This window comes from Heteronotia binoei, chromosome 17 (assembly GCF_032191835.1).
Source record: "Heteronotia binoei isolate CCM8104 ecotype False Entrance Well chromosome 17, APGP_CSIRO_Hbin_v1, whole genome shotgun sequence".
Classification (NCBI taxonomy): Eukaryota; Metazoa; Chordata; class Lepidosauria; order Squamata; family Gekkonidae; genus Heteronotia; species Heteronotia binoei.
This window is the reverse complement of record NC_083239.1, coordinates 32,675,201-32,746,650: the sequence shown is the minus strand read 5'-3', so window position 1 is coordinate 32,746,650 and position 71,450 is coordinate 32,675,201. Positions and strand designations below refer to the sequence as shown.

Below are 71,450 nucleotides of genomic sequence, written 5' to 3'. Positions count from 1 at the left end.
CGCAGTCGGCCGAATCCCGCGAGGGCACGGGTAAGAGCAGCGCCAGTTGGGCGAAGAGTCTCTGGTGTAGCCGGAGGCCAAGCAGCGCCCCCTTCCCCCGTGGAATAACAGTCTGAAAGGGCTGGATCTAAGGGAGAGCAGAGGGGGCGCTAAGGCGCTTGCCGCCGGTGCCGCTGAAGGGGGGCGGGGAGACAAACTGGTTATGGAGTCCATTCTATTCCATGGGCCCATAAGATAGAATGGGTCCATAAGGGGGCATCATTTTTTAATTTTGCCCCCCTCGAAAAACATGTAGATTCAGGACGCCAGTGCAGGCGCTTAGCGGCCAGGGAAGGCAGAGAGGAAGGGCGGCTCCGAGACTCCGCCTGGTTGGAGCGCACAAAAACACCAGGCTCGCCAACTGGGGTGTGCTGCCCTCTGCTGGACAAGCAAGGACCTGAAGGGAAAACTATTCTTCCCGGCGGGCGAGTTGCGGCAAAAAGAAACAGGAGTCTGGCCTCGCCGGGCAGAGTTGATTGCGTGGGAGAGACGCTTTCGTGAACACCTACAGATTCGAGCGGCTGTTGGACACTTGCAGATGTTTCGGCATCGAAGGGGGAAAGGGAGATCCCGCCCTGTTCAAGAGACCCTGAAATACGAGTGCTACAGGGTAGCGTTCGAGTAGTGAGAGCGTTTGACTAGGATCTGGGAGACCAGGTTCAAATCCCCACTGGGCTACAGAAGACCGCTGGAAGTCCTTGGGCCAGTCATAGTTGTCCTAATCTACCTCACGGGGTTGTTGTTGTGGGAATAAAACAGAGAATGATGTCAGGCATTTTGAGTCACCATTGGGAAGAAAGGGAGGGGGGTACTAATGAAGAGCCCTGTGGCGCAGAGTGGTAAAGCTGCAGTACTGCAGTCCAAGTTCTGCTCACAATCTGAGTTTGATTCCGGCGGAAGCTGGGTTCAGGTGGCCGGCTCGAGGTTGACTCAGCCTTCCATCCTTCCGAAGTTGGTAAAATGAGCCTCCAGCTTGCTGGGGGGGAAGTGTAGATGACTGGGGAAGGCAATGGCAAACCACCCCATAAAAAGTCTGTCGTGAAAATGTTGTGAAAGCAACGTCACCCCAGAGTCAGAAATGACTGGTGCTTGCACAGGGGACTACCTTTTTTTTCTAATGAATACTATACACACAGAGACAAAAATGGTGGGAAGGGTACCGACTGGATATTAGGAAAACATTTTTTACGTTAAGAGTTGTTCAGCAGTGAAATTATAATAATAAATATATAATAAATTTTATTTATACCCCGCCCTCCCCACCGAGGCAGGCTCAGGGCGGCTTACAGGACATGGCAAAAGCCATATTAAAACAATAAAACAAGATAATACAGTTCAATAAAGTTAACAATTAAGTATTTAAATAATCTAAAAACAGTCTAAAATATAATCTAATAGTGCTACTATCTCAGTTATATTAATGATGGCGTGATGTTTATTCCAAGCTCCATCTTAGAAGGCTAGCCGGAAGAGGGCGATTTTGCACGCCCTATGGAATTGGCCAAGATCCCGTACTGGCTACTGAGGAAGGTGGTGAGCTCCCCCTCACGGACAGTCTTTCAGCAGCGGTGGGACAAACACTTGTCAGGGATGCTTTAGGCTGACCCTGCATTCAGCAGGGGGTTGGACTAAATGGCCTGTGATTTTATGATTCCTAAATCTGAGTTGGAATGGGGAAGTAAAATGTTGGAATTCAGTCCTAATTCAGCAGTTTCTCTCTGAACTTGCACCCAAGGGAGCAGAAGCAAGAGGATATCTCTCACTTGTCCAGGCCAGATTTGCAAACTGGAGTTCCACAAAATACAGCCAAGTGCCTCTTTCACCTTGACAGTGTTATGGTCCAGGAAAAAGGCTGTCCTTGTGGAAGTTTTGTATTCTTGCTGTGAGAGGAATAGCACACCCAAGGTCCTGTGCTTATTGACAAGTGAAAATTCATCAAGATGGCTTTCATGATCAACTTATATGGGTTAGATTACTGCAGTGTGCTCAGTGTGGGACAGCCCTTGAAGACTGTCCAGAAATTGCAGTGAGTGCAGAATGCTGCAGGTCGCATTTTGACTGGAAAGGGACATAGGGACCATCTTGTTCCATTTACATGGGCTTCCAGTTTACTTCTGGGCTCAATTCAAGGTGCTGATATTGACCATTAAAACCACATTAAAACCTGGAACCAACATGCCTGAAAAAAACCCTAACCCACATCTCCTCTGTTTTTCCTCATATAAACACTGGGTAGTGCCAACCCCTCCCTTATATTTCTTTTAATTTGCCTTTCCTAACTTTCCCTTTCTGACAGTGACTGTTCAGCTTTGCAGAAACTGTTCCCTCCCCAGCCTGCTATGGATCTTGAACGCTCTGGAAGCAAACTCCCTGCTCAGATTGGACCTCAGCAACCACAGCTCTTGGCTGATGCTGGAATGAGCCCTTCCACGACAAATCCACTGAAGACATTTTATAAGGGGGAGCCATTGGCCCTGGGGGTGAGTACGCTGCTCGGGGGAAACGGGGTCAACGTTGGCAATCTAACACTTACCTTGCACACTTCTGAATTTCTTTCCATGTGGTGCTGTGGTTTTCAGACTGAGTTCTGAGGAATCTTGAGGTGTCCTCAATGGGATCGATCATAGCGGGTGGTCTGCTCTGAGCGGCAGCTTTCACATTGCCACCGGTGTTCTCTTGACATGCGCAGCTGTCAAAGGCTTTGGAAATGGGCTGGAACAAGATAGGCAAATGCCAGTTTTGTGCAGCTGTCGTGAACCAGATGTTTAGGTATTTTGGAAGAGCCTGGGATGGAACCCGCAGTAGATCTAGTAAAATATAAGGCTGGAACCCAGCATGGATTTTAGGAAGAGGAGACTCAAAGCAGTCTTTGACCATGGAGAGCATTGCCCACTTCTTCTCTTCCTTGTTCTTCTCCTTCTACTTCTCTTCCTTCTTCTCTCCTCCTCCTCCTGCTTCTCCTTTTGCTTCTCCACCTTCTTATTTTCTTTCTCCTTTTCCTTCTGTTTCTCCTCTTCCTCTTTCTTCTCCTCCTCCTCTCCCCCTGTATTCTCCTCCTTTCCTTCTGCTTCTCCTCCTTTCCTTCTGCTGTGGAAATACAACATGTTCAACATGCCTACTTCATAAAACCATAGAGCAATGATAGTCTCTCAATGGCTCGGGAACCCCACGTGGTTCTTCAACATGCCACAGTTATGTCTCCTGAGCACCATTTCAGGAAAATGGGAGAGGCCCTTGTCGGGTGGGGCTTGTGGTTGGCAGTGGGTTCTCACTATGAAACTGCTGCCTCCCGAGAAACAGGTAAGCTGTGAGCATCCCTGAGGTTCAGGTCTCATGCCAGGATGGAAGTTCATGTGGCTCTTTCTGGAGATGGTCCTTGCAAATGTGGCTCTCCATGAGCTGGAGAGGGAAAAAGAGCGCAAGAGCTGCTGCCATAGAATTTCAACCAATAGCAGAGGAGAAGAAAAAGGGACACCAATTTAGTGTAGTGGTTAAGTGCGCACAGTCTTAATCCAGGTGAACCGGGTTTGATTCCCCACTCCTCCCCTTGCAGCTACTGGAATGGCCTTGGGTCAGCCATAGCTCTCATAGGAGTTGTCCTTGAAAGGGCAGCTGCTTTAATAGCTCTCTCAGCCCCACCTACTTCACAGGGTGTCTGCTGTGGGGCGGGGGAGGTAAAGGAGATTGTGAGCCACTCTGAGATTCAGAGTATAGGGTGGGGTATAAATCCAATATCATCATCACCATCTTCTTCAGAATGTCTGACTGTTTTTTCACAGGGTTGCCAACCTCCAGGTAGGCTCTGAAAAACTGGGATTTTAACTGATCTCCAGACTATAGAAATCAGTTTCCCTGGAGAAAATGGCTGCTTTGGAGGGTGGATTCTGTGGAGTTATACCCTGCTGAGGTCCTTCCCCTCCCAACTCCCTCCCTCCTCAGGCTCTGCCCCCAAATCTCCAGGAATTTCTCAGTCTGGAGTTGGCAACCCTATAATGGATCCCCTTTCATCCAGCTCTTACCTCGCCACAACACAGAGAGATGTGGGTAATTTGGACTAAACCATGGGTGACCAAACTTGCTTAACATCATTGCTACACAGAATAAATGTCAGGTATTTGAGAGCCACAAGACATGAAGAAATATTACACGCATGCCTTTAAAAAAAACTCTTAATACTGTCTTTGCTCAGAAAGATAAAATACATATGTATGTCCTTACAACATGACCTTACAACATGACCTTACAACATGTATGTCCTTACAACATGACCAGGCTCTTCCGGCTCCAGAGATTCCGGGCGTTGAATGTGTTGGCCTGATGTGGGATGTTGGGGAGGGGTTGGCGATCTGGCTGGTGTACCGACCGCCTAACGCACCGGTCGGCGCCTTACCATCCCTGGTGGAGGCCGCGGCGGGCTGGGCGCTGGAGCACCCAAGGCTTTTGGTCTTGGGTGACTTCAATGTCCATGCCGACGACGCGGCGTCCAGCCAGGCGATGGACCTGGTGTCATCCATGGCGACACTAGGACTCTCCCAGGTTGTTACAACACCCACTCATCAGGCGGGACACATGTTAGACCTGGTCTTTGTGGCCGGAATATCAGTGACTGATATTGCAACGGAAGCAGTGCCATGGTCAGATCACTTTGCCCTTAAGGCCCGTATGGAGGTGTCACCCAAAACCTGTTTAGGCGGAGAGCGTATTTTAGCTCACCCGCGGAGCCTGATGGACCCGGAACGGTTCCTAACGGCTCTACGGGATACCTGGCCCGCTGGCGATTCCCTGGATGATCTGGTAGAGTCCTGGAACGATGGGCTCTCCAGGGCCATTGAGGAGATCGCACCCAGGCGCCCTCTGCGCCCCCGCCCGAAACCGTCGCCCTGGTTTAACCGGGAGCTGCGGCAACAAAAGCGGGAGCTCAGACGACTAGAGAGGCAATGGCGGCGTACTCGAGACGAAGTGACCCAAACATCTTATAGAGAGAGTTTGAAGGCCTATGAGATGGCAATCAAATCCGCAAAGAGAGTATTCTTTGCGGCTAAGATTGCGTCCGCAACTTCGCGCCCGGCACAATTATTTGATATAATTAGAGGACTTACAACGCTGCCACAAGGCAGGTTAAATTCTATTGAATTGGAAATCGGCTGTGAGGCTTTTGCGAAATTTTTTGCGGATAAAATCGCGTCACTCCGCCCCGACCCCCCTGCCAGTTTGGAGACAGTTAGCGAACCTGAGGCCCCGAGCCTGTCTTCGGATTATACTCTGGATGGCTTTAGACCCCTCAGCCTGGAGGAAGTTGACAGGATTCTCTTATTGGCTCGCCCAACAACTTGTAAATTGGACCCATGCCCTTCCTGGCTTATTAAATCTTGCCAGGGGGATCTTAGATATCCTGTGCGGGATATCATAAATAGATCCCTAACGGAAGGGCACTTTCCAACGCCACTCAAAGAGGCTGTGGTCCGTCCCCTCCTAAAAAAACCATCTTTAGATCCGGCCCAATTGGCACATTATCGGCCGGTTTCTAATTTGCCCTTTTTGGGTAAACTTATTGAGAGGGCAGTGGCGATGCAATTACAGAATTTCCTGGAGGACGCTTCCATCCTTGACCCATTTCAGTCCGGCTTCCGCCCGGGACACGGGACGGAGACAGTGTTGGTCGCCCTAGTAGATGACCTTCAACGGCATCTGGATCGGGGTGGCTCGGCGGTGCTGATGCTGTTAGACCTGTCGGCGGCGTTCGACACGGTCGACCATCGGCTACTGACGTGCCGCCTCGCCGACGCGGGGATTCAGGGGTTGGCCTTACAGTGGCTTTCCTCTTTCCTGGAAGGTCAGGGACAAAAGGTCGCAGTAGGGGGGGAGCTATCCCAGAGGCGCACACTTGATTGTGGTGTGCCCCAGGGGGCGGTTCTCTCCCCGATGTTATTCAATATCTATATGCGGCCTCTTGCCCAGATAGCCCGAAGGTATGGGCTGGGGTGTCACCAGTATGCTGATGACACCCAGCTCTATCTACTGATGGACGGCCGGCCGGTCTGCGCCCCGGAAAATCTGGACCGGGCATTACAGGCCGTGGCTGAGTGGCTCAGACTGAGTGGGCTGAAGCTAAATCCTACGAAGACAGAGGTCCTTTGCTTGGGTCGCCGCGGCCCGGGGGGGGGGATCCCCCTGCCAGCTTTTGACGGTGCGCCGCTGATGGCGGCGGACAGAGTCAGGAGCTTGGGGGTGCTGTTGGAGCCTTCCTTAAAGATGGAGGCTCAGATAGCAGCCGCTGCCAAGTCCGCATTTTTTCATCTTAGGCGGGCAAGGCAGCTGGCCCCCTTCCTGGAGCGCGACGACCTAGCAACAGTGATCCATGCTACGGTCACCTCGAGGTTGGACTACTGCAATGCCCTCTACATGGGGCTGCCCCTGTCCCGGACTCGAAAGCTGCAGCTGGTGCAGAATGCCGCGGCCCGGCTGTTATTGGGTCTCCCAAAGTGGGGACACATTCGGCCGGGTCTTCGGACTCTGCACTGGCTTCCAGTGATGTATCGAGTCCGGTACAAGGTGCTGGTTATTACCTTTAAAGCCCTATATGGCCTGGGACCTGCCTACCTGAGGGACCGTCTCTCCCCATACGTTCCCCAGAGAGCACTGAGGTCAGGAACACAAAATCTCCTCTCTATCCCCGGGCCAAAAGAAGCCCGCCTGAAAGTCACTCGAGATAGGGCTTTCTCCGTTATGGCCCCCACTTGGTGGAATCAGCTGCCGGAAGAGGTGAGGGCCCTGCGGGACTTGGCTCAATTCCGCAGGGCCTGTAAGACGACCCTCTTCCGGCTAGCTTACACCTAGCCGGGATGGAACTTGACGTAACTGGCCTGCCATCTATTTATATAAAATGACATGTTATTGGTTTTAAGCTGCATTGTTTTTATGAATTGAAATGTATTGGTTTTAATGTTTAAATGTGAAGTATTTAATTGTTTATATTTAAATTGTTAAATTGTTATTGTTGGAAGCCGCCCTGAGCCACTCCTGGGAAGGGCGGGATACAAATCCCGAATAAATAAATAAATAAAAAATGCTAGAAGGAGACTTTAAAAAAAAAACACAAAAGCTGGGAATAACAGTCCCAGTAAGACCATAAGGGAAAGGTTAGGGAATTTGGCATCAGTGGGAGAAGGAAACACATGTACCATGTAATCACTGACTACTGTTTGCATAATTATGCATCTTTCTTTGTCTTGAGACCAAGGTTAGTAAATAAAGCTCCTACAAGAGCTATGAAACTAAGGGGGAACCCTGTGCAGCCTTCTTTAATTTTGTCCCTCCTTCCAGTGGCTTTCTTGGCTCCTGCACTCTCTTTGCCCACTTTAGGTCTCCAGGCAACCTCTGTGGTAGAGGAGAAGAGCTTGCAAGCCTGCCTATTTCCCCTCCTTTTCCGCTTCACACATCATAGAAATAGTCGCCTACCTGTGGGTCAGCACTCAGAGGGTGACTGAGGTCCTAAAGCTAAGCATGCTTAAAGCAATAAGCCTCAACCTCTAGGAGCTGCACAATGTGTGTGAAAGAACTGCATGTGGCTCCCGAGCCACAGTTTGGCCACCTGTAAACTAAACAAATGAGGCCTATCTCAGTCTTTTCCAAGGCTTACACCAGGGACATAGCCGACAGAGGTGTGTGTGTGTGTCATACACTGCTTTCCAGACTTGCTCACCTGCAGCTGATCAAAGATGTCAGCCAGACTTCATGCATAAAAGTCTCAAAAATGTCCCCACCTCACCCCAGAGATTATATAGTCCACTTGTTTGAGGCACCCATTGGTAACTCTGGGTAAGGACTGTTGATGAGACCATGCACTAAGTTTATTACCTTCTTGACAGATCACCCAGATCCTCATTGGCGTCCAGGTACTGGCTTTTGGAATCATGAACAATTTCCTTGAAGGCTCCTACAGACCACCGTACACACTACTGAAGATTCCGTGTTGGACTGGAGCTTTGGTAATTCTTCATTTCCAGCATCTCCAGACCCTGGAGAGCCACTGCCAGTCCGAGTGGATGAGACTGACCCTCAGTATAAGGCTCATGTGTCAGCATTTCCTATTCTGAATGGCAATGGCTCTCTGGGATTTCAGGTTGAGCTTTCCCATCATCCCCTTTCCCATCCTTTTATCTGGAGATGCCAAGGATTGAACCTGGGACCTTCTACATGCAGAGCAGATACTCTGTCACTCAACCATGCCCTTTTCCTCAGCCACAGTCCCTCCTCATTGCAGCCCTCACATGTCTGTCTTCCTAACAGGTTTCTTATCTTGCATTTCCTCTGATGATATCAGCACACCATACATGGCTCTCATCTCCTTATTTTTTTCCTCACTTTGATTAGGTAGATTAGTGAAAGAAATGTAACTGGCTCAAACTTATTCAGCATTGTGTGGTGGTTTGAGCGTGGGACTAGGATCTGGGAGACCCAGGTTCGAATTCCTACTCTGCCATGGAATCTTGCAGGGTGATTGTGGGTCAGTCACAATCTCTCAGCCTAGCCTACCTTACAGGGTTGTTGTGAGGATAAATGGAGATGAGGAGAATTATGCAAATCACCTTTGAGTACCCACTGGGATATAAATGAAATATACAAACACGTACACACTGAGGATTTTAACCCAAATATTCCAGATCCTGTTCTGGCAACTACACTGTATTGTCCTAAGTAGCTTTTGTCCATGTTGGTTCCATGATCCCCAGCACAGCCTTTCCAGTGGTCAATAGTGGCCCATCTTCACTCTTTTGGCCAGTAGAGAAATTTCTGGGATCCAATCCATTCCATTTATGACGATATCCAATATTACAGTTTTCGGGGGTCTAGTTGACAGACTTAGCATATAATCACAGATGTGACACCCTCTGGTTCAGACTTCTCCATCAGTCTTGACCTTCTTTTCCAGTTCATCATTTCAGGATCCCTGGCTGTGGCTGCTGCCAAGAAGCCCAGGATATCATTGGTAACTAATCTCTTCATGTTTTATTTTTACATCACCCTATATCTGCCTATGAAGTGGCCTGTTGATGGGGGGGGGGGCGTGGCGATGTGGCATGCATGGCAGATGCCTAAGCTCTGTACTCTTCCCCTGTACCCTCCTTTCCACGACTTAATGCGGTCATAAAAATCGCTATTTGGTTCATGCTATGGACAAAAGTGAGGGGTACAAAGGAAAATTGTCTCCTAAACAGCAAAAGTTGTTAAAACAATTTCTAGTGCCAGAAAAAAGCAGTGGGCGGCAATCGGTGGCGGGAACAAAAACGGCGGCTGAATGAAACCACAATGGAGATCCCCTCTGATTTGCAAGTATTACAATATTTAAAATTGGTGGGGAAAGGCATTTTAGACAATATAGCCTTATCTTCTCAGCTTGATGAAATAAAAGGCTCCTAAGACACTGTAAATAAAAAAAGCTGACATGGCTTGGGATTTAAGCAAGACACTTCAAGGAGAGACACATGCTTTGCATATAGAAAACGCTGAACTAAAGCTACCTGTCGAGTCAGGCCAATGGACAATGTCACTTAGGATAGTCTTCTCTGATTGGTTCTCAAAGGTGCTGGGCAGATAATGTTTTTCCTGTGGTTTGCTAGCTGGGAGTCTGGAGGTGCCAGAGATTGCACTGGGGATGTTCTGTATGAAACAGATATGTGGCCATTGAAACACACTCTTTCCCTATAATAAGCTGCCTTGTGCTGTTTTAGACTGTCGTGGTCCATATACTCATTGTTATCTATTCTTCCTGGTGGTGGCCTACCAAGATCTCATACAGAGAAAGGTCTTCTGCAACCTCTGGGACCTTAAAGTCAGAGATGCCACTGACAACACATGAACACACATGAACAACATATAAAGAACTCCCTTATATGCAATCAGATTTTTAGTCCAGACCCTAAGACCCTTAGGCTACTCAGACTGGTAGCAATTCTTCATCCTCTCAGGCAGAGGCCTTTTGCATCATTTACTTCCAGATCCTTCTAACTGGAGATGCTGGGGATTGAACCTGGGGCCTTCTGTATGCCAAGCAGATGCCCTACTGCTGAGCCACAACCTCTCTTCAATTGAAGCAACATAGGGTTGAACCAAGAGGGATCAAGAGGCAGTGGTACAGCGGCCTGGAACACATCTGCAGCACCATGTAAGCCAGGGGTGGCCAAACTGAGGCTTGGAAGCCACATGTGGCTCTTTCACACATATTATGTGGCTCCTGGAGGCCGGGAGGAACTTAATGCAGGCTTACTCTCAAGTAAGCATGCTTAGCATTGGCACCTCAGTCAGCCTCTGAGCACTGACCCATAAATAGGTGACTATTTCCACCATGTGTAAAGTGGGGAAGGGGGGGATAGGAAGGCTTGAAAGTTCTTCTTGTCCACCACAGAGGTTACCCGGAGACCTAGAGCAGAGAAAGAAAGAACAAGGGCTGAGGGAGCCACTGGAAGGAGAAATGGAATTAAAGAGGACTGCACAGGATCCCCCCTTAGTTTCATGGCTCTTGGAGGAGCTGTATTTACTAACCTTGGTGTCGAGACAAAGAGAGCTGCATAATGATGCAAACAGTGGTCAGTGATTTACATGGTACATGTGTTTCCTTCTCTCACTGGTGCAAAAAAATAATTCCCTAACCTTTCCCTATGTTGGTCTTATGGGGACTGTTATTCCCAGCCTTTGCTTTTTAAAAAGTTTTCCATCTAGCATGGACATACATATGTATTTTATCTTTCTATGGAAAGAAAGTATTAAGAGTTTTAATAAAGATGTGTGTGTAATATTTGTTCATGCAGCTCTCAAATATCTGATGTTTATTCTACGTTGCTCTTACTTTAAGCAAGTTTGGCCACCTGTGATGTAGATGCACCACTGCAGAGTGTCTAATGAAACTCACAGCCACACTCCAGAAGACACTTTGTAGTTGCGTGCATGCATGATGCTTCAGCTATGGCTTCAGCAGCTCCATCATTGCCTCCCAATGATCTGTAGTAAGGGTACTACCTTTCTGTCTCCCATCTGCAGCACTTATTGTTGGAAGGAAAGGTATTTTCTGTATCCTACCCCACAAGCTGATGTGGCTGGACACTTCAAAGACGAAACAATCAGGGCCAGCCCTGCCACTAGATAAACTAGGTGATTGCCTAGGGTGCCAGCCTTGTGGTGTCACCCAATTGGGTGCCCTCCCCCCCTTGTGACTCAGTGACGTTATCAGGGTGGGGGGAAGCCAGAAGTTAGCCTAACTTTAGGGTGGCAAACAGTCTAGGGCCAGCCCTGGGGACAGTCAAAAGGAAAAAGGTGCCAGTGGAGCCTAGAGATATGAGTTAAGTGCAAGAAGTTTCTTCTTCTCCAGGAAGACAAAACACAAAGGGTATCGGGTGTGATAGAGGAAGAACCTGTAGTGCCTTGAAACAGATAAAAATGTAATAACAGGAACTTGCTGGCCAGATTGTGATGGTTCAGTACCTGGGAGAGCTCCTAAGGACAATACTGTTGTTCCAGCAGAGTCTTACTAAAGCTCCATTCAGATGTGACAGGGAACACATATCCAACCTGCATGTATATGTGGTTAAGAAAGAGGCAATGTGCATTCACTTTACGAACAAAACTGGGGATTAGTACCTGGTTAAATGAACACATGAAGTGGCCTTAGACTGAATCAGATCTTTGGTTCATCAAGGTCAGTATTGTCCACTCAGACTGGCAGTGGCTCTCTGGTGCTTGGGCAGAGGTCCTTCTCATCACCTGCTACCTGAACCTTTTAACTGGAGATTCCAGGGACTGAACCTGGGACCTTCCGTGTGTCAAGCAGATGCTCTGCCATTGTGCCACAGCCACTCCTCAGATGAGGGGTCTGAGTCACACAGTGAGTTGTACGTGTGTTGAGCATAACATGATCATCACTCAACAAATGCATGAAGAAAAATCAAGTGTACACTGTACATGAATAGTACATGTGTCCTGCAACATGCAAAAGGATTAAACCACTGGTTTATATCCCTAAATATGGTCTAATGATTGCCAGAATCTCACCCTTTAAAGCAAACTAAGAGGATATACTTCAATATAGACCTTGTGTGGCATGGCTTGGCCCATTCCCAGCAGCTCAAAGTCTCCTCATTCAGCTTTTGGCCACCCCTGTGTCCCATAAGGCATTTTCCTAATTTCAAGCAGCACAAGAAATCCCAGAGAGTTTCCTCAAGGATATTGCCCAAGGAGGTCTTGATCAGAGAGGTTTGGGGCCTAGATATCTCTCATTACATGGTTGTCATCCTCTTAGGTGAAAGGCATGCTGGGAGTGAATGTGGTGACTGCCGTGGCAGCTGGCATTGGGCTGTTGTTCTTTGGTACTTCTCTTGATGAATACCTGCCCTGGGACAGTAGGTGGGACCACGGCTGCTCAGATCTGAACCCAGAAATGTATCAAAACTGCTATGAAACTAAAGTCATCTCTTGGGTGAGTGAATTTCATCTTCAAGCCAGATGGTGGGCTTAACAAGGGTTTTTGAGAGGGGAGAGACCATGGAAACAACATCTGCTCATCACATGAACTCATGAAGCTGCCTTTATCCTGAATCAGACCATTGGTCCATCAAAGTCAGCTTTTTAAACTCATATGTACCAGCTCTCCAAGGTCTCAGGTAGAGATCTTCACATCATCTAGTGCCAGATTCTTTAACTGAAGATGCTGGGGGTTGAACCGGGGATCTTCTGCATGCCAAGCAGATGCTCTTGTTGGGTTAAATGTTTTTTAAAAACACAGAAGCACAGGAACTTTATGCAGTATCCGTGACCTTCCACATTTCCTGGTTAAGGGGAAAATGCTGTTCAAACAAATTACAAAGACGATCTGACTCCAATGGTAACAAGAGAAAGAATTTCTCTTTACAAAAATAGAAACAGATCGGACCTGACCTAGATAGCCCAGGCAAGTTCAGTTTCATCAGATCTTGGAAGCTAAGCAGGTCCAACATCGGCAAGTATTTGGAAGGGTGACCTCCAAAGAGTACCAGGGTTGGGACACAGGCAAGCAAAATATCAAGTCATGTCTTCGAAATGTCCTAGCCTGAGTAAGGGTTGCCGGAAGTCACCAGACATGCAAATGCATGTGTGCATGGTCACCAGGGGTGGGATTCTAGCAGGAGTTCCTTTGCATATTAGGCCACATACCCCTGATGTGGCCAATCCTCCAGGAGCTTACAAGGCTCCTTTTTTGTAAACTCTTGGAGGATTGGCTACATCGGGGATGTGTGGCTTAATATGCAAAAGAGCTCCTGTTAGAGTTCTACCCCTGATGGTCAGGTGTGTGTGCACACACACACAAAACCAGAAGCACATCTTACATGATATATTCATGTAGGTACATTTAATTTACTGTGAACAGATTAACTTCAAAAAGGTTAACTTGCTATAGCTTCAAGCCCAGGTATGAGCAAGAAGAAGAGAGGTCCTATATAAAGCAGAAACAGAAGGCAAGCAAGGGCCAATGAGGCTCAGCATCTAACTGATGAGAGGGTGGGACCAACTGCCAACTGTACCTGAGTGAGAGAATTCTCTTAACCCTTTCCTTAACAGATCCTTTTGCATGCAACTATCCAACAGCTCTACCACTAGCTTGTAGAGCTTGTTTTAGAGTTTATGTCAGACTAGCGTTGGGTCTACTTGATAAGAGAGAAAGGGAGGGGGAATATTCATCTGAGGGTCTGTGGTGGGTCTCATCTGTTCTGGTTTTAACCTCCATAGAGCAGGACCAAACAGTAATTTTGTTCCTTAGAAAGTCTCCTGTATAGCATTGTTGGGGATGGCTCTCTATAGACAAATAATACTTGGATGTCTGAAGCTGTGTAGGTCCATTAGTCTATAAAGGCCAGTCATTATCTTCTCTGACTGGCAGCAGTTCTCCAGCCCAGGATAATGTAAGAAGAGCCCTGCTGGATCAGACCAATTGTCTGTCTAGTCCAGCATCTTGTCTCATATAGTGGCCAACCAGTTCCTCTGGAGGGTCAACAACAGGGCATAGAGACCAAGACCTTCTCCTGATGTTACTTTCTGGCTTTGGAATTCAGAGACTGACTGCCTATAAATGCAGAGGTTCCCTTCAGTCACCATGGCTAGTAGCCATTGATAGACATCCACCATGAATCTATCTAATCCCCCTTTAAAGCTGTCTATGTGTGTGGCCATCACTACATCCTCTGGCAGTGAATTCCACATTTTAATCACTCTCTGTGTAAAGCAATATTTCTTATTGTTTGTCTTGAACCTACTGTCCATCAGTTTCTTTGGATGCCCTTGAGTTCCAGTATTTTTGGGAGAGGAAGAAAAATCACTCATTGTCAACTCTTTCTTCCCCATGCATAACTTTATAGACCTCTATCACATCCCCTCTTAGCAATTTCTTTTTAAAACTAAAATGTCTTAGATTTCAGGATCTGTTTCTTTGTTTGTATAGTTTAATTGACTGATTTGGGAAATAGGTGTTTCAGTATGTTTTTGTAAGCTGCTTTGAGTCCCTTGGGGAAGTAAAGTGGCATACAAATGCTGCAAACCAGAGCTCTGTTAATGTTAAAATGTATGCACACACGATCCATGTACCAAGTACTCTTGATCTGTACTGAATAATGTATTCCTTACAAATAGATGGATGTAACATGGAAAAGACTAAACAAACAGACAAACATAGCCTGGAATGGGCTATGATAACAAACAGACATAGCCTGGAATGGGCTATGATATAGGATGTAGGAGGCAACAGAGACTGATTCCCTATTTTATTGACAGAATGTTGAGTCTGGAGTGATGATGATGCTCCTGGTGTTCACCATCGTAGAGCTGGGGCTTGCCATCACCAATGCCGCCTTTGGGTGTGCCACCTTGTGCCGAGACACCTACAACGAAAAGGTAATGTTTCAAGAGTGTGGGGACCAAGGCAAACAGAGGGCTCCAAGAGCAGGGACTTCAGAGAGTGTTTGTTCTCCAAATACTCGTAATATTTCACCTTCAGGTTGGAACCATGGGTAGTATTTAGCTGCTGTGATCTGGTGGTTAAAAGAATGAGCAGTGATCTAGGACAGCGGTTCCCAATCTTTTTTGGCACCAGGGACTAGTTTTGTGGAAGACAATTTTCCAGGGATTGGGAGGGGGGTGGTTTTGGGATGATACAATTGTGCACTTTATTTCTATTAGTCTGTAATGGTGGTTAAGTGTGCAGACTCTTATCTGGGTTTGATTCCCCACTCCTCCACTTGCAGCTGCTGCAATGGCCTTTGGTCAGCCATAGCTCTCGCAGAGTTGCCCTTGAAAGGAGGAAGGTTGTGGGAGAGAAAAGTAAAGGAGATTGTGAGCCGCTCTGAAACTCTGAAATTTGGAGTGGAGGACAGGATATAAATCCAGTGTTGTTGCTGTTGTCGTTGTCGTTGTCGTCGTCGTCATCGTCTTCTTCTTCTTCGTCATCGTCTTCTTCTTCTTCGTCATCGTCTTCTTCTTCTTCTTCTTCTTCTTCTTCTTCTTCTTCTTCTTCTTCTTCTTCTTCTTCTTCTTCTTCTTCCTACATTGTAATATATAATTAACAGGCCATGGACCGGTCCCGGTCCCCTGGGGACCGGTTGGGGACCCCTGATCTAGGAGGTTGCTGGTTCAAATCTCATATTGCCATGAACAAACAGGACCTCCTCAGGTGACTTTCTTGGCAATGCCTGTGTTCTACCTAAGGCTAGCTTCATCCCATATTGTGAAATAGGAATTAACCAGGTTGTGAACTTGGAGCCTTCCTTTGCTATCTTTCTGCCTAGTATTATTTGTCGTGGACCCATGAGACTAGGGTTGTCACCCTCAAGGTGGCACCTGGAGATCTCTCGCTATTACAATTGATCCCCAGATGACCATGATCAGTTCCCCTGGAGAAAATGACTGCTTTAGAGGGTAGCCTTTATGGCATTATGCCTTGTTGAGGTCCCTCTCCTCCTTCCCTTGGCTCCACCCCCAAAATCTCCAGGTCTCTCCCAACCCAGAGCTGGCAATCCTATATGATACCCAGGGAGGCATACCTCAATCTCCTGTCATGTGTTTATTCTTCACAACAACCCTATGAGGTATGTTCCATTGCTAATCTAGGAGGGGCCGAAAGTCACCAAGCAAACTCCACAGTGGAGCAAAGATTTGAAGCCAGGTCTCCTAGATCCTTGTTCAGTACTTGAACATGTACACCATAGTGGCTTACTCTTGAAAGGCAGGGGTCTCCAACCTTTTTGAGCCTGCAGACACCTTTGGGATTCTGATACAGCAAGGTAGGGTTGCCAATCCCCAGGTGGGGGCAGGGGATCCCTCAATTTGGAGGCCCTCCTCCCACTTCAGGGTCATCAGAAAGCAGTGGGGGGGAGGGACTTTGGGACTTTTGCTGGGTGGCAGCTGCTGCCGGAGCAATGTTTTTAAATCTGTACAAGCAATCAAATTTCCAGTGGCCAATCAGGAGCCTCGCTGGGCCAAAGCCCCACATGGCCCCACCTGCTTTCTAAAAACATTTGGTGGGCACCAGGAAAGGTGTTGGTGGGTTCCCTGGCATCCACAGGCACCACATTGGGGACCCCTGCTGGAAGGAACTGATCCTCAGCATAAGCATAACATAGTGGTTGTGTCATAATCAAAAATGGAGGTGTGCCATTGTAGAAAAAGAGGGGGAAAAGATAAAGTGAAAAGAAGACTGATGTCTATGGTAAACCCTTAAATGCAAGTCCCATGTTGGAGGTTGGGGTTCAACCATCTGAGAAGCCTATTAGTGCTCACAAGAGTCCCTGAAAACCGACAGGAGACATTGGCTGGTTACTGCTCATTGCTCTGTCACCCAAGTGGCTACTTCCTTATTTAAGCAACCATAGATAGGTGCAAAATAACAGCAACAACAACAACAACATCTCCATTTAGCTTTCATTGCTGAGCCTTTGCTTTATCATCAACTCATTCTCTGCCTCCTTACCTGCCTCTATTCTCCTTTAATTAAGGCTGATTCTGCACTAACCTTGCTCCACGCCAAGCTTCCATTTCCCTCTGGAGCAAGCTGGTGATTTCACAAAAGCTGCTACGCATCCCCGTTTTGCACGGGGAAAAACTGCAATTTGCTGTGCTGCAGTGTAAACCTGGAAAAAAAAAACAGGTTTACGCTGTAGCGTGGCAAATCACAGATTTTCCCCACACAAAATGGCGGTGTGGAGCAACTGGTGCAAAATCGCCAGCTTGCTCAGGAGAGAAACGGAAGCCTGGCATGGAGCGAGATTAGAGCAGAATCAACCCAAGTCCTTCCATTTTCCTTCCTTCCTTTTTTGTGTCTTTTAAATCTTTACAGAAATCACAGGAATGAAAATCCAGTGCCTTATGAGTAAAACATCTTATTTTACTGTGGAAAGGTTTGGCTTGAAATGCCCTGGATTTTCTAATAAACTTTGGCACCATGTCAGATATTTTCTGTCCTTTCTTTGAGCCTATTGTTGAGTTGGAATGGGGCTTTCTTCCTTCAGGTCGTGGTGATTTACCAGAACAGACCCCTGGACAACACAGTCAGTTTCCCACCTACTGATAGTGGGGATGCCGAAACTGTGTGAATGGCTCTTCCATTCATTTCTCCTATCCAATGGAGACTGGTCACCCTGCTTACCATACACTACTATTTCTAACAATTTTGAACATTGCATTCTCTTTCTTTTCTACTATTTCTAACTGTTTTAACCACCAAATTATGTTGGGAATAAATTGTTGGCTTTATAATTGGTTGCAACATTATAACATGTTATAACAGCTCTACAGCAGCATAGCAGCTTAACAGCTCAGTAGCACAGCAGCGCAGCCAGGGAGGCCAATTTAGATGTATCATGGATGCCCATTGCCTCAACCGAAAGCCTGGCAGAACAGCTCCAATTTACAGGCCCTATGAAAAGATAACAATTCAGATAGGGCCTGGATCTCTGCTGGGAGCTGATTCCACCAGGCTGGGGCCAGGGCAGAAAAGACCCTGGCCATGGTTGAGGCAAGACAGACATCTCTCGAGCCGGAAGTGGTCAACAGATGCTGAGAAGCTGAACTTCTGAGTAAATCCTGGGTTTAGCTGGGTTCAGGTAGCCAGCTCAAGCTTGACTCAGCCTTCCATCCTTCCGAGGTCGGTAAAAGGAGTACCCAGCTTGCTGAGGGGGAAGTATAGATGACCGGAGAAGGCAATGGCAAACCACTCCATAAAAAGTCTGCCAAGAAAACGTAGTGATGCAACATCACCCCAGAGTCTGAAATGACTGGTGCTTGCACAGGGGGACTACCTTTAGTTTTTTAAACCCTGGTAACCTGGTTGCTTGCAATTGGATGCCTCCATGATCTTGGCTTGCCTTCCAAGAGTTCCTCTGGTGCAGCCAAAAGAAACTGGAGTTTTGCAGCGCTTTAAAGATGACTGTAGGATGCTCCAGTCTATTGGAATTGAAGAGGGAGGGAAGGGGAAAGTGGTTGGGCTCTAAGACCCTCCCTCCCTGCTGCTCGTGCTGCCGCCCCCCCCTTCACTAAAATCACGTGGTGCCCGCTGGGGGCAGAAGCAGCACCCAGCTTCCTGGGTGAGTTAAAGGGCCCACAATCAGCTGATTGATGGGCCCTTTAACTCAGGCGGGAGACGGGGACTGTTTCTGCCATGGCCCCGCAAGCAATTTGAGTGGAGGGGAGGCCTGCGGCGAGAGTTGTGTGTGTGTGTGTGTGTGGGGGGGGTGAGCGCTGCCGGCCTTCCTTCCCCTCCACTAAAATAGAGTTCTGGGCTGGGGACAGAAGCAGCCCTCATCCTCCCCCAGGAGTTAAAGGGCCACCGATCAGCTGATCAGGGGCCCCTTTAACTCCAGCAGGAGGCTGCGCTGCTTCTGCTGCTGGCCCTACGAGAGTCTTCTCAATCTTACAAATTACTTGCAGGGCTGGCGGCGTCAGTGCAGAGGCCTCAGGGGCTGGTTGGGGCCTCGAGTCAGGGGGCATTGGCCAGAAGTCAGGGGGCTGTTCCCCCACAGGCCCTCTCATAGCTATGGGCCTGATTGAACATATGTTACTTAGGTGTAACTGGTACAAAATAGTTAGAGATAAGTATATCATACCCTTGGTAGGAGATATTGTAGGTAGGTCAGATTCGAAATACTGTAATCGATTATTGGCTGATGAAAATCAGTACACTACAGAATCCATGGTGAAATTTTGAGTAGCTTGTTACAGCATCAGGAAAAACCAGTTAATTCTGTAATAATAACTTGGGTGATGGTTATATCTTCTCTCTCCTATTTAATTGGATTTTTAATATAGTTTTTATGTAATTGAGATCCTTATAAGAGACCCATGTATATATATATATATATATATTAACTTTGTACTTCATATGCTCCCAGTATTTTATATTCCTGTAAATGGCTTGATGTTGCAATAAATTTTGACTTTGGCTATGACTGTGTGCGTGTTTTCCATCTCAGGGGACAGGAGCTAAAAGACAAAGCAACATACTATTTTCCAGACTAATTCTGGTATGTAAATAAAAGCTGGAGCTTAGCGAACAACATACTCCAGAGTTGTCAGCAGGGGTTGGGGGAGCAGATATTTCCCTACCAATACATCAGAAGGACAATCAATATCCCTAGTATATTGTGATCTCATCCTTTCCCTAAGGAACTCAGAGGAGTGTACATGGTTTTCTTTTCCTCATTTTATGCTTACAACAGCTCTGTGAGGTAGGTTCCTAACTGGCCCTAGGTCATCCAGCAAACTTCATGTCAGAATGGAGGTTTGAACCTATGTTCCACAGGTCCTAATCTGGCCCTCCATCCACCCCCCCCAAACTGTCTCCAGTCACACGGTCTGTATTTTTTTGTCACTTTTCTAACTGAATGGCTCTTATTTTGCTCTGATGGAGATTCCAAGCTGTCTAAAAGCTTCCGGCAGGTGCTGATTCTCAGACTATCATTTTATATGTGCAGCTTCACATTTGTGGATGATGATGAATGTTTTTATGTAATATGAAACCAGCATTTTTTTCCCTTGTCAAGTCACAGCTGACATATGGTAACCCTGTAGGGTAATTAATAATAATTATCATATGGCATTGTGGGTCGTATAGCCTGGAGATCTTAAGATTGTCTGGCAGCCTGAAGTTCTAGCTCTCTTAGCATTATGCACCACTAGGTGGTGAGCTAGACTTATTTTGGGGGCTGAGAGAGCTCTAAAAAAACTGTGACTGACTTAAGGCCACCCAGCTGGCTTCATGTGGAGGACTGTGGAATCAAATCTGGTTCTCCACATTAGAATTGGTCACTCTTACCCACTACACCATGCTGGCCCCTGTAGGGGTTTCAAGGCTATTCAGAAGTGCCATTGCCTGCCTCTGCATAGAGATCCCCATCTTCCTTGACAGTCTCCCATCCAAGTACTAACCAGAGCTGGCCCTGCTTAGCTTTCAAGATCTGAGGAAATCAGGTTAACCTGGGCTATCCAAGTCAGAGATCAGTATACTGCTGAGTTTTCCAAAGAATATATATATTTACAAATGAAACAAAACTATGACCATTTCCTAAGACATTTTTTTTTAAAAAGCCCAAATTGAAACATGAGAAAGAAATTAAACATCAAGCTGTGGTGTCAAAAGCAGCCATGAACAGAAGCTCCAAATAAACATAAAACAACTTCAAGGTTTACAAAAGCGAGTACAATAGTTGTATCTGAAGAAGTGAGCAAGTGACTCACAAATGGTCATACCCTGCTACAAATTTTGTCAGTCTTTAAATTGCTAAGGGAGATTTGCTGTTATCTGCAAATAGACCGACACAGCTACCCATCTTGATCTGAGGACAATTATTGTACAACAGAGACCAACGGAACACTCTCCCTGGACTTGCCTTTCAAAGGCCCAGCATAATGTATGTCCGAAGGGTGATAGAATAGCCTTCTGCAATCAGGCAGTGATAAATACATCACAGACAGGGAAAGCATAGCATTTGCTTCTCCTGCTGAGACCTCATTGGCTAAGGCAGTGACCAATTGCATGGCTCCAGGAGCCTGCATCCTTCTTCACATTTTCCAAACTGCATCCTTCCAGGTACCCACTGAGTGGCACTGACTCATCACAAATGGACCACAGCTGATGTTTGCATATGCATCCTTCTTATCCCTCCAAAAGCAACTAAAGTTTTCAAAACATCTGCACAGGTAGTTGCTCTTTAGATGGTAACATCAGCAGGCAAGAAATTCCCCCATCATAGGCTGACAAATTGAGATGCTTGAGATACAGCTCTTGCAATCTGTGACATACACCCCAGTTTCATAAAGGCAGTTCTTAGAAGTTGGACATGTGCTTGGCATTCAGATGGTCCCAGGTTCCATCCTCAGCAACTTCAGGATCAGGTAGGAGGTGACTATGAAAAACATCTGGGCCAGCAGCTCTTTTCCTATATCCAAAAATGGGTGAAGAGGCTTTTGACATTTTAAAGAGGAGCAGAATTCTTGTATTAACAGTTTTTTTTTGTGGGCTCAGGCAAGGCTAAGAGTGCCACAGAATTCTTTTTGTTTTAGCTGCAACTGTACTTACATGCAGAGTTCTCTGGAATGCATTAGACAGGCCTCACAGGAGCACAGCTCCTGAACCTTTATGAAGGTTCCTTCCTCCACTTCCTCCCACCTACCTTGTCATTTGAATAGTAGGTGCAGCTGCATAACAATCCCTGGATTAGGAGAGCAGGCAGCCAGCCAGCCACCAGGGGCTTTACCATGCCCCAAGCAGCCCTCATTAACCTCTGGAGAAGCCCACGCCACCCTTTCTCCACTTTTTATGTGATTTTGGGCAGTGGGTGGCTTGCTGGCCTTTTGTCTGGGGGGTGGTAGCCAAGAGGAGAGCCCCAGATGAGTGAGGTCTGTTTGGGCTGGCTGGATTTCTAGCCAGTCCAAGCAGACCTTGCTCTCCTTTCTTGTATCAGGTTGCTTTTGGTTGGGGGGGGGGGGGCGGTGCATATGCAAATCAGTTTGCTAATGAGCTCCACCACCTATTTTTCTACAAAATGACCCCTGGCCCTAGAACAGCATTTCCCAGCCTGTCAGCCATGTGAACCAAAATGGGTCATGAAATCTGAAAAAGGCTTTTGCTGTTTGATTTGTGCATGCTCTCTGTTCTTTTATGTGGGTCACTACACCAAATAAATGTGGAGTGTTTATTGTATTTACTTATTTGTATTATGTATACTCTGCTTTTCTTGCTGGGACTCAAGGCAGACAATATAGAGTGAGTCAATACAACCAACAGGATGAGATATTCAATAAACAGTGAAATCAGATTAGGGTTGTAGAACCAACTAGAATATAAAAAGCAGATCTGAAGCAAAGCATAAGTGTCAATGTTGTTGGCAGAGTCCTTAACACAGCAATGGTGCCTAACCTGTTTAAAGAGTAGATAAAAGTTTAGAAATTAATATACTTGATAGAAAAGGGGAGAGACAGAGAGTGCTTTCACATGGCGCTGGTTTGCAAATGGATTTTGCCATTCTTACACAGTAAAAATCCAGTTGCAAAGCAGATTATTTAGTGTGTGTGAACGCCCCCAGAGATCAGTTCCTAACGACATCCCTATCTGAGAGGGGTGATTAAGACAGAGTGTGACACACTTCCGAGAAGAAGGGGGAAATTGCCCTAAGAGTAGCAATCTGCAGACATACAAGGAATGACACTTTAACAAGAGAGAAGGATCCTATCTAATTGTCTTCTTGTTGCCCCCTGAAGGGTCCTTGTGTCTTCTCTGAATGCCAGACGTTGCCTTTTCCAACAAACACGGTGCATTAAATGATGCAAAGTTACATAGTCAGATCCTGCTTGCATTAAACTATATGTAGTATAGTCTACAACCCCTACAAATTTATTCAAGTAAGCTTGTGAGTATTTTTGTACACTGCTGCCCTACTGGCTGTTTAGGAAAACCCTTATGAATAGTTCAGTTTTGCATTGTTTATGGAAAGCCAGAAGAGTGGGAGCCTTCCCAACCTCCTCTGGCAGGCCATTCCACAAAGTGGGGGCCACAGTGGAGAAAGCAGGTGTACGGGCAACTCTCAATTTTGCCCATTTGCATGTTGACGCCTGCAGAAGGCCCTGCTCAGACGAGCAAAGAGGTTGTGACAGAACGTAGGCAGCCACCATGCTGAAAAGCAGGGCTTTTTTTTTAGCCAGTTTGGTGTAGTGGTTAAGTGTGCGGACTCTTATCTGGGAGAACCGGGTTTGATTCCCCACTCCTCCACTTGCACCTGCTGGAATGGCCTTGGGTCAGCCATAGCTCTGGCAGAGGTTGTCCTTGAAAGGGCAGCTGCTGTGAGAGCCCTCTCCAGCCCCACCCACCTCACAGGGTGTCTGTTGTGGGGGAGGAAGATAAAGGAGATTGTGAGCCGCTCTGAGACTCTTCAGAGTGTAGGGCGGGATATAAATCCAATATCATCATCATCATCATTAGCAGGTATGCACAGGAACACAGTTCCGGCTGGCTTAGTGTCAAGGAGTGTGGCCTAATATGCAAATGAATTCATGCTGAGCTTTTTCTATTAAAAAGTGCTGTGTGGAACAATGGTGATGTCAGGGAGTGTTGCCTAACATGCAAATGAGCTCCTGCTGGGCCTTTTCTACATAAAAAGCCCTGCTGAAAAGGATGAGGATCTAGTTGATCCAAAAAGCTACACTTTGATGTGTTCCCTGCCAGGGCTCAGAATAAGTTCTTTGGGATAATTGCTTTTTTCAGTTCTCTTATGTGCAAATATATTCAGGTTTCACCAGTTCATCTTATGTCATCGATTAATTCACCCATCAACCAAGGTTTCTTCAATCAGCAAGTGTTTGAATAAGAGTTAGGTGGGAGTCAACCTGCTTTTTCTGGTGGCAAAAATGGTTTTCTCTTTGACCACTCAGAAAAGGCTATACTGGGGATCATGTGGCCTGCATGGACAAAAAGCCATGTGACATGGAGACTGTAGTAATCAGAAGAATTGGGTGAGATGGAGGGGGAAAACTGGCTGGGTTTGACCCACTGTCAATAGAGTTACAGGTGCTTGGGACCTGACCAATGCATAATATACCCCAAAGAACTGAGAAGTCAGTGTGTGCAATTTTTGTTTCAAAGGTTTCATGCATTTTTCTTATACTTGTTATGATGTGATCTCTTGTTATTAAATTTGCCTTCATGTTTGTTGCTTTCAATGGGATCCATTGCTGGGATTTATGAATCCGTTGCTGGGATTGGGAGCTGGTAGCTTAAAGGGTCACACTCACCGTCAGAAGAATACTGAAAATCAACTAAAATTTCAACCATTAGGGTAGGAAATAACAAATTATGAGCACGAGGCAACCATATGTCAGCAAAAGAAGGTGGGGAGAAAGTAGGTACATAGGGTAAAAACAACAACAAAAAAGATGAACAAAAATAGATTTGGATCATTTGCCAATTAAAAATATGAGTCAGATTATTTACTATCAGAATTCTAGTTAGTTATCTTAGGAAACACATCTAAGAGGGTGTACTCAGAAGTAAATTACACTTTATTCAATGTTGCAAGTATTCCTGCAATAGAGGTTTCCCGTAAGAAGCACCTTTTCAGTTATATGCATGAATTGATCCCTCCTTTCTCAGGTAGGAACCCAAATCTGAGACTGAAGACTCATGGAAAGGGAAGCTGGCTGTGTTAAAAGCATCGCAAATGTGGAAGGAGATGAAGCTTTGGCTCTGAGCTCTCATTGGGTAAGGCAGCAACCAATCACAATGCTCCAAGAGCAGGCATCCTTTTTCACCATTTCCAAATTGCATTCCTCCAGGTACCCACTGAGTGGCACTGACTCACCGCAAATGAACCGCAGCTGGTGTTTAGTAGACAGATCCCTCTTATCCACCCCAAAGCAACTGCTTTTGTCAAAGAGACTGCCCTCTTTGGGAGGCTATGCGGGTGAACAAGAATTCCCAGGGAGTTCATTAGAGAATCACAATGCTGCCCCCCCCCCACCAACAAAGCTTACTACTGGGCCCACCTCACATCACCCAGTTGACACTAAATCAGGGAAAGAAAAATCACATGACTGGCCCAACTCTGTGAGTCCCTAGGGTCACACTCCTCAAATAAAATTGCAGCCACTTCCTTTGCGCTAGAGACAAACCACTGGAAAGGCCTGCCTTTGGTCCAAGATGGGGTGTGCATTCGGTAAACATTAGCTTGGAAAAAAGCCAAAATATGCCCTTTTCGGCATTTTTAGGCTTTTAAAAAGATTAATCAGATTCTCTGATCAGATTCAGCAACCGAATTAGAGAAATCTGGGGAAAAGCCTAAAAAGTTCGGCTTTTTTTTTTCGGGAATCAGGAAAATGGGGGAAGGGGAGAACATTGCAATCTTAACAACTAACATCCTCTTCCTTTCATACTTCGGGGGAATCTTTTGTCTCTACAATTAGAATCCATTAAGAGGTCTGAATTTACTCTGAATGTGTTCCTCATTCCTCAAGACCAGTCTTCACTCAGCCATCAAGTTAACGACTGTGTTATCAGTGTAGCAAAACTAAATCAGGACAATAGGGGGGGGGGGCAGGAATTGCATTTGTAAGATTGTTGCAATGTTTATTATTTGGCTGCAAAAAGAATAAATGCTCTAGATTGGTTAATATTTATAATTTCACACGTATTCAGGAATGGATAGGAAAAGAATGGATTTCTGGAATAAAGTAATAGCTAAAAACAAGGCTAGTATGTAATGCATCACACCTAACCTTCTTTGTGTTTCCTTAATTACACAGTATAGCTAAATTTGCTTTCCTTTGTAAGGCTCTTGTTGTAGATTGGGCTGCTAGTGGCCAGCAGATTTGGTGGGGAGGGGGGGAGAGATGGGCAATCTGGCCAATGGGGCAACAAAAGTTCATGTCAGTCACAGGATTTTTCACATTTTGAAAATCTGTGCATGGCCAGAGACCATAAAAGCAATCTGAGCCAGATTCCATGCTGGTTTGCTGTGCTGCCTGCTGCCTGAGATTGTGTGGCTTGCTAGTTCAGCAACTGCTCTGTGCTGGACCTGACTGACTGCTGTCTGCCTGCTGCTGAATTCCTTGGATATTTCCTGCTCCCTCCTGTCCCTGACTGGAGGAAGAAGACATCTCCCGGTTTGCCTGACAGAGTTTGCACTTTCTCTGTGTGGGCCTGGCCTGGCCTCGTTGGGCTGGTGCTGTGCTGGTGGAGTGACCTGTGGCTGTCTGCCTTGTTATTGATACTGTTGAGGTTTTTGCATTTTGTTTTGGGTTTCTTTGCATTTTGGGTTCAGCTGCTGTAGGGTATGGGCACTAGTAGCAGTGCTTCTGCTGTCCTTGCAACCCCGCCCCCCCCCCCCCAGATTGCAATTCAGAGATTCTCTGATTTGACCTTTGTCCTGTTGGGGGTATTTTGGTTTGTTTGGTTTTTTTGGCAATGCCATAGTGGCATTGGCTCTGCTAGGCACATTGCACTGGTTTTGCTTCTGACTGAAAAAATACCATTTTGTAGGTAAGAGATTCTCTTACTTGACCTTACTCCCATAGTTGAAAGCAATGGAGCTTTCCCAGCCATTGGTTTCTATGGGGGGGAGGGGGAGAAGGGGTCCAAGTCCACTCCAGTCTCCTTTGGAACTTGGGCGTTCTTTTGGGGAGAGCCTCCAGTAAGTACACTGCAAATTTGGTGCCTCTTCCTCAAACTCCATTCCCTACGCATGGGTTGTTCTCTATGTGGTTTTGCCTTTTTTATAAAGGCAATTTTTAAAGTGATAATCAGGTTCTCTCATTTGACATTTTCCCCATTATTGAAATTAATGGATTTTCCCCAGATTTTCCCCACCCTCTTTGGGTGCCCGTAGCATTGGATTCCCTGGTCCAATCGTTTTGAAACTTGGGGGATCTTTTGGGGAGAGGCTCTAAAAGATACACAGCAAATTTGGTGCTTCTACCTCAAACCCCCTCCCCTCCAGCCCACAGAATATACTCTATGGGATTTTTGCCATTGACTAAAATGGCCCATAGAGTATAATGGAGCCTAAAAAAATTTGGGAATACCGAATTTTTTCAGGGTTTTTTCCTTTACCTAATATGAGATTCGGCTTTCCAAGGGAATAACGATTTTTTTTTTGGTTTAATCCACCCCAAACTGAATTTTAATGATTTTTTTTTCTCTGCACATCCTAGAGCTGGTTAGGAGACCTGCAAGAGCATGGCATCCCAGTTTCTCTAGTGCCTGTGAGGCAAGAGCTCCTTAGTCTAGTTTTGTAAAGATAAGCAGGGCTTTTTTTTTAGGAGGAACACAGTTCTGGTTGGCTTGGTGTCAGGGTGTGTGGCCTAGTATGCAAATGAGCTTCTGCTGTGCTTTTTCTACAAAAAGCCCTCTGCAAAACAATGGTGACATCAGAGAGTGTGGCTGAATATGCAAATGAGTTCTTGCTGGGCTTTTTCTACAAAAAAAGCCCTGAAGATGAGTATTAGTGAAGGGAATTATTGTTGTTACTGTGTAGTGGTGGCACAGTCCTGGAGGGGCAGAAGGAAAATGGTCCTCAGATGGGAAATGTGGGGAGGGGCCTCAGCAGGTTAAAAGATAATAAGGTCCACCCTCCAAAGCAGCAATTCTTTCCAGGGGAAGTCATCTCTGTATTCTGGAGACCAGCTGGCATTCCAGGAAATCTCCATGCTCCACCTAGAGGCTGGCAGCTCTACCCTAGATCTTTGATTAAAGCATTTTCAAGTTTGACACTGAAGCGTAGAATCAGGGCATTTTTTGTAGCAGGAACTCCTTTGCATCTTAGGCCACACCCACATGATGTAGCCAATCCTCTAAGAGCTTACGGTAGACCCTGTTAGAAGAGCCCTGTAAGCTCTTGGAGGATTGGCTACATCAGGGGTGTGTGGCCTAATATGCAAAGGAGCTCCTGCTGCATTTCTAGTCCTCCAGCAAGACACTTTCCCCATTTCTCCCAAGTCATCAGTGCAAGAAGGAAGGGGGTTGGAAGTAGAGTTGTCAGCTCCAGGTTGGGAAATTTCTGGAGCTTTCAGGGTGGAGCCTGGGGAGGGTGAGGTTTGGGGAGGGGATGGACCTCCAGTCCACCCTCCAAAGCAGACATTTTCTCCAGATGAATGGACCACTGTTGCCTGGAGATCTGTTGTAATGCTGTGAGATCTCCAGGCCCCAACTGGAGGTTGGCAATAATAAGTTGGTAGGCACCCACACTCTTCCCCTTAGCTTAGGTTCATCATCCTTGGCCTGCTCCCATCCAGCTTTAAATACAGTCTCGCTGGCTACACATGTCCCTTTGCAATTCCCCTCACAAGGGAACTCTTTGCCACAGCATTCCAGGAAGGGACACTTGAAACTCCTGTTCTAGGCTGCCATAGGCCAGCTCTTCTCTCCTGCATCACCAGCCAGGCTGAAGCAGGCCAGGAGGCCTCAAGGGGTTCTGCACCTATCAGCAGGGAGGTAGCCCAGGAAGTCTCAAAGGGGCCTGTTCTCACTCTGGCTAGTGGGTCAGTTCTCAGTGTCACCACCTTGCCTTGTTCCACAGCTGCTGATAGTTGGAGGTTGAGTTCCTGTGCTTCAACAGTATGTATGAATATAAGAGGAGCTTTGCTGGATCAGACCAGTGGTCCATCCAGTCTGGCATCCTGTTTTGCACAGCAGTGGCCACAGGGCCGGCTCTAGGGTATCAGGCACCTAAGCACGGCCAGCCTGTCCACTAGGCAAACTAGGCCTTTTCCTAGGGGGCCTGCAGGGCAGGGGCACCAAAATTGGCCCTCGCCCCACCCCCTAGGCAAATCCCTAGTTGCCACCCCTCCCTCCCACCCAGTTTTTAATGCCTGCGGAACCGGCGGCGAAGTGCTGGCTCCTGGGGCTGTTTCAAGACCATCCCCCCCGCCGATCAGCTTATTGGCGGGAAAAGCTGTGCCGAGGCCGGCAGCTCCTATGCTGGCCTTCTGGTGCTCTCAGCACTTCCAGAGCTGAGGCAGTGGTGGGAAGGACAGCGAGCGGCTGAAAAAGTGGTGGCCGCCACCACTGCCTCAGAGGTGAGAAAAACAGGTGAGTGTGGTGGCGCGGTGCAGCTCCTGTGCCTGCTGCCTGGCTGCCATAGCTCAGTTGGCTTCCGGAAACTTCCAGAAGCTGCAAGGCTGAGCAATGGTGGCTCGGCAGCTGCGTGCTCTGAGGTGCAGGCACTATGTCACTCACCTATTTCCCTCACTGAGGAGGTGGGGGGGAAGGGCCCAACCCGGTACCACCCCGGGCCGTGCTCTAGGCAGCTGCCTAGGGCTGCCTAATGAACAGGCTGGTCCTGAGTGGTGAACGTGGAGGGTTGCCCTGGAGGACAAACAGGACGTAGAGGCCTAGGATCCCCCATACCTGCTTCTTGGCACTGGTATTCAAAGGTTTGCTGTCTTCGGATATGGAGTCTTCCATCAGTCACCATAGCTAGTAACCATTGAAGGAACTCTCTTCCATGAATCTGTCAAACTGCCTTTTAGAGGTATCTATGCTTATGGCCATTACTACCTTTCCCTGGCAGTGAATCCCATTACTCACCGTGTAAAGAAGTAATCACTGCAGTCTGTCCTGAATCTCTTGCCCAGCAACTTCATTGAGTGCCCTCAAGTTCCTCCTTTATTCCACTTCTCCAGTGCAAGGCAGACTGAAAATACAGAAGTCTTTTCTGTTTCTGTGTTAAGTTTCCGTAGCCTTGACCTGGATGGCCCAGGCTAGCCCAATCTCATCAGACCTTGGAAGCTAAGCAAGGTCAGCCTTGGTTGGTAATTGGGTGGGAGTCCATCAAGGAAGTCCATGGTTGCCATACAAAGGCAGATAATGGGAAACCACCTCTGAACATCTCTTGCCTTGAAAAATTGATGGGGGTCACCCTAAGTTGGCTAGGATACCGCCTTCCACCACATAAACCCCGGTGCCAAACCATGTTCAGCTGACATGATGTATCGTTAGAGACAGCATGACTGTTTTCCTGGCATGGAGGCGAAACTACAGATACGTATGAGCCCACTGAGAAATGCTGACAATCTTCTTATAAGCATTTGATGTAATGTAATATAATTTTATTATCTGACCATAGAATGTAACAACCATTCAAAGCAATTCTATCGAAGACACGCCAAGAGTTTGGAAAAGTAAAGAACAGAGATTCTTTTTACATCTCTTGTGATTCTGCAAATGTCTCAGCAGAACAGAAGTCTCCTCACGGCTCAATTTTTTTGCTTGGGGGGATTTTAGTGGATATCCATGTCACCTACTGCCGCATCCCATGGACCCATGAGAAGTTTTGCTATTTCTTGAATCTCTCCTGGTTTTACTTCAAGACCACACACCCCCCCCCCCCCAGCCTCAAAATTTCACTGCTAAGTCGAATTTGGAGTCAGCGGTAGGCAGAGATAAAGAGAAGTCTGGGTGCTTTAGTTGAGAACAGCCACTTGGGTGCAGCAGAGGAAGCTGAAGTCAATTTCACCATCACTGGGCATCAAATCTGAGAGGTGTGGCTGATATTTATGTTCTAAAGCATGTCTTCCAGCTTTACACAGCAGTTACACATCCTGTTAATCCTTCCATGCTCTGCAATGTCAATATTAGCACCTGAGTGGCATTCAAACAGAGAAGCCACAAATGAGTTCAGCTGGCACAGAAAGATTTTTGTTCATTGTTCAAGGCAAAACAATCATACTAGAAAAGCAAGAGAAGACGATGCCATTCGCCATGCCTGGAAGCAGTTTCAAGGGCGTACTCTGAGCATATGCAGAGTATCTTTCCTTTACTATTGGATTATTTGCAGTGGACCCCACTCACCAGCAGTTAGGAAAACAAATTCAGAGGTTGTGACTTCCCCACTCCCCAGTCTTTCCGTACAGGGCTTTTTTTTTTAAGCAGGAACACACAGGAATGCAGTTCCGGCTGGTTTGGTGGCAGGGGGTGTGGCTTAGTATGCAGATGAGTCCCTCCTGGGCTTTTCTAACAAAAAACACGGTGTGAAAGAATGATGATTTCAGGGGGTGTGGCCTAATATGCAAATGAGTTCCCACTGGGCTTTTTTCTACCCAAAAAGCCCTGCTTCTGTAACTACTACTGCATTCACACACTGGAGTGGATCCTACTAGGTTTCCCACTAATTCTATCATGATTCTTCCTATTACCCTGTTCTATAGAGGTTTTGCTCATGTGGATCCCGTGGTCCCCGGCAGAGCCTTTTCTGAGGGTCAAAAGGGGTCCCTCCTCTGAATTTTCCTAGTCAAAAAGTTTGCAGGACCTGACCAGGTATCATGCATTTATTCTCTGGATTCCTCAGACAGCCTGCCCAGTTCCTATCTCCCAGGTAACAGACAATGGAAAGCAGAGACATGCACCCAGTCATTTATTGGTATGCTACAGTTAACCATGAATTCAAAAGGCTCTGTGTGCCTGGAGGGAGTGGCAGATGGCTTAACGAGGAGGTTGGAGTACATCCTGTCCTGGAAGATGGAGGAGGTCCTCTGTGTTGGAACAGATCTTACCTGGAGGAAGGAGACAACAAAGTCCAAAATGAAAGGGAGATGACATCTTGGCTACTTCATGCAGGTGTATCAGCTTTCCAAATATTTAATCGGTCAGCTGCTCCCACGGACCCATAAACCGTGGATGAAACCCAACTGGATGAACCCCAAATGAGATCGGATGCACGCTGTCTGCCTGGCTGGTTCCTGCACTTCCTGGTGTGGTTTGGAATGCACAAAGAGGAGTACAGGAATATTAGGCTGAAATATCATCTATCTGACCTTTTTCTTTCTTCCCCTTTGCAACAACTGAGGGGGGAGGGATTAAAAACAAGAGAAGCAGAGAACAGAAAGAGCAACAATCTTGCTTTGGCACCCAAATTTTTCTTGCCTCCCCATTTCCCATCTAGAAGTCAGAAGAAAATTTAATTACAAGCTTACAGATGGGTCTGCAACACGCCCCGGCCCTAATGTGTGGATTTAAGGCTTTGTATGTGCTATGAGTCTGCAGGAGAGGAGGAAAAAAACACAGAGTGTGGCCTTGCATACCGAATACAGCTTCTGGAAACCTCAGCTTTCATTTTAAAACCAGGAAAGCAAGTCTCCCTCTCTCACAGTCTATGAGATAGCCAGTAAGCATGGGGAAATAGCAGAAGCCAGAGCTGGGGCTGAATGAGCAGACGAAGTTGGGGTGGTCTCTTCACACTCCTTGGTAGATCCTCCCCAGTGATGGCAAAGCCAAAATAAATCATACAAAAATAGAAAGCAGATGCCAAGTTATGCAGAGTGGAGAAAATTACACTTTGAAGATGTCTAGGACACATCAAAGACGACCCTTGCATAGATTTTATTGATTTTTTTTTTTTACAGAACGACCTTCCCAGCGGACTTATGCCTAGTAAGAATAGATTTAGCTAGAACACACGAAGCTGTCCTAAGCTGAGTCAGACTGTTGGTTAGTCCACCTAGCTCAGCATTTTCTGCGCCTCTGGAATCTCAGAATAGAAATAAAAGGCAGAGGATGGCCTTTCCCAGCAGCTGAGCTCCTTCACCCGGAGATGCTGGGGCTTCAGATAGGGACCTTCAGCATGCAAAACCACTGAGCCTTAGCCTTTCTCCTAAATACAGCCATTTCAATTTAATTATTATTATTTTTTTTAAAAATCCACTGGTTTAGAAGTTAGGTTCTCCATATTTCTGCATGTGGCACCTTCAGGGGATGAGGTCTGCTCTGGGGACCCAAGGACCCAACAATGGCAGAAGGGCGTGGCTGGAAGCCTGAGAATCCATGAGGCAGGCAGGGAAGCCAACCGGTGGGAAGAGTATGCTCTAGAACACCAACAGCAGGGTGGGGGTGGCTGGCACAGGGTGCAGCTGTGGGGTTGGCAACCTGGAGATCTCCTGGAATTACTGCTGATCCCCAGAAGACAAGGATCAATTCCCCTGGAGAAAATGGCTGCTTTGGAGAGGGGACCATATGGAATTGTACCCTGCTGAGGTCCCTCCCCTTCTTAAGCTTTGCCTCCAAATCACCAGGATTTTTCTAGCATGGATCTGGCAACTCTATGCAGCTGCGTGTGGGGAGGTCATCCTGTTTAGAACTAAGTTGTGATTGGGTCCAACAGCCAGGGGGATGGAGACTTAAGAAGGAAGGGTGGGCTTAGTTTTTTGGGCAGGACACTTAGGGTAATGGTGAGATGGAGCTAAAATAGGGTTGCCAGGTCTGTGTTGGAAAATACCTGGAGACTTTGGAGGTGGAGTCGGGAGAGGGCGGGGTTTGGGGAGGGGAGGGGTCTCTGCATAGTATAATGCTATAGAGTCTACCCTTCAAAGCAGCCATTTTCTCCAGGGAAGCTGATTTTTCTCCAGGGAGAGCTGGTAGCAGAGACTTAAGCATGTACGCGTTGATCCGTGATTGAATTCTTTGTACTGTGGCTCCAGTTAAAACAACATTGAGAGAAGGCTGATGAAGGGTAAAACCAATGAAACCATAGGAAATCCAGTCTTTTGATCTCTTTGTGAGAAGTTGTGCAGAACGACATCCCTGTCTCCACCCAGATTCTGAACTACAAGAAGCGGCTGAAGGCAGTGCCTCTGAGACATGACGTTAGAAAATAGTCGGGGGGGGGGCATTGTGTGGGTGTTCATTCTATTATTTTGCTGTATAGACTTCTTATAAACTGTGCACTAAATGTTTGTTTGCACACTTTTTGTGTGAGGGTGATAATTCAACCGGTGAGGTTTTGAAGGATATATTGTGCTTAATACACTGGTACCTGTGCTACTGTATATTTTCTCTGCCAGCTGGAGATCGGTTGTAAAAGCAGGAGATCTCCAGGCCATACCTGGAGGTTGGCAACCCTAATAAGAGGTGGCAGGAAATTGAAAGTCAAAGATGAGGCTGTGAAGGGAAAGGACCAGGGAGTGTTGTTAATTGCCTTGGAAGAGTTGGAAGGCCATTTTCCACTCATGGAACTGAGACCCCTACCTACCCTGCTCTTGGGCTCCTCACTGTGGGCTCTCTGCTTCACCTCACCCTACCAAGCCCAGGTCACACTACACAAGATGCGCCAGTTATTTCACTCAGCACTGAGGGGCTCAGAGGACTGGGAATTATGTTCCTCATAGGTACCTGTAGGAAGATCTGGCCTTGACGTTCCGGGTACTCACAGCAAACAATCGATGCTCTCCGTAGTGACTGGAGCCACAAATTCATCCACCTGGAAGACCCATCGCCCTGGCTTTCCCACGTTGGTGGTCCCCCCAATATTGAGGACATCAGGGGTACGGGAAGAAGGGATGTTGTAGTAATTTATTTTGTCTCCACTGTCAAAGCCAGCCTGAGATGCAGATGGAGGGAGGCAGTTATTATATCATCCAGTGCTATAGCCAAAAAAACTGTTTATTCACAGTGGGCAGTGCCAGATTAAAACCTGTGGAGGCCCCTAGGCAGTCAAAATCTCGGGGCTCCCCTCACAAATTATCTCAGAGTCAGAGTGCCTGCCCTGCCACCCACGGCCCCAGCTGCAGCCTGCAGGCACCTTCTCAAAAGCCCCTTTGACAAAGCTGTGGGGAAGAGGCAGAGAGAGGCAAACTTGGCGATGACGCCAGCAGCAGCTGCACCAGGCAAGTTGGGCAAAGAGCAGCTCAGTTGCTGGCTGTGCATGCAGGCTGGGAGGGCTGAAAGTAGGGGGAAAACTGGGGGGAAGAGCTGGCCCGGGGCCTCTAAAGGCATGGGGGCCCATAGGCCAGTGCCTACTTGGCCTAATTGTTAATCTGGCCCTGACAATGGGTTGTACTGTATTTGCCTAGCCCTCCTTTTTAAGTCCTGACCTGGTTGGACCAGGCTAACCCAATCTCATTGGAAGCTAAGCAGAACTGGCCCATGTGCTGTCAAGGAATGGTAAGAAAACCATTGAGTGTGGGTCCTAGTGCTGGAATAAGAAGACATCACATCCCACCGTGTCCATGCCAAGTCTCTATAGAAGATCCTGTGAATGGGTACTTTGATACAATCACCTAGAAGAACAGGCCTTTAAACTCCATCTCTCTAGAAATAAAACAGCTGGACCGGCCAGTTGTGCTGCAATCATCCAGAACTTGTAGTCTACCAAGTTGAATAAAGTCCACCAGCCATTTATTATGGACTGTCGAAGTGCTTGTCAACTCCGTTCCCCTCAGGTCCACTTATACAGTGCCAGAAAGATAGCAAATACAAAAGCCCTTCTGTGTGTCTGTGTAACCTTTTATATCCCTAAACTGGATGGACCTCATCAGATCTTGGAATCTAAGCAGGCTCTGTCCTGGTTGGTACTTAGATGGGAGACTACCAGGGGAGTCCAGGGTTGCTATGTGGAGGCAGACAATAGCAAATCACCCCTGATTGTCTCTTTCCTTGAAAACACTATGAGGTCACCATAAGTTGACTTACTTGAGAGCACTTTCTGCCACATACACCCCTTTCTGCAGTGGATATGAGATTGAGGTTCGCAGGAAGAGAACAACCCTTTTTACAAATCCACTCTTCACAACAGGCACCCCATGGCAAATATCCGAGTAGAAAATGTAGTGCCGAAAGTTCTACTATTCTAGCAACATGCATGATCACAGCATAGATTGCTCAGATGTGAGACATGTATATAGTTTGTGGGATTTGACCTTTCATGTTGTTGGTTTAGACTACCATGGCACAGAATTTTCCCAAACGTTGCCATTTTGAGTGTGTGTTTGAGGGAACCACAGAAAGCAACAGTGCTTCACCAGACCGTTTCTAAGCAAAGTCATTCCCTTCAAAGTTGATTGAAGAACTAATGTAGCTGCCTTATACTGAATCAGACCATTGGTCCACCAAGCAAGCAGGGCCAGCTCTAGAACCTTTGGCACCCAAGGCAAGGCTAATTAATTGCGCCCCACCCCCCTTCTCTGGGGTCACTACAGCCAGATCTCTCCATTCTGTCCTATGAGCCCATGGGACAGAATAGAACAGGGGTCCTCAACCTACGGCCCGCAGGCCAGATGCGGCCCGCTGAGGACGTTTATGCGGCCCGCCGGGTTATGGCAAAATCAGACTGGAAGTGACGTTCAACCTAAACTTGCGTTAGCAACGCACACTTCCGGCACTGGGCTGAGGCGGCGGAGACAGAGTGTGAGGTGATACCAAGGTGAGGTGAGTTTCCAGGCCAGGGTGTGTGGTGTGGGGAAGGGAGAGAGATGCAGAAGACGGAGAACTGACGGCCCGCGGCCTTGTACAGTAACGGCAGTCCGGCCCTCCAACAGTCTGAGGGACAGTGAACTGGCCCCCTATTTAAAAAGGTTGAGGACCCCTGGAATAGAAGGATTGGGCTGTCACTGTGGCACGACGCTACGGAAGGGGTTTCAAACTTTAAACCCCTTCTCTGGGGTCCTGCTGCAGCAGCTGCCCAATCCCTCCATTCTATCCTATGGGCCATAGGAATGGGGCTGCCCTGCTGACCACACCTCTCTCTCTTGGCACAGGAGGGGAGATCATTTCCCTGCTTTTGCACCCCAGGGTGTAAAAGCAGGGAGAAAGCCCCCCTGTCCGCACATCTTGGAGCCTCCAAAAGGCCCATACAGGGGGAACTCTGAGAGGCGGTGACTGGGCAGCAGCAGGACCTCACCGAGTCACATGGGGGCACCCAATTTGGTGCCCCCAGAAGGCCAGCACCCTAGGCAATCACCTAATTTGCCTAGTGGGAGGGCTGGCCCTGCAAGGAAGTGTTGTCTATTCTAACTCACAGTGGCTCTGCAGTATCTCAGGTGGGGGCCTTTCCCATCACCTCCTACCTGATCCTTTTATCTGGAGAGTCCGAGGATTGAACATGGGACCTTCTGCATGCCAAGCAGATGCTCTGCCACTGAGCCACAGCCATGCCCCCTCATCCCCTGCCAGTGGCCAGGAGGAACCCGGCAACCTCACCCCGAGTCTATTTAGAACTGCGTCACAAACAGCTGTCATTTACCGGCCAGCATAAACTTGTATCCATAATCCATGTTATGGCCATCGTGGCCAAAAATTCCCGGAGAAATGTGTGGTGTGTATTGATATCCAAGGCTCCTTTTTGATCAATAAAGCTAACGCTTGCAAAAGTCAATCTACTGACCAGATAACATCTATATTCTGATTTGGGTTATGTCACTCAAGATACGCATTATTGCTGAATCATTCATCATGGTTTTGCCCTAGATCTCTGAATCCAAATTTATTATCCTCCAAACGGAGACTGGATGATAACCACCTCCATACGCTTCTTCATTTACTGAGCAGGTGTGATCGTAAATTATAGATTATGTGTTATGAAATTCAGAGTGGTAAAAAAAAAAATCTGACCATGGAAGTCTTAAGATCCTCTTCCAGGACACATCAATCAAAAGCACTTTTGTTGATGAGAATTTTTCCAGCGATGGATATCGCATCCGGCTGTGTTGGTTTCAGTAAATCTTTCATAAAAAGTGGCACAGATTTGACAGATCATCTTTCATTATTTGATCGTTTCCCGGGAACTGACTTACTTGCAATTCCACTGAGCTTCCAAGCTCTTTGTACATTATTTAGTATTTTATGTTTTAAGGTTTTTTTATGTAGTACAGTTTAGTTTATTCTATTGGTATCTGTTTCTATTCTTTTCCTGAGGTTTGTGGAGTTACTGTGTTAGAGGATGCCTTTGAGCAAAATGTGCTAGATGGTAATAGTAATTTTGCATAGTGGGTAATGTGGCATTTTATGCTGCTTGATTTTACTTTTTGTTCATTAAATGCGTAGCTTTCTCCCTTACTCTGGCAGCTTTAGAAAGTCAGACCTGATTGGTTTCAGAACTGCATCAAGGGGAGACCACCCTCCGTATCTTATGGTGAAAGAGTTCACAGTTACCCTCAAAAGGAAAGATTGAGTTCCTTATGGGGGGGAGGCAATGTGGGCACCATGATATCTGTCAACACCTTTCCTGGGACCCACCAAGTGTTTTGGGAAAGTGGGTGGGGCCAGTGGAGCTTTAGCCCAGTGGGGCTTCTGATTGGCCACTGGAGATCTCATTGGCTGAGCAGATGTTTTACAGGTTGTTTTGGCAGCAGCTGCTGCCATAACAGAAGAATCTGCACTGTTTGAATGCAGGGAAGCTGTTTGTATGCAAGAAAATATTGTTAAACAATTAAAAATGCCCTGTTAAACAGAGCTTCTGCTTGAAATGTTGAAGACCTGCTATGAGAGTTATGCATAACTTCACTCCCTGACATTTTGTGGCTCGTGCTGACTCCTATGGCAGCCATTTTGTGGTAGGTTCCACTTCCTGTGGCAGCCATTTTGTAGTGGACATCACTTCGTCTGGCAACCATTTTTTGGTCGCATGCACTGATCTTTGTCACAATTACAAAGGTGCCTACTAGCTTAAAAAGGTTGGGGTCCTTTGACATGAGTTGTTGATATCTCTGAAGCTTGAAACACCCTCAGTTCAGGACTTCTCCACCCCACATGACATATAAGATCAGTCTATAACCACCTGTGCTGGGGTTCCTCCAAGGCCAGTCTTAGCATCACCCCCACTTGCTCGACCTGTGGTCCACTGGATATCAGCATAGTTCAGCTCGATAAAGGCTATGTCCCCATTGGTAATCAAAACAGCTTGGAAGGTGTTGACCTATAGAAAAAAGTACTAACTGTTTAGTTCTTAAAAGCACAAAAGGACAATCTGTCAAGGAACAGATGTGTCTCGTTCATCAGTTCTACAGCACCACAAGAGAAGAGATCACCCAAGTTGACACTTCCTCTTAACTTTATGTAAAGTAACCAAGAATTCCTCTGGGGGCACCAAGGAGCAGTGAACACTAAGACCACCAAGAATTCACCTTTCTGTGGATAACCTCACTGAAGAACCTTTAGGGGACTGACCTGAGAGAAAACAAAGTCCAGCTCTGGAACCTATTTGTATTGCCAGTCCTGGACTGTGACAAGAAGAGAGGACCTTTGAGCAAGCAGAAAGCGTCTTTCCTCCAATGTCAAGCAACCATGAAAAGCTCGCATATGACTGAGAGAAAATCAGTACTTTATTCATTGCTAATGAGTTAGATTGACAGGAATCAATGAATGCATTATTGACCATAATTGTGAAAACTGCTGTGATCCTTTTAGAATGCTGTTCCTTCAAAAGACAACCCAGGGCCACCCAAAACTCATAGGAATCAGACATGCAGCTGGAAAGACACTGCCTTACATATGGTTACCAATCTCAAGGTTGGGCCTGGAGTTCTTCTGGCACAATTCAGCTGAAGAAATGTGGCTCTTTCACACACATTTGTGTGGCTCTCCAAGCCCCCACTGCTCCATTGGCTGGCTTGGAGAAGGCATTTCTCTCTTTAAATCACTTCGCCAAGCCAAGCCAGCTAGCAGCTTGGAAAATGCATTTAAAGTTGCTTTTTTCCACCTCTCCCTCCTCCTATTTATCTTCCTTCCTTCCTTCCTTCCTTCCTTCCTTCCTTCCTTCCTTCCTTCCTTCCTTCCTTCCTTCCTTCCTTCCTTCCTTCCTTCCTTCCTTCCTTCCTTCTGCTCTCAAACATCTGATACCCATGTCTTGTGGCTCTCAAACAATCTGATGTTTATTCTATGTGGCCACCCCTGCTCTATGGCATCAGACCTCTACCCCTACAGCTCTCCATCTCTTCCTCAAACTCTGCATTTCCCATAGGGTTGCCAGGTCCTACCTTCTTCCTGGCAGGGGAATCTTCAGGCTTTCCTGGAGCTTTCCAGAAGTGATGTCATCACACTGCCAATGTCTCATGGCAACACTCTAGTTTTAAGGCAAAATATTATTCTAGCCCAAATTTATCATAGTGTTTTGCCCAAAAACTAGTCTTGGGCGATGTGATGATGTCATTTTTAGGTGACATCGTCATGCCATGTTTTGAGGCATTTGCTGGTCATCAGCAGGGAGGAGCCCACAAAAGCAGGGGAAACTCCAACTGGACCAGGGGGCTGGCAACCCTATCTCCCCAGCAGGCTGGCTGACAACCAGATGGAGTCTAGAGGGGATGGGGACATGGGGTGGGTGGGTGGGTGGGATACTGCTAGCAACCGAATGTCACTTCCAGGAAAAAGTTGAAACTGACATCATGTTTCTCTAGGAATTGTGAGAAATCATAGTGTCCAGAGATTTCTAGAAAGAAATAATGTGACTTCTGGGTTTTCCTAGGAAGTGAAATCATGCTGTTCCCCTCTGCTTAGCAGGGGTAGGATGCCATATAGTCCACCCTCCAAAGCAGTCATTTTTTGCAGAAAAACTGATCTCTGTAGTCTGGAAATCAATAGTACTTCCAGGAGATCTCTAGGTCCCACCGGGAGGATGGCAGTTCTAGTGCTGGAGACCAGGTAGGGGCAAGAAAGACAAAGTTCTGTCACCCCTGACAGTTGTCTGGAGGCTGATAAATTCAGACAAGAAATATAATTTGTTTGCATATGAAAGTTCAATTAGGTGTTTAAGGTGCAGGCAGAACCTTTGTCTGAAAGTCTCTGGTGACACTTAGTGACCCTGACCTAGTACCATGCTGATTCTATAGCAAAAACCCATGTCTCATTTGCATTGTCTTCTGTCATAACAGAAACACTCATAAGAACATAAGATAGGGTTGCCAATCCCCAGGTGGGGGCAGGGGATCCCCCAGTTTGGAGGCCCTCCCCCCACTTCAGGGTCGTCAGAAAGCAGGGGGAGGGGAGGGAAATGTCTGCTGGGAACTCTATTATTCCCTATGGAGATTTATTCCCATAGAAAATCATGGAGAATTGATCCACGGGTATCTGGGGCTCTGAGGGGGCTGTTTTTTGGGGTAGAGGCACCAAATTTTCAGTATAGTATCTAGTATCTCTCCCCAAAATACCCCCCAAGTTTCAAAAAGATTGGACCAGGGGGTCCAGTTCTATGAGCCCCAAAAGAAGGTGCCCCTATCCTTCATTATTTCCTATGGAAGGAAGGAATTGAAAAGGTGTGCCGTCCCTTTAAATGTGATGGCCAGAACTCCCTTTGGAGTTCAATTATGCTTGTCACAGCCTTGATCTTGGCTCCACCCCTAATGTCTCCTGGCTCCACCCCCAAAGTCCCCAGATATTTCTTGAATTGGACTTGGCAACCCTAACATAAGAACATACGAGAAGCCATGTTGGATCAGGCCAATGGCCCATCCAGTCCAACACTCTGTGTCACACAGTGGCCAAAATTTTTTTGTATATATATACACACACACACACACACACACACACATATATATATACACACTGTGGCTAATAGCTCATGAATAAATGGCTCTCATGAAGCTGAGAGAACACTCACAAGGAGCCATAGGCACCCATCAATGAGAGGCCTACCTTCTTTGAAGCAGTTCCAAAATAGGCCACACGGTCCCAGGTAGCAATGAAGGCCCAGATAGCTGTAAAAGGGATCCCAGGGAAGTATTCGTTGATATCTGCAGAGCAACGGCTAAGCACTGCTGGATCCTGTGTCTGCCTCCAGAAGATATCCCCACCCCACCGATTGTCGACATCACCCCAATATGGAGCCACAAAGGGACATCCACCGTCCAGAGGGAAAGGATCAGGGGTGTACTGTGAGACATTCACACCAAAGGAGACAACACCATTGTTGTTAACCTACAGGAAGGCGTCAGAAGAGGAAGAGGTGAATGTGTGAGATTGGATCAATTGCCAGATAGGGAGGTAGAAAGAATTGGTCTGACATGAACTTAGAAGCATAATTAATGATAGATTCAGGTGGGTAGCCATGTTGGTCTGAAGCAGCAGAACAAAATTCGAGTCCAATGGCACCTTTATGGTGGTAGGGTCACTCAACAGGGATACATCAGTTTGTTTAATTGTTATTCCTACTTTCAGGAGAACCCTGGAAGTTATGGTCATGTCTTCAGTTATCAGAATGCACACTATGAATGCACTGATCCAGATACCCCTGGCTAGCCTGATCTCATCAGATCTTGGATGCTAAACAGGGGTCATGAACTGTAACAAATGGGGTTCAGTTTGACCTTGGTTAGTATTTGGATGGAAGACCACCAAGGAAGTCCAGAGTTACTACACAGTGGTCAGTAATGGCAAGCTATCTCTGAATATCTCTTGCCTTGAAAACCCTACAACAGGGGTGGCCAACGGTAGCTCTCCAGATGTTTTTTGCCTACAACTTCCATCAGCCCCAGCCAGCATGGCCAATGGCTGGGGCTGATGGGTGTTGTAGGCAAAAAACATCTGGAGAGCTACCGTTGGCCATCCCTGCCCTACAAGGTCACCATAAGTTAGCTGTGACTTGATGCCACTTTGCTCCACCACCACACTGTAGAAAGAAACTCATACAGAGAAAAGCAAGTGAAGTTTGCTGTGCCTTATCCTAGAACACATGGGTCATTATACACCCCATTTGATTTGTCTGATGAAGAGTCACACCAGATCACCTCTCAAAATATTCACACACTAATTTATGTACATAGAAAATATTTCTACCTAGCACCCTCAATTGACCGATTCCTTAGGAAGCTAATGATGGCCAAGAAGTACAAAGAGTAAAATATAGAGGCAGGTAAAGCTTTTTGCCACCTTCACTTCTGGGAGAGAAACAGGAAGATAGTGTTTGATCTGGTCAAGTATTACATACATAGAGAGATCTGTATCCCTTGCCATAAAAGGTGAAGGGCACTGAAATAGATATTTCTGGAGATGTCCCATCATCTGACTTGGGGTTCTTTGTATCACCTTGGTCTATCCCGTATGGATACAGCAGGGATTCTGCAGTAGGAGAGAATGTCATGTTTATTTTTGCAGTGATCCTGATCAGAAACTGACCAGACTGTCCTACCTTCTCCCTGTCCCAAAGCCAACCACCAACAAATGCTACAATTAGGGCTCCCTTCCCACCTTAGGGGGCATATCTTAGGGGGCTGGGTATTTGGCCTTGTAGCTTCCAGCTGTTCATCATTTACCACAGCACCTCAAATTTTAAATCCTCTGGAATCAGATTGATTAGATTGGTGAAGGTCTTCTGCACACAAGCATGTGCAAGATCATTAATAAGGATGGGCACAAACTGGTTCATGGTGAAAGTTCATGACAAATGTTGGCTGGTTTGTGGTTCGTGAACTGAAGAGCCACCGCTAACTTCCATGAATTTTAAGGCAGTTTGCGAAAGCTCGTGAAGAGCAGAAAGCCCATTTAAACTTCTGATTTCTTCTCTTCACTAAAAACAGCAGAGCAGTTGGGAGCAGAAAACAGGGGTCATGAACTGATATGAACTGGTTCGGTTTGTGAACGAATCTCTCAGTCTGTGGTTCAGTTTGTTGTTCAGCCATGAACCAGGAACCAAAATGAACTGTAAAAATGTGGTTTGTGCCCATCCCTAATAATTGACCCACAGCCCTCTGGAGAGAGAGAGTGTAAATTATAAATCATGCATTGTGTCTAACTGAAAAATATTAATGAGTAGTATATGCTAATTAGCTATGCGGGTCTTTCTGGGTATCAAGGATGCTCACCAGCATTGTGTAATTTCCTCATTAAAATCTATGAAGGGACTACACCACCATTTTGTACCCAGTGAATGGACAGACATATAATAGCTGGAAATCTGTGCCCATCTGGATGGTGAACAGATGCTTTTCCTCGGATAAACTTTCCTAAGAGACAGCTCAACCACCCACTCCAGTCTTATTGGCATGACACATTTCTTTGGTCTTAAGGAAATCCATAACCCAAAGTCATGGGCTGTCTTGGGCTGTGATCCTAAAATATTTTCCTGAGAGTACACCCAATTGAATCAAATGGGGTTCACTTCTGAGAAGATCTGAATAGGATTACTCCCTTAGCCATTCTGAGCCCTGGGCAAAATTCAAGGATGCCCCCTCCAATATCCCCTTTATTCCCATTTATTCTCATTCTGAACAAGAATAAAGCACCCAATTTTCACAATGCACACCCTTTCAAAAATGCACTGCAGTCTGCCTTTTGACTTGGCAGTGTTGATTTTCCAACACCGTTTTCTATCACCCTCCACCAGAATAGTGCCCTGGGCCAGTTTCCAGACTGCCCCCTAGATAAACTGATCCCTGCCCAAACTCAGCTCTCAAGCAAACTGCACATTACCTTTGGAGTTCTGGACTGGAGAAGTCAGCGCTGATCCTAAAAAGCAGCCATAAACAGACTATCAGGCCTAAAATCAGATTTAACCCCCCCCCCCCACACACCCGAGCACACTTCTATATGCACAGTTGTAATTATTTATTTAAATGTCAGAAGCTGCCAGTGAGACCACGGAGGAGATTTGCTCCTCCATGGTCTACCAGTGAGACCACGGAGATTACACAGGAGATTTGCTCCGACCTAGCCCCACCTCCCATTCGGATTAAAAGTGCACGATCACACAAGCACATCTGTAATCCGAGCCGCACCTGCACTCACCCTGTCTCTGGACACCTTCTGTTCACATCAAAAACTACCTGGATTTTCCCGGTAGCATCCCCATGAATCGGATGTAGGTCACATAATTGGCTGCTGTCTGAATGCCCTGAGGCAACTCATAAACAGAAGGGCTGTGTGATCGCGCCAAGCCATTTCCAGCAAGGTCAGGGTTTCCCTCCCCCCAACCCCTCTCTGAGGAGTGTTTGCGTGCTTCTCCTATTGAGTGCACACACGGGGCCTTTTTTAAAAAGACAGCCCTTTCTGCATTGGGTCCGTGGTTGAGCCAGGCTAGCAGTGTGAATGGGCAACCATTGAACGCTGCCGGGATCTTGCTGCTTCAGCAGGGGTTGCCTGATAACCTGGAAACGGTTCAAACTGAAGCGGATTTTTTTTCACAACAGGATAAAATCGCGTCAGTTTCACAGTGTGAAACCAGCCTAACTATCACAGAAGCATTGTGTGGCTTAGAAACGAATTTGGAATTTTTGTTTATTTTGTAACCTATGCCCTGATCATATGTTTGAAAATAAGAGATGCTGGTAGATGAACCATAGAGCCTTAGGAAGGGACTGGGAGAAGTCCTTGTTTAGTTAAAGAAGACAAAGCACTCAGACTTGGCACTTTAGAAAGAGCAGCTAATATATTGTTATGATTAGGCACTTTAGAAAGAGAAATGGAAGTACCAGCATGAGATCCACAAGTAGGGTTGCCAATCCCCAGGTGGGAGCAGGGGATCCCCCAATTTGGAGGCCCTCCCCCCGCTTCAGGGTCATCAGAAAGCGGGGGGAGGGGAAGGAAACGTCTGCTGGGAACTTTATTATTCCCTATGGAGATGTATTCCCATAGAAAATAATGGAGAATTAATCTGCGGGTATCTGGGGCTCTGGGTGGGCTGTTTTTGAGGTAGAGACACCAAATTTTCAGTACAGCATCTAGTGCCTCTCCCCAAAAGATCCTCCAAGTTTCAAAACGATTGGACCAGGGGGGTCACGTTCTATGAGCCCCAAAAGAAGGTGCCCCTCTCCTTCATTATTTCCTATGGAAGGATGGCATTGAAAAGGTGTGCCATCCCTTTAAATGTGATGGCCAGAACTCCCTTTGGAGTTCAATTACGCTTGTCACAGCCTTGATCTTGGCTCCACCCCTAATGTCTCCTGGCTCCACCCCCAAAGTCTGCTGGCTCCACCCCCAAAGTCCCCAGATATTTCTTAAATTGGACTTGGCAACCCTATCCACAAGTGGTTCAGGTTTCTGCTGTTGGTATTGGCTTTTCAGTGTTCAACAGAGAACACGGGATGGGAAGAATGCATCTAGCTTACATTGATGCCTCATAAAAGTTTTCCTTTGGGTATTGCAGTGGAAGCATTAAACACCCATGCACCAATCTGTGGGAGCTTATTTTGGTTTTTTTGCTGTCAAGTCCAACCAATTTATGGTGACTCAGTAGGATTTTTAAGGCAGGAGACATCTGGAGGTGATTTGCCATTGCCTGTCTCTGTGTGTGTCTTCCATCCAAGTACTAACCAGCGTCAACCCTGCTTAGTGTCTGAGATCTGATGAGACTCGGCCAGCCTTTGTTATCCAGGTCAGGGCATTTGTTGCTAGGGATGACTAAATGTTCCCTGCTTTGTAGCAATTTTAGTTCTCCACTTCTCCCTGTCGGTTCTGTAGATTCATTTCTTCTGTGCCTGCTTCTTGTTGCCTTGAGCCATAAGACACAGGCAGGGTATAAATATATTAATAAATACATAATCCCGATTTGGCCACACACAATGCTGAAAAACATGCATACCTTTTGCAAAGAAAAAAAAAAAAGACAATGATATAAAATTAAAGAATCCCAGGTTCAATTTGCACAAGAGAGAAATGAAAACCAAATGAAGATTTTCTGCTTAAAATGGCTAGGGTGAGAACTTTGAAGTCATGTCTCCTTGTTGGTGCTTTGTTTAATATCCAGTTTGTCCCATCAATTTAGAAGAGGACCAAAATGTCATCTCATCAAGTTCCTTCTGCAACTTCTCTAGAGTCTTCCTTGACCTAGATGGCCCAGACTAACCTGTTCTTCACCAGATCTGAGAAGCTAAGCAGGGGTCAGCCCTGGTTACTAATTGAACGGGAGACCATCAAGGAATTCTAGAGTTACTATACTGAGGCAGGCAACGGCAAACCGCTTCTGAACATCTCTTGCCTTGAAAGCCCTATAGTGTCACCTGGTTGTGTCTTGGAAGTACTTTCTACCACCTAGATCTTCAGCAGCAAAAGATACCAATCAGGACTAGCCAGACCTTGCAGAAATACGCAAAACTGCATATTATCTGGCAAAAACATGGGCATCCCATCACCTTAATTAAAAGTTTTGTGTAACTCCAGCACTTGTTACCATGTTTTCCAATAGAATTTGGTCTAGCCAGAGATTCCATCATCTTTATTTGGATATCTATCAAATGTATTTCAAACACGATCTTCTCAAGTTTACATATACAAATACCAGTTCTTATTCTGCCCCCCCCCCTTTGCAAATTCAATAATTCTTTCAGGTTGAGCACCCATTTGCCAGTTGAAGATGGCTGAAAACCACCAATCTTTTTTTTTTAAAAAAAAATAATTAGTGGGTTTGTTCCTTTGTATATAAATTTCTTTGAGGTTTCAGGCAGTAGATATACACTACCAAATTACTTTCCCTCCCATAAAGGAACCCCTAGCCTTAACCAAAGGGGAGGGGAAAAAAAGAAAGGGAAATTAGAAAATAAACAAGAAAAAAAGTGGGGGGAGGAAATGGGGGTAAACCTCAGGGCTTTTTTGGTAGAAAAAGCCCAGCAGGAACTCATTTGCATATTAGGCCACACTCCCTGACACCAAGTCAGCCGGAACTGCGTTCCTGTGAGTTCCTGCTAAAAAAAGCCCTGGTAAACCTTATCCCAGTAGGTAAGTGTTATATTAAGATTCATAGGCCAACTATCAGTCTTAAATGAAAGCTAAACTCAGGTTTGATCTCTTCTTTATGGAGAAAATTGTCTATTCCCAAGGCTTGATTTCACTTACCCACAATCAGCAGAAGGAAGGCCCAGAGAGTCTCCATCCCAGTGGCTTACTTGGACTATTCTGTGTGTGTGTACACTGGAGAGAGTTCTCACACCTCTTATACATCCAGAAAACATATATGGGATAACTGATATATACGCTACCTTCCCACACCTTGCTTTACAGAAGGAGAGCAAACAGTTGTCATAAAGGATTGGGGAGGGGGAAGGCATTAGCCAAACAACAAGCCATTTCATCATTGTAATCCAACTGACTTTCTTCACACACTTTTTTTTTTTTGAGCAACAGTTAACACCACAATAGATGGGGCTGGGCATCTTCTCGGATTGAAACAGAGAGAGGAGGAGAAATGTTCACCTGCGTGGACAATACATCAACACCATTCATAGTGTTCTGAATGTAGCAGGGACGTGGTCCCCGCCTAGACGGTACACAGTTCCTGCTTGATCGACAAGATAATGGTGGGTGGTGAGGTCGCGTGTGGGCACAGAACAAAAGGAGAGGGCAAGCGGGTGGGAGAATCGAGTAGCAGCCAGAGGTGCAGGCTGGGCAAAGAGTTCTGTGAAAGTCTGGCTGAGGATGCGAGTCTCAAACAAAAAGGTGTTGAATGAGCAGGGCTTTTTTTTTGTAGCAGGAACTCCTTTGCATATTAGGCCACACACCCCTGATGCAGCCAATCCTCCTGGAGCTTACAGCTGGCCCTGTCCTAAGAGCCCTGTCAGCTCTTGGAGGATTGGCTACATCAGTGGGGTGTGGCCTAAGGAGCCTCTGCTACAAAAAAAGCCCTGAGAATGAGAAATTTCAAGAGGGGCTGGCTCTTCCAGATGTGGGTTACAAAAGCCAGCTGGCACAGTGTAGTGGTTAGGGTGTTGCACTGGGATCTGGAAGGCCCAGGTTTGAAGTCCTACTCCATGATTGCTTGGGCCAGTCCCACACACTCAGCCTAACCTACCTCACAGGGTTGTCATGAGGATGAAATGGAGGAGAGATTGTTGTAAGCCATGTTGAGTCTCCATTTGGGAGAAAAGCAGGGCATAAAATGAAGTAAACATAAATAAAATGGTGTGCGGGGAAGATAAAATCGAGCCTAAAGAAATGCACGGGATAGAGTGATAGCTTAACAATAACATTCAGAGACTGCATATAATAAAAGTTTTCCTGAACTATACCATTGCAGAATGAAGAAAATGAATACTTCATTTGAAAGCTTCCCCCTTGAAAAGAAACATAGCAAAACAACTGGTTTAGAGAAAACTAGCATCTCAGGGAAACTCCTAGGTTCAAACCTGGAGATGCTTACTTTCAGTAGGCAGAACTGAAAGGAGCTGGGCAGGGGCTGCCTGCCTTGTTTTTGCCATGGGAAAACTTTGATTCATGATTCCTTTCCCTGCATTTGTAAGTAGCAGAGTGTAAGCTGCGCTGAGCTCTGTGTTTGTATTTGAAGAGTAGAGTAATAGTGAATGAAAGAGGAGACTGTTTTTCCAAACATGTAAATCAGCTCTGAAAACGGATCTGAAGAAGTGAATCATAGATAGTATGATTCTCCCATAGGCTACTGACTTAGCATTATTTCGTGACCAGACAGACTGAACTGGTGAGCCAGTGTGGTGTAGCGGTTAAGAGTGGAGGAATCTAATCTGGAGACCCAGCTTTGATTCCCCAATCCCTGCTTCTTCACATGCAGCTGCTGGGTGACCATGGGCCAGTCACAGTTCTCTCAGAACACTCTCAGCCTTGCTTACCTCCCAAAGTGACTGTTGTCGAGAGAGGAAGAGAAGGGGACTGTAAGCCACTTTAAGACTCCTGAGGGTAGAGAAAAGTGGAGTATAAAAACCAACTATTTTTTGTCTTCTAGGAATTGTTTAGTATATTTTTGTTTTGCCCTTCCTTCAAGGATCTCATGGCGGTGCATATTGTTCTCCTCTCTTCCTTACAACAACGCTGAAAGGTAGGTTAGGCTGAAAGAATGCAACTAGCCCTAGGTCACCCTGCAAGCTTCCATAGCAGAGTGGGGATCTGAACCACAGCACTGTAGATCAGGGGTGTCAAACTCATTTGTTATGAGGACCAGATGTGACATGAATGAGACCTTGTTGGGCTGGGCCATGTGTGTACCTATTTAAGATTAGGTAGCAGAGATACACTTTTTTATAAAGAACAAATATATATGTTTTTAAAAAGTTAAAACATGCTTAAAACGTTAGCACTCATTGGTCTTAAAAATGCTTTCTTTGTATTTCTCCCATGGGATCCAGGGAACTGGGCAAAGGAAGCTCTGGCTCTTTCCTTCCTTCCCCAGGGGACTGTTGGTGGGGGGGGGGGGAGGAGAGAGGCGTCTCAGCCAATAGAAGGAAGAGAGGCTTGGCTCCGTAGCTCCACTGTGCAATTGAGAGAGCTTGGCAAAGCAAGCTATTCCTCCCCCCCTTCTTCCTCGAGGGAGGAGCCTCAGCCAATGGAGAAAATAGAGGTTTTGCTGTGTAGCTCCTGTGCAACTGAGCAAGCCTCGCAAAGCAAGCTGTTTTACAGAAGGATAAAGACAGCACAAGCAAAGTTATAGTGACCGAATAACTAAGAATGCATTGAAACAAAATCATACAAATACGTTCAATAGAAGACTAAATAGCAATAACAATTCCTCAGAAGTTTCACAGTACCAGAAAAGGAGTCCCAGTGAACAGGAGGTCAACTTGACTATTCCTGCTTTGACTCCTCTTCCAGCACAGGGGGCTCCAACAACATATCTCAATCAAAGGCAAAAGCTCAGAAAAAATATCAAAGTGTTTCTGATGCATCAATAAGTTGCAAAAAGCTGCTAAACCCACAAGATTATTTTTCTTTTGTAGAAAAAGCTCAGCAGGAACTAATTTGTGTATTAGGCCACACCCACTGAATCACCATTGTTTCACACAGGGCTTTTCTGTAGAAGAAGCCCAGCAGGAACTCATTTTCATATTAGGCCACACCCCCTGATGCCAAGCCAGCCGGAACTGTGTTCCAGCTCAAAAAAAGCCCTGCATCCAAGCACCAGCCCTTCATAGTTATATTATACCATTCCAGGTATCAGGTTATATTATAACATTCCACGTCCCTGTGTCTATATTATACCATCCCACATTCCTATGCCAGTTTAGCATTACTGTATAAACAGAAGAGAGCCTACAAGATTCTGCAACAGGGAAAGCTATTCCAATTGTGCAGCTCTGCATAAAGAAACTAAATTTTGCTTATACTGTGGGGATTTGGTTGATTTTTTTAAGAAAAGAATTTGGAATTTTTGTTTATTTTGTAACCTATGCCCTGATCATATGTTTGAAAATAAGAGATGCTGGTAGATGAACCATAGAGCCTTAGGAAGGGACTGGGAGAAGTCCTTGTTTAGTTAAAGAAGACAAAGCACTCAGACTTGGCACTTTATTTATTTATTATTTATTTATATTTGGACTTATATTCCGCCCTTCTCACCGAAGTGTCTCAGGGTGGCTTACAACATTATAATTTACATAGATTTGGTTTAAAAACATTTACAAATAAGTTAAAACCATAATTGATAAAACAAAATAGGAATAAAACCAGCGGTCTGTAGATGCATTTTTGTTCCATCCAGAAGATGTTCTCATTGTCAGTTAGATGTTATAGGCCTGCCGGAAGGGGGCTGTCTTACAGGCCCTGCGGAACTGCCCTAGGTCCCGCAGGGCCCGCACCTCCTCCGGCAGCTGGTTCCACCAGTAAGGTGCCGTTATTGAGAAGGCCCGGTCCCTGGTGACCTTTAGACGGGCCTCCTTTGGCCCAGGGATTACCAGCAGGTTTTGTGAACCTGATCGTAGTACTCTCTGGGGAACATGTGGGGAGAGACGGTCCCTAAGGTAGGCAGGTCCTAGGCCATATAGGGCTTTACTTTAGAAAGAGCAGCTAATATATTATTATGATTAGGCACTTTAGAAAGAGCAGCTTATATACTATCATGGACTTTAGAAAGAGTAGCTAATATATTATTATGACTAGGCACTTCAGAAAGAGCAGCTAATATATTATTATGACTAGGCACTTCAGAAAGAACAACTTATATATTATCAAAGCACTTAGACTCAGAGCTGCACTCTGTGCTTTTGTCTGATGAGCAGCCATTGTGTGTTATGTATTTATCAAATGCTGTCAGGCAAAAAGGGCCAAACATTAAATATCAAATGGAGTCAAACATGATCCACCAGTGTTTGTCTGGAAGCTTATCAGGCATTCCTTAATGAAAAGGTCATTGACAGCTGAAAAACTCCCTCCAAACAACATCTTGTTTCTTACTAGCAGCCTTTCTTGGCAAGACGCAACCACAGGGGGATGAGTACTTGGCCACACTTTCCTTTCTTGGGGGAGGAGGGCAAAAAAGAGGAAGACCTGTGGGTTGGTGGAAGAACTGTGAATTGACAGGCAGGCAGAAGGTCCTCAGTTCATTTCCAAGCATCTCCTCTTTGAAAGGTCAAGTAAGAAGGTAAAAGATGTCAACCTGAAACCTTTCAGAGTTGCTGCCAGTTAGAGTAGGCAATACAGATCTTGGCAGATGAATGGTCTGACTCAGCATGTTGTAGTTTCATGTGTTCCTGTGTATTGCTCGTACTTAGTCAATCACCTCCACCCACAGGAGCCTAGCCTTGTGTCTCAGGTTAGGGATGACATAACGTTCAGTATTTTCTTGATTTGATATTTCCTTATTTTTTTGTCCTTTGCTTTTGTTTTCCTCTTTGTCCTGTTGATTTTGTAGGTTTGTTCACATATACATGTCATCCTTTTTACACAGTTTAGACAAACATGCAAGGCTTTTTTTGTAGAAAAAGCCCAGCGGGAACTCATTTGCATATTAGGCCATCCCCCCTGATGTCACCATTATTTCACATTGGGCTTTTTTGTAGAAAAAGCCCAGAAGGGACTCATTTGTATATTAGGCCACACTTCCTGGTTCCAAGCCAGCTGGAACTGTGTTCCTGTGTGTTCCTGCTCAAAAAAATCCCTGCAAACATACAGTGTACGCCACATAGGTATAATGCTTTTATTGCTGCACAACTAACACTGAAAAATACATCAAGTTTTACAGGGAAGAATCAGTGCAAGGAACCAGAAAATATTATCAAACTAAAGAATCATTCTTCCGAAGAAGGAGACCTTATTTATTTATTTAGGCTATTTCTGTGCTGCCTCTTCAAAGTCTTACTTGAGGCAGCTTATCATTAAAAACCATGATACAAAAAACAAGTCATTAGAAAAAACCCATTAAAAACATGCCTTGGGGTTGCATTAAATAATGTGCAATGAAAACGTTGACTCAGTACTGTGATATGCCCAATTATTGCCTTGTCTCTAATCTACCCTTTATGGGCAGTGTGATTGAGAGAGCATGGCAAACCAAGTCTTCTTAGATAACTCATCTGCTCTAGACCCTTTTCAGCCTGGTTTAAGGCTAGGCTATGGGACAGAGATGGCTCTTCTAGCTTTAGCTGATGTCCTTCTCCCGAGTGTAGACAAAGGCCAAGCCTATCTGTTGCTGTTATTGGACTGATCTGCAACCTTTGATACAGAAGGTCATGCCATCTTGTTGAGGTGCTTGGAGATAGAAGTAGGTATTATAGGATGTGCATTGAACTGGTTCAAATAATTCCTCATGGATTGGGCTCCAAGCATTGTTTTGGAAATTAGATTACATTGGTGTGGGACCTAACGTGGGGTTCCATAGGGTGCAAGCCTATCCTCCATGCTTATTAATCTCTATGTAAAGTGCTCAGAACAAATCATTCATAGTTCTGGGGTTGGTTGTCATCACGGGTGGACTTCTAGCAGGAGCTCCTTTGCATATTAGGCCACACACCCCTGATGTAGCCAATCCTCCAAGAGATTACAAAAAAGATCCCTATAAGCTCTTGGAGGATTGGCTACATCAGGAGTGTGTGGCCTAATATGCAAAGGAGCTCCTGCTAGAATTCCACCCCTGGTTGTCATAGACATGCTGACTATACTCTGTCCTATATATCCTAATTCAGATCTCCAGGTTAAATAGTAGAGGTTCTGAATTGCTGTCTGGCCAGAGTGGTTACCTGGAAGGCAGAGGCCTTGAAGGACGCTTCTCCCCTTTTCTGACGGAGTTCAACTGACCCTTGCTGACTCAGTTAAAAGCCTTGGGGTCCTACTGGATCAATTACTGGAGAAGCAAGTTTATGAAACTGGAAAAAAGGGCTCCCTACTAACCATCCATAAGATGGCCTCATACCTTGATATTGCTTGACTTGGCCACCTGGTTCCATGCCACAGTAACATTGAGGTTAGACTCTATGTCATCACATCCTGCTGAATTCCCTCCCTTCCCCAAACTCCACTCTCCAGAAATTTCCCAGGAAGCTTTGAAGCTGAACAGCGATAGTGAGGGGCAATGCCACAGAGGCCACAGCATCCATGCCCAGGTTGTAGGTTTTCTACGGACATTTGGTTGGCCACTGTGTAAAACAGGACACTGAACCAGATGGATCCCTGAAATGATCCCACCTGGCTGCTCCTGTCTTCTCACATAATATGGATTTTTAAAAACAAAATTTAAATTAGTACAGCATTCTGAGAATAAGTGTGTCATACACTGTTTCAATAGCGAAATCATACTTCTGGACATCTAACCATCAACATTTCAAGTTTAGCTCATTAATTCTGCTTGTATCACCAGTACATAAGTTAAAAAACACCTTTATTAAATGCTAACATTTAGGGAGGAGCTGAGGCTTACTGCTTGGCATGCAGAAGGTCCCAGGTTTATAATTCCCCAGCATGTCCAGTTAAAAGGTTCAGGTGAGGGGGAAGACCTCTACCTGAAACCCTGGAGAGCTGCTGCCAGTCTGAGTAGACAATACTGAATCTGATAGACCAATGGTCTTTCTCAGAATAAAGCAGGTTCATGTTTCAACATCATCTTATAATGTGCAAGTGCATATATCAATAAATGCACCAAGATCTTTAAAAAATATTAATGAAGCAAGGGAAGAAATATATATATACATATAACACCACAATATATTATTAACGTTTTAGGATGCATTGATGCAATACTCTTATGTAATATGTATTAATCCACACGTGTGTTAATAAGAAGTTTAAGAGTTATGGCTCTTTCAGCCTTCGCTCAGTACCTTTCAATATTTGAGATTCTCTTCTGTCTGTTCTTTAGGTTTGATTAGCTGTATCTGTTTCCCAGAACAAGTAAACTTGTCTGGCTTCTTTTCAAAAGAAAAGGGAGATTTGTTCTTTGTGTAGCAGGACACGGATGGCTCTCTTATCATGTTTACACATCACTTGTCAATATTGGAGTACTGACTCTCACCTAAACACTTGCAGTTTGGTTTCCAGCTTATTCCTTGTTTTGTCCTCATGCAAATCCAGAATAACACCCTAAAAATCAAACATCTTATCTCTAGTTCAGCTTTAAGCTAGTGTGCTAATATTGAATCACAATTTCCTAATTCCTGTTGGGTGACAGACAGGTATGTCTCTATCCTGAACTGAGGTCACCCATGTCATCACAAAAAGTTTGGAGGTTCCATGTGCTCCAGTGCATCAGGAAATGGAGAAGCATGTCTGGAATAGGCATAGTCCTGCTCCACCCCTTGATGCCACGGGCATCCCTGGATAGGGTTGCCAATTCCCAGTTGGGGGTGGGGGATCCCCCAGTTTGGAGGCCCTCCCCCTGCTTCAGGGTTATCAGAAAGCAGGGTGGGGGGAAGGAAATGTCTGCTGGGCACTCCATTATACTCTATAAAGACCAATTCCCACAGGATATAATGGAGAAATTGATCCATGGGTATCTTAGGCTCTGGAGGGGCTGCATTTTGAATTAGAGGCACCAAATTTTGTATTTTGAGTTAGAGGCATAGCATCCAGTGCCCCTCCTCAAAACACCTCCCAAGTTTCCAAAAGATTGGACCAGGGGGTCCAATTCTAAGAACCCCCAAAGAAGGTGCCCCTATCCTTTATTATTTCTATATGGAGTGAAGGCATTTCAAGAGCATGCAGTGCCTTTAAATGTGACTGCCAGAGCTGCCTTCAGAGTTCTAGTGTGCTTGTCAAACCCTTGCTCCTGACTCCATCCCCAAAGTCCCCGGATATTTCTTGAATTGGACCTGCCAACCCTATCCCTGGACCACAAACATACTAGCTAGGATTACCAACCTCAAGATGGGCTTGGAGTACTCCCAGAATTAAAATTGATATACAGAGATCAGCTCCCATGGAGAAGATGGCAGCTTCAGAGAGTGGACTTTACGGTATTCCATAGAGTCCAGTAGAAAAAAAAGCTCTAGGCTCTGAGCTTCCTCATCAAACTCCACCTTCCCCAGTCACCTCCTCCAAATCTCCAGAAGTTTCCCAAAACATAATTGGTGACCAGGCACCGGGCAACTCTAATCCCAGCATGTGTATGGCTTGGTTTGGGAAGGACCGCCATCAAACAACAAGGAATCCAGACTTGTAACTAGGTTTTCATTTGATTTCATATCAGCAAGCATTCTGGGAAGGAAACCACTGCTAAGAACCCATGGCAGCAGATAAAATCTGCGAGTATTTAACACCTCCAAATCTCTGTTGCCTGCTTGACATAGGGGTAGACTGGACCCTCCTATTGTCTCTATCTAGACCTATTAGCCTTTCTTAAGGGGCAGTAGAGGTGTGCCTGGAAAGCCATTGTCTGACTTCCTTCTCCCTGCCTGTTCTCTGTCCAGAGAGAATTTAAAAAAAAAAAAAGCTTTCAGGAAAAGGTTTTTATTCAAGTCAGATGCCAAAAAGGCATTTATTTCCAGATGCCTTGTTGGTTGGCATCTTACTATGCAGGCTGCTTTGTTTGACATGCATCTTCTCTCTGCCTAGGAGCCAACAGAAGTCCCCCCCCCCCACCCTCAGAAGTATTGGCAGTGCCACGGGACTTAGCTTGCTCCCAGTGTGTCTGGAGAAAACAAAAGGGCTGCACCATTCACTAAGTACAAAATAAGTCCAAGGCGGATGATGTAAGCAAAGTTAAAAAAAAATAATTACGCAGCTAAAAATTCCGTTTCACCAAAAAGTCTCTTCAGGAGAATCTGTTCATCTTTCAGTGACCAATTTCGCACTAGACCTTTAACCCTGGTTTACCCCTGCCCCCAAGCTGACATTCTACACTAAAATCATAGAATCATAGAGTCACAGAGTTGGTTTCTCTGATTCTAGTGTAGAATGTCAGTTTGGGGACAGAGTTAAACCAGGATTAAAGCTGTAGTGCAAAATTGGTCAGTGTTCTTTTGATAACAGCACAAGATCAGGAGGAGCAATATTATGAGGACTAGCCCAGCAACATGGACTAAGTATAAGCAGGGCTTTTATTGTAGAAAAAGTCCAGCAGGAACTCATTTGCATATTAGGCTTGAATGTCACCATTGTTTCACACAGGACTTTTTTTGTAGAAAAAGCCCAGCAAGAACTAATTTGCATATTAGGCCACACCTGCCGACACCAAGCCAGCTGGAACTGCGTTCCTGTGTGTTCCTGCTCAGACGAAGCCCTGAGTATAAGTAAGATTCACTCTTCTTAACTTTTCTCAGTTCCCTGTTCTAGTGTTGATTATTTCCTCTTTTTATTCTTAAAGAAATACAGAAAGTTTCAGCTAGGTACCAACAAAAATTAGTCTTTAATTTGTGGCCTCTGACAAGGGAGACTCCAAGGGTTTGTTTTGTTTTTGCCTTCTGCTTTAAAAAAGGTGGAAAGTTTGGACTGCCAGAGAGATCATTGGTGAGGATGATGGTTCCACCATTAGTAGTTGGGTTCCCCTCCTCCTTTTGTGCTGTTGTGCTTTTTTAACAGATGGCCGCTGAAGAGCCCTATAAAATGGCAAAGAACACAGAAGTAGATGGTATGTGCCCATGCTTCTCAAAGATGTTCCCAACAATACCCCAAAACTATCAAAGACGTTCCAGATGCCTTGTGGATTGGCATCGGTGAGGCCTTAAAGCATCAGCTGAGCAAACAAGCCAGCAAGAACATGGGGATAGTTGAAAGCTGAATCTCTAATGCTAAGGACCACAACACAAATTGACACACTACTGTACAACAATACCAGGCAGTGGACAGCCTTAAAAGCCAAAATTGCTGATGTAGAAGGATTCAGTAGGTGAAACAATCTACAACTGGTCGGTCTTTCTGAAGGTGTAGGGTGCAATCTATTAGCTTACTTTGTAGATCTGCTAGAAGATCTTCTTCTCTGACTGGGGAATTATTAGATTTAGGCCTAGAAAAAGACAATAACCCTTGAAATACAAAAAAGTCTTCCCAGAAATGATCTGCATCCTATACTTCTGACCTTGCAGCCTGGCTGGAATTGCCTAATCAAATGGTTCCCAGTTTTTGTTTCTTTCTTCCAAAATGGGCATTCCATCAAGTCTCTTTTTCCTCCCTTTTGCGAGACAAGACAAAATTCAGCTGTCCACATTTTCTCTTCTTTACAGCTTTTCATTCCCACTCGTGCCACAGAACTTGCAGTGATAGATTGGGCTGCCCAATTTGTTTCTTGCCAGTTTTCTTACGAGCTCAGCTTGGTAGACTTTTGCAATGGGATTAGTTCCAGTTCTGCCAGCGAGTTACCCGCAAAGCATTCAATACAGATTTTATGTACAAAAGGGCTGAATAAATAGTTTACAGGAAACAAAACTCACAATTCCTTGAATTACTCATCCTTCTTCTACCTGTGGAGGTATGCCAGGCAGTGGTTCCTCCATTTCATTTTCTCATAGCCCAGTATTGTTATTACCAAGGTGCTTTAGTTTAATTGAACACAATCAATTGTAAACCACGAGCGGCTGAAGGTTTTTATAGGTCCTTGGGCAGAGTTTCCAAGGGGCCCTACAATACTGCCAACTTCCTGTCACCCGCATGTAGCTGCATTCTCTCATGACATCCATCTCCCCTTTCTTCCATTTATTGGTCTTGTCTCCTAGCAATTCCACCTACGGTGAAGGCAGCAGAGTGGGTATGGTTGCCAAATGCCTGGGAATTTGCTGTAGAGTCTGGAGAGGGCAGGGTTTGGGGAGGGCAGGGACCTCAGTGGGGTATAATGCCACAGTGTTTGTGCTCTGAAACTGTCAACATCTCCAGGGGAACTTATAGTCTGGAGGTCAGACATAATTCTAGAGGATCTCCAGGCTCCACCGTGTGACTTTCTTGCAGTTGTAATCAGTCTGTGTGTGGGGGACAGTGAACTGCCACTAGACCCCACAGTGTTGAAGACACCCCAAATCCTGGTTCATATTGCCAAAGCTTAATGAATCAGCAAGATGCTAACCATCCAGCCTTTCACAATTGACATACAGGGCAGCTTACAGTAGGCCGTGTACTAATAGCCCTGTAAGCTCTTGGAGGATTGGCTACGTCAGGGAAGTGTGGCCTAATATGCAAAGGAGTTCCTGCTACAAAAAAAGCCCTGAGTCTCTCAGATCCTAGCCTGACACTCATACCACTATACCACACCAGTTCCCGATACTTTTCTGGAGTCACTCAAAGAGGAGTAGAAGAAGCTGGGAAACCCTGTCACAGCAAGAAGCAACACTTAAAGGGCTACAGCCCTATATCTATGCTTGCTTGAGAGTAAGCCGCATTGCTCTGAGTGAGACATAGAGTGTGATCACACAAGCAGTTTGGCCTGACCCTTCCCCTCTGGATCAAATGGGCACATCTTGCTCCCATGGCCCACTCATCCTTATCTTGTGCTAAAATGACTCCCATGTGGATTACAGAGCCACCTGCAAATTCTAGTGGCTTTCTTGGTGAAGTGCTTCCATGGCAGGTTTGCAGCTGTCTGATTGCCCCAGTGCACCTTGAAAATTTATGAGCGGTGTGATTGTTCCCAGCAGTCATTTTGTAGAAAAATAGGTGGTGGAGCTCAAACTGAGATTGTTATGCAGCTGCACATACTATTCAATGGACAAGGAGGTGGAACTCTCAGAAGGAGGAGGTGGAACTCTCAGAAAGGTTCAGGAGGTGCGTTCCTGTGAGCTCCCACTGAATCTGAGGCCTGATTGTTCCATTTTGTTTCTGGCATCGTTTCCCCCCTTCCCCAACCCCACTCAAACATGCACTTTAGCACTCCCATGGAACACAGCCAGAAGTGTGTGTGCACTTGTCTGCTTCTGCACACGCACAGCAGGAATTTGGAAAAAAACCAACCCAGCCATGGGTCCATGTTTGTGGCATGTTAGTGACATGGATGACCAACCATGGGCCTGTGGCACTATGATGTCAACTTAGGGGGCGCTGTCTGATGGACATAAACTGCCCCAGACTAACACGGCTTATTTACATCCAAGATACTACCACGGCAACCTGCCCGTCTGAAAACTATTCCTGGCAAGTGTGCTGAAAGCATTTGCAGCTAGCGAGGGTCACTCAGGCTCCCTCAGCTTCAGCACTGCAACTCTAAGCCTGGCATGCAGCCAGCCACCTTCAACAGCAGAGCCTGCTAGAAAAACACCGCAGGCTCAAGGTCTAATCCTGCTGCAAGGGAGGGAAGGAGAATGGAAGAGGGAAGGTGAGGAGAATCTGATTATCAGACTGAGACTGTGCAGTAGTTCACCTCTCCATCAGAACAAAAGCCTGGAAGGTATTGCGGTAATATTACTTGGAACTCACCCCAGGATAGTTCTTGCTCCCACAGCCTCTTATCTATCTATCTATCTATCTATCTATCTATCTATCTATCTATCTATCTATCTATCTATCTATCTATCTATCTATCTATCTATCTATCTATCTATCTATCTATCTATCTATCTATCTATCTATCTATCAATCTATCAATCTATCTATCAATCTATCAATCTATCTATCTATCTATCTATCTATCTATCTATCTATCTATCTATCTATCTATCTATCTATCTATCTATCTATCTATCTATCTATCTATCTATCTATCTATCTATCTATCTATCTATCTATCTATCTATCTATCTATCTATCTTGACTTTCTCCCCAATTAGGAGTCAGATGCACAGCAGCTATATACATTGCAGGAGGTGGTATTCCTTCCTACATGAGTTAGAAGGAATACCTATTCTAAGAATAAGACCAAAGGGTTGGTTTTTTAAAAAATCCTTTCTGATTTGTAGGGGACAATTTTTTTAAAAAGAAGTTTTTGGGCTGATCTTCCATTAATCTAGTGAATTTCAGTGCAGTAATAACGATATTTACTGAAAGGGCAGGATAAAATTTAAAAGCTGCCTAAATGGTTCCCTCCACCTTCAATCTTTGGAGAAAAGATGGGATAAAATGTGGTAGATAGCCTAAGCAAAATAATTCCGTGCCAACAATAATTGTAAATTTTGATTAAAATGTGGCCAAAAGGCCATGTGAATCTGTTCTTGGTTATTCTGTCCAAAAGTTAATTATTTTATTTATTCCTTTGGGTCTTCAAAGCATGCTTTCCTTCCCAACAGAGACCCAGAATGGCTCACAGCATTGTTTCTCCTCCTCTACTTTATTCTCATGACAACAAACCTGAGAGTTAGGTTGGGCTGAGAGAGTGACTGGGCCAAGGTCACCCAGTGGCTGAGGGGAGATTCAAACTCAGCTCTCCCAAGTTTCTAGTTCGACACTTCAATCCCTACACCACATCAGCTCTTTTTCTGCTTCCGGGAGACTCAACAAATAGGGGAATAAAGGGTGTGGTCAGAAAACATAGTCATGAGGTGCACATGTACAGGGCGGAGCGACCACACCACTCCTGTACATGCATGGTGCACCCAGGCCAATCAGGCAGCCCGGAATGCACCATGGAAGTGCTGCATTGACTTTGCCACCAGGAAGTTCCTAGTATCTCTTTAATACATGTGGGAGGTGTCAGGACACAAAGTAAGGGCGAGTGCAGCACGGGGGCCAGATGTGCACGTGTGATCATGTTGATTAAATTTGTAGGTGGGGGTGGCTATGATGGGCCAAAAACTTTGAGTCTGATCACACCCAAAGTCTTCACTGTGCTGGTCTTTCTCTAAAACTTGCTAGGATCTGTCAACAGCTCACATATTGATATGAGCTACCACCAAGTTCTTGGGGTCATGAATCTCTAATCTTGTAGCAAACATTTCCAAATGTTGAAAACCCCTCTCAAACAAATGCAGTTTCCCCTAAATTGCATAACATATCTGAGCAAAAGGCACAGGCAGTGTTTTCCAACAGCTGAATCATCTTGGTCAAATAAATTCTCTAAATACACTGGCAGGGCTTTTAAAAATGAATTGCACAAATGTTGGTGATGCAATCTACAGTCTGGTGTTGACCCTGATGTTAACTATAGTAAACTTTTTTCCAATTCTCTTCTTTAAATTAAACTTAAAAAAACAACACGATATACAACAAGTTCAGTCAAATATTCACAAAATCTTAACCGTTTAAATTCTCCCTCCCCCCCCCAGATAAAAACCTATAATAACACATCTGTACCATTATCCTAGGATCAGATTCAGATAGGCAAAGTTCAAGAAGTAGATACAATATGATCAACATAAAAAGCAGCAAAATAAACTCTCTACATAGAGAATACATAGTGACATGTTCAAAAGAGGCTCAGTTTATAGCAGGGGTGGCCAAACTGTGGCTCTTTCACACATATTGTGTGGCTCTCTAAGCCCCCACTGCCCCTGTTAGCTGGCTTGGAGAAGGCATTCATCCCTTTAAATCACTTCTCCAAGTCAAGGCAGCTGGTGGCTTGGAGAATGCATTTAAAGTTGTTTTCTTACCAGATCTCCCTCCCTCCCTTCCTTAGCTCTCAAACATCTGACGTTCATGTCTTGGGGCTCTCAAACATCTGGCATTTATTCTTTGTGGCTCTTATGTTAAGCCTGGTTTATAGAATGCATGGAATGGAATGCACAGGGTGAACTAACTTCCCATAAAAGGCCTTTAACAATAGTAAACTTCACAAATTCCTATTAATTACATGATGCCTTTCAACAAAAGGGTAGGCCGCATCTTATTGAAATTTGTGCACAGGTTAGCAGCACATGGCTCCAAAAGTAGCATACACTACAGCAGCAATATCATTGCAGAGTGTTGAGTAAGCAAATGACCTTTTCTCTGTCCCTTTCTCAGGGTCCTGCATCTTTTTAAATTAAGCCACATCAAAATTCAGAGTAAGAGATCAACAAAGAGCCAGTAAAAGTCAGCCTATCTGCAGAATTCAAACTATACAGTTTAATGTTACTATTATGCATCAGGTCTGCACCACTCAAACACCAGTTTTGTTGCATCCCCTGTACCAGGAAATGGCACACATGAGATTTTGCAATGTCAGGTGTATATTTTAGAGCACTGCATAACTCTGTAGATGGTTCACACTTGGATTGCTGGCCATGTTTCACCTTTATCATTTCACTTTCTGTAAAACACTGATAAAAATCCAAAATCTTTGCCCACCATTGCCTTCACACTCTTGATGATTCTAGTATCACCCCCTTCACTTAAATATTAGATTTTGTTTTCTAACAAGCCAGTTTTTCACTGAGACACATTTGCACTGAGACAACCCTCTGGTAGAGCCAGAGGATGTAGAAGACCCCTGTTGTTAACTAACAGCTAAAAATGCTTCCTTAATGGGCAACCATAAATATGAAGATGCCTTCTTTGCATGAGGGTTGATGGGTTTTAATGGCTGGTGGCTATGAGATAATTTTAAAAAACCTCTTCCTGCAGCACTGAGATCTGCATGGACTGACAGTTGGAAGGCAGACAAAAAAGGAGACAGGAATTTTGCAGCTGGCTGATAAAGAAGATTTTTTTTTGGGGGGGGGGATTCCGGACTTAAACCTTAGGGCAGGGGTGTCAAGCCTTCGGAGGGCTCCTATCAGGCCTCCAAGCAACTGGCTGTCATTTGCTTCCTTCTCCCTTTCTCTTGCTTCCTTCTTAACAGCTTATTTTGCAAGGCTTGCTCAATTGCACAGGAGCTACAGAGCAAAACCTCTATTTTCTTCATTGGCTGAGGCTTCTCCCTTGGGAAGGAAGGGAGGAGGGAGACAGAGCTTGTTTTTCCAGGCACTCTCTATCACACAGCAGAGCTACTGAGCCAAGCCTCTTTTACTTCTATTGGCTGAGGCTCCTCCCCCACCAGTCCCCTGGGGAAGGAAGGAAAGAGCCAGAGCTTCCTTTGTCCATTTCACTGGATCCCATGGGAGAAATACAAAGAAAGCACCTTTAAAACAATGAGTGCTAAGGTTTTAAGTTTTTTTTTTTTAAAAATAATTGTTGTTTGTGTTCTTTATAAAGTTTATATCTCTGCTACCTAATCTTAAATAGGTACACAATGGTGATGTCAGGGTGTGTGGCCTAATACACAAATGAATTCCTGCTGGTTTTTTTCTGGCCGAGCTCAGCATGGCCCGGTCCAACAAGGTCTCATTTATGTCAGATCTGGCCCTCATAACAAATGAATTTGACACCCCTGGTATAGGGCATACTGGATGGAACTGAAAGTGCTTTGGTTAGCCTGAAGAGGAACTGGGGAGCATGACCCTGTTGATACTCTCTTAGACCTTTCAGTGGCTTTTGACACCATCAGCTATGATATTGTTCTTACCTGGTTGGTTGAGATAAGTTCCAGTCCTATCTGACCAACCCAGAAGGGTTTCTTTCTGTCCCCCACACCTTTTATCATGTATATGAAGCTACTAGGAGAGATCTTCCTGAAGCCCTGGAGTGGGGCTATTAATATTCAGGTGAGCCAGATACTATCTAGAGCAAAGGTGTCAAACATGTCGCCCAGGGGCCAAATCAGGCCCCTGGAGGACTCCTATCAGGCCTGCAAGCAATTCACCATTGTCTGCTTCCTTCTCCCTCTCTTACTTCCTTCTGCATCACAACTTGCTTTGCCAGGGTTGCTAGGGTTGCCAAGTCCAATTCAAGAAATATCTGGAGACTTTGGGGGTGGAGCCAGGAGACTTTGGGGGTGGAGCCAGGAGACATTGGGGCGGAGCCAGGAACAAGAGTGTGACAAGCTCTGGCTGCTGCGATCGGGGCTGGGTGGGAAGGACTGCCATTCTTCCCCCCTCCTGCTTTCCCTTTTTTGCCACGCGGGGGGAGGAGGAGGCTCCAAATCGGGGGTCTCCAGGCCAAGCGGCGGATTTGGGAAGCCTAAGGCTTGCTCAGTCACACAGGACCTACAGAGCAAAGCTCCTCCCTTGGGGAGGAAGGGTGGGGGGAAGGAGAACTAGCTTTGCCAGGCTCTCTCAATTGCACAGCAGAGCTACTGAGCCAAGCCTCTCTTCCTTCTGTTGGCTGAGGCTGATAAGCCAGGGAGGTGGATTAGGCTGAGTGTGTGTGTGTATTTGTCTGTGTTCTTTATAAAGTTTATATCTCCCCTACCTGGCATTACATTTTATGACACACATGGCCCAGCCCGACTAAGTGAAGATCCAGTCCTCATAACAAATGAGTTCGACAACCCTGATCTAGAGGTAATTATGGCTAGATGAGAGCCAAAAAACTGGTGATCCATACAGAAGCACTACATATCACAGCAGAATAGACAATATTGATCTTGACTGACTAATGGGATGGCCCAGTATAAGGTGGCTTCATGTAGTAATGAAACACAACAAGTGATACAGCAGGAATTCCCAAAATGGCACCCACCACCTTTCCTGGCAGGGCCAGGTGGGCCTCTTGCTCAGGAAGGCTTCTGATTGGCCACTGAAGATCTTATTGCCTGTGCAATTTTTTTTAAAAAAAGCATTGCTTCAGCAGTGACTAGTGCTATAATACATCTCTGCAAATCACACCTAATCCAATCACACCATCTATTCTCATTTGCCTGCTAATGTCATTTGACATCTGAAAGCATTCCACTCTCTACTATATAAGGACAGATGGACTCACATTCTAGTTGTATTTGAAGAAGTGAGCAGTGACTCACAAATGCTCATACCCTGCCACAAATTTTGTTAGTCTTTAAGGTGCTCTTGGACTCTTTCTCTATTCTACTATGCAAAAATTAATTATTCAGGAGGTCTTTTGTGCACAGGCAATAAGGTTGCACTGGACAAAATGGTTCACAAATTTAACTTGATTAAATTATTAGGGACTATCATCCATACTGCTGTGTACAGGTTACTGTAAGTAGGATCCTGTAATGTAATTTTTGCACCACTTAATGTGTCATGTTAATACTTATGCTGTTTTCCTTCTCTCTTTTAGATTTCTGGATCATTCCACACTCCTGCTGTCTTATTGCTTATTGAACATCATTTTCTTGATTGTAATGATTCAGTCCATGTAATCTGCTTTCGGACCCCATGAGAAAGGTGGGCTTAGGGTTGCTAGGTCTATTGGACCAGCCGGCTGTCACGAGCTGGGGCCAGGCCAGGCGAAGTCCAGGGGCAGTCCAAGGTCTGTAACCGGTGAGCAAGAGTGTCCAAGGTGCCAAAGCCAAATCATTGTCCAGGTATCGTAGGTCAGAGGTTCAGAAGCCGTAGTCCCCCCTGACTCCAGAAGTCAAGCCAAGGTCAGGAGGTCCAAAGTCAAAAGCCGAAGTGGATGCTAGGACGTCAGGTAGATGACTAGTTGCTTCCACAAAGCCTCCTCCCAAAGCCTACAGCTATATAGCCCTCTGCTGGCTGTTGCCCATTTGGGCTAATTGCTGGCTCAGAGAGGCAGCCAGGATCCTGTTGCAACTCAAGCATCCTTGCTCTTAGAAGGGCCAGAATCCTCTCAAAACTCAGGGCTCAGGGAGCGTCTTGCTTGTGAGCGTGCCGCCCTCCTCCGATCCCTGAGGTCGTGACGGAGGCGGTCACGCACACGCGCCACCCGAGAGGGCGAGGCAGGGGGGCTGGGATCTTCTCCAGCAGGAGGCAGGGGCACTGGTGCAGGTGGCAGGGGCACAGTTTCTGCTGCAGGCTCAACTTCCTCTACAGGGTCCCCAGCACCCATGACACCGGCAGGGGATGGGGGTGAACTTACTGAGAGCAGGAAGGGAAGAATATGGAAATAAACATGATGTGCCTTTGTCACCTGGAAGTGATGTAGGCACATCAAGGATGTTGGGGGCAATGCTTGGTTTGTGAGCAAAACTTCTATGGTAGAATTAGCTATGGGTGACATAGGCATGCCACATTTATTTCTGGCTTCTTGCCTGTTTGAGGGATGGGGTAATAAGAGCACCTGAAACTGGGGGATTTCCTGCCCACACAAGAAGTCTGGCATGGTGGACTATAAATAAAATGAATGAATAAATAAAATAAGTGAAATGGGAGGACATGCACTAGTTTCTTAGTGTTTCTTAGTGTTCCCGCACAAGTATTGACAAGAATGTTCACTAATGAACAATGCATCCAGCATTATTCAGAGATTTAACTTCTTCAGAATTGGAGAAGGGAGCCGAAATCAAAAGAACTGCAAATTTAGTACACTAGTGCTAGAATTAGGCATCCCCCCAAAAGCAAAATAGGGGCACAAAACTGATCCCAGAAAATAGCAGCCATCCCTGCTAAATAGTAGTAATGAAATTTTATTACAGATAGCCAAGGGCTGTTACATTCCTTAGTTTAATTAAGAATACATGGAATACAAAGATTAACCAAGAAAGGGAGAAAACACAACAATAAAAACAGATTAGATGAGTTAAGGGGAAGCAAAATGAAGCCATTCAGGACAAAAAAACACAAATCAAGCTGCCATGAATTCGGCCTCAAGCACAGCTTTAGCTTGGATTTTTATAGCATCCAATTCATACAATGAGATCCTGTGGGTGACATGCAGATATACCTCAGCTACAAGAAAAATAATGTCCTCTACTGCTGAATCCAGGTCAAGGCTGACTAGCATCCAGATTACTAGCATCCAAATTACTAGCATCCAGAAAGAGGTGATGGGACAAACCAGGAGGGAGGTCCTCTAAATTCTAGGACTTCACAGGGTAGGGTTGCCAAGTCCAATTCAAGAAATATCTGGGGACTTTGGGGGTGGAGCCAGGAGACTTTGGGGGTGGAGCCAGGAGACATAAGGGTTGGAGCCAGGCTGTGACAAGCATCATTGAACTCCCGAGGGAGTTCTGGCCATCGCATTTAAAGGGACGGCACACCTTTTCAATTCCTTCCTTCCATAGGAAATAATGAAGGATAAGGGGCACCTTTTTGGGGGGCTCATAGAATTGGACCCCCTGGTCCAATCTTTTTGAAACTTGGGGGGTATTTTGGGGAGAGACACTAGATGCTATACTGAAAATTTGGTGCCTCTACCCCAAAAAACAGCCCCCCAGAGCCCCAGATACCCACGGATCAATTCTCCATGATTTTGTATGGGAATAAATCTCTATAGGGAATAACAGAGTTCCCAGCAGACATTTCCCTCCCCTCCCCCCGCTTTCTGATGACCCTGAAGAGGGGGGGGGGGAGGGCCTCCAAACCAGGGGATCCCCGTCCCCCACCTGGGGATTGGCAACCCTATCACAGGGCAACACTTTCAGTTATATGAACTAAGTACAGGGAGGGGGGAGAGATCTGACTTTTACGTATTTAAAGTAAACCCAGCAATTTGCTTGCTAGGCTCTTCATAATAAATTGTACATTGCTATGTACAATGACCTGAAAACAGAAATTTCCCCAAAGCATGCCACACGCATGAATATCACAATCATTAAAGCGCTCTAAATGCCTAGAAATGAGGATACAGTTCCTTGAAACTGCTCCATCCCATTTTTCCGATGAATTGCATAAACCCTGATGTTGTGACAGAACTGCAAAATAAAAAATAGGCCTATCAAACATAGAGTTAAGTATAATACTGAATGGCACAAAATCCCAGTTAATCACATTAAACCTTTTGCAAACACCAGCAATTTTCAGTTATAATCTAAGTAGATTATAATTACAAGTAGATAATAATTACAATTGCTGTCAAGTAGATAATAATTACAATTGTTGACTTAGGGCAATCCCTCATGGGGTTTTCAAGGCATGAGATGGATAGTTTTCATTCCCTTCCTCTACATAGTGGTATAATCAACAAAAAGGGATCACAGTTAATAAGATAGGCAATGAAACAAACACGCACTGTGATGTGCAGGCTAACAATATTTAATAAAACCATTTAAAAACCTTTGTAAATTATCTTTTTGTACTTCATATTATAACAGAGGTCCATTCTCAGATTTTAATATAACAAGAAAAGTCCTATGAGCTCTGGATGTAGGCTCATTTCGTCAATGGACTTCCTCAGGAGTAATCCTTCCTAAAATTCTTCCAGGGTTACCAGCCTCTTGTTGGTGAGAATTCTGAAGCTCTGCTCTTTTGTAAGATGTATGATGGTGTTTAGAAACTGGTAGAAGCTTTACTGTGAAACGGGATCAAGCACGACCCTGTCGCGTTTTATATGCCTTGCTGCACTGGATTATTTCTTCATTGCACTCGTGAGGACACCTTGGAGTGTTGGACTCCCCAGAAGAACCTACCTTTGCCACGACCTGAACTGCTTCTATGACTTTCGCAACATTGATTCGTTCATTAAGAGACTTGAGTGCGGGTGTGGTCTTTGTCTGCTCTTTGATTAATTTCACTTTATATTATTCATACTTGTTTATGTATAAAGCACTTATACTATTTGTTAAATATTTTTGAGGCTGGTTTCTCACAGAGGTTTTTACCTATTTTCTGCTCCATTTTTCTGCGATTCTCTGTTGGTTACCTAATCCCCAGGTGGGGGCAGGGGATCCCTCGGTTTGGAGATCCTCCCCTTGCTTCAGGGTCATCAGAAAGCGGAGGGAGAGAGAGGGAAATATCTGCTGGGCACTCTATTATACCCTATGGAAATAGGGTATAATGGAGAATTGATCTGTGGGTATCAGGAGCTTTAGGAGAGCTGTTTTTTTGAGGTAGAGGCACCACATTCGCAGCGTAGCATCCATGGCCTCTCTCCAAAATACCCTCCAAGTTTCAAAAAGATTGGACCAGAGGATCCAGTTCTATGAGCCCCAAAAGAAGGTGCTCCTATCCTTCATTATTTCCAAAGGATGGAAGGCATTTAAAAGGGGTGCAGTCCCTTTAAATGTGATGGCCAGGACTCCCTTTGGAGTTCAATTGTACTTGTCACAACCTTGCTCCTGGCTCCACCCCCAAATTCTCCTAGCTCCACTCTCAAAGTCCCCAGATATTTCTTGAATTGAACTCGGCAACCGTATCAGCATGGTCCACCCGTGCCTCTTATTGCACTGGTTTAAGTTATAGTAGGAAGACTTGACCAGACCGCATGCCCTGAGGCAGCAGCATGCCCTGAGGTGGCTTCCCTGCATGCATGTCCCATAGTTAAGCATCCACATTATTGTCATACCTCAACTGCAGAGTGAGATGTCTAGTTGGTTTTTTAAATATGTTATGGGTGCGCATGCACTTATGTGCACATTGCCAACAACTAAAAAAAAATAATAAAGGCAGAGATGTTCACAATTCCTATCTGGCTTGAGTTAGTGACAGGGCAGTTCAGACCTCTGGAAGTGCAGAGTGGAAGTTCTGGCATCCATAAAGACCACTTTCCCCAGTATCTGTTAATGAGGCGGTGACGGCTGGGGCACAGAAGGCAAATGTTGCTGTCTGATAGTGCTCTTTAAATCCACTACAGCAATATTGGCGCAAACTGCTCATCGGACAGCAGCCGAAAAGTACTTCTCTAGCTCAGATATATAATTTGAGCCAGAGGAAAACTCAGGCTTGTAATGCTTGCCCTCCTAGCAAAATCAAGCATTATTCTAAGCATATGAACCTCAGCATTCTCTTATCTTTACTCCAACAAACCCACATAAGATCCTTGTGCAATATAGTTTGTCCACAAAAGTATGGGAACTCCAGGGAACGAGTCCTTTTTCCTGACAGCAAAGAAGTTGCTTGGTAGAATATAAAATTGGAGTTCTAGTCCACACAACACATAATTGTAGCCTCAGAGTGGTCACAGTGGTCATTTCAGCATGTCCGTGGGCAGGACCTTTCCACATGCATCATCCCCACTGATCTAACTGGAGAGTCCTGGTTCTAGTTTCCTTCCCTCCTGTTGTGATTTCCACTTTTCCTTGTATGTTCCTCTCTGTCCACCCCCTCCTGCAAAATGCTAACAAGCTTATTTGTTTGGAATATTCTACAGAGGAGCTGTCTGAATACAGCTGCACCCTGAGCAGGACTTGGATCCTTCCATTACATGTAGGGTTGCCAATCCCCAGGTGGGGACAGGGGATCCCCTGGATTGGAGGGCCTCCCCCCACTTCAGGGTCATCAGAAAGCGGGGGGAGGAGAGGGAAATGTCTGCTGGGAACTTTATTATTCCCTATGCAGACTTATTCCCATAGGAAATAATGGAGAATTGATCTGTGGGTATATGGGGCTCTGGAGGGGCTGTTTGTTTAGATAGAGGCATCAAATTTTCAGCATAGCATCTAGTGCCTCTCCCCAAAATACCCCCCAAGTTTCAAAAAGATTGGACCAGGGGGTCCAATTCTATGCGCCCCAAAAGAAGGTGCCCCTATCAATCATTATTTCCTATGGAAGGAAGGCATTTAAAAGATGTGCAGTCCCTTTTATATGTGGTGGTCAGAACTCCCTTTGGAGTTCAATTATGCTTGTCACATCCTTGCTCTTGGCTCCACCCCCAATGTCTCCTGGCTCCACCCTCAAACTCTCCTGGCTCCACCCCTAATTCCATGCGTGGTACTGTGAGCATAAGAATGTAAGAAAAGCCCCATTGGATTAGACCATTGGTTCATTTAGTCCACCATCCTATTTCACACAGTTGCCCTGAAGGACAAATAAACAGAGCATAGAGGCCAAGGCCCTCCCCTGATGTTAGCTCCCAGCACTGGCCTTCAGAGGTCTTCAACCTTTGGATGTGAAAA

General features: G+C 45.6%; 2 protein-coding genes across 2 annotated transcripts in view; one reads left to right on the top strand and one right to left on the bottom strand.

Moving 5' to 3' along the window:
• The window catches only part of LOC132585762 (membrane-spanning 4-domains subfamily A member 15-like), a 13,716-nt gene extending 51 nt beyond the window's left edge, over window positions 1–13,665 (top strand). Inside the window, exons 1-6 of the mRNA XM_060257646.1 lie at window positions 1–30; window positions 2,336–2,519; window positions 7,908–8,027; window positions 8,972–9,028; window positions 12,332–12,508; window positions 13,627–13,665. The exon at window positions 1–30 is cut by the window's left edge and continues 51 nt beyond it. Of these exons, the coding sequence (XP_060113629.1) occupies window positions 2,379–2,519; window positions 7,908–8,027; window positions 8,972–9,028; window positions 12,332–12,508; window positions 13,627–13,665 (534 nt within the window). The 5' untranslated portion in view covers window positions 1–30; window positions 2,336–2,378. The remainder of the gene's footprint in view (window positions 31–2,335; window positions 2,520–7,907; window positions 8,028–8,971; window positions 9,029–12,331; window positions 12,509–13,626) is intronic.
• A 17,781-nt stretch (window positions 13,666–31,446) lies between these two features.
• On the bottom strand, window positions 31,447–42,872 carry LOC132585761 (sushi, nidogen and EGF-like domain-containing protein 1). The gene is made up of 5 exons (XM_060257645.1): window positions 42,720–42,872; window positions 41,429–41,710; window positions 38,577–38,714; window positions 34,234–34,403; window positions 31,447–31,584 (listed from the first exon to the last, which is right to left on the bottom strand). The coding sequence occupies exons 1-5, from the start codon at window positions 42,870–42,872 to the stop codon at window positions 31,581–31,583; spliced, it is 747 nt and encodes a 248-aa protein (XP_060113628.1). The 3' UTR covers window positions 31,447–31,580.
• Window positions 42,873–71,450: the final 28,578 nt, after the last annotated feature.

Bases quoted from the DNA above. Each gene is read 5' to 3' on its own strand.
- LOC132585761 (XM_060257645.1), bottom strand. From the start codon at position 42,872: ATGACATTCTCTCCTACTGCAGAATCCCTGCTGTATCCATACGGGATA. The intron at 41,711-42,719 runs GTATGTAATACT...GCCTTCCTGTAG, and splicing joins AGGGATACAGATCTCTCTAT to GTTAACAACAATGGTGTTGT. The intron at 34,404-38,576 runs GTGGTTATAGAC...TCTGCATCTCAG, and splicing joins TTGGAGGAACCCCAGCACAG to GCTGGCTTTGACAGTGGAGA.